This window comes from Phocoena phocoena, chromosome 14, assembly GCF_963924675.1.
Source record: "Phocoena phocoena chromosome 14, mPhoPho1.1, whole genome shotgun sequence".
In the NCBI taxonomy this organism is placed as follows: domain Eukaryota; kingdom Metazoa; phylum Chordata; class Mammalia; order Artiodactyla; family Phocoenidae; genus Phocoena; species Phocoena phocoena.
Genome location: NC_089232.1, coordinates 36518884 through 36590972, shown reverse-complemented (window position 1 = coordinate 36590972; position 72089 = coordinate 36518884). Strand labels below are relative to the sequence as shown.

General features: G+C 38.0%; 1 protein-coding gene across 1 annotated transcript; it reads right to left on the bottom strand.

Annotated features, from left to right (window-relative positions):
* Positions 1 to 17609: 17609 nt before the first annotated feature.
* Positions 17610 to 66140, bottom strand: PELI1 (pellino E3 ubiquitin protein ligase 1). The gene is made up of 7 exons (XM_065891025.1): positions 65811 to 66140; positions 29869 to 30008; positions 26981 to 27110; positions 23293 to 23394; positions 20875 to 21072; positions 20596 to 20784; positions 17610 to 20021 (listed from the first exon to the last, which is right to left on the bottom strand). The coding sequence occupies exons 2-7, from the start codon at positions 29937 to 29939 to the stop codon at positions 19455 to 19457; spliced, it is 1257 nt and encodes a 418-aa protein (XP_065747097.1). The 5' UTR covers positions 29940 to 30008; positions 65811 to 66140; the 3' UTR covers positions 17610 to 19454.
* Between the last annotated feature and the right edge of the window lie 5949 nt (positions 66141 to 72089).

The window sequence follows — 72089 nt, the reverse complement described above, 5'->3', positions numbered from 1 at the left end:
TAGACTTTCAACTTCAGTTATAAACAGTCCTGATACAGAAATTAGATAAGTGTAAGATATTAATCAAAACTCCAAAGCTGATGTTAAGAACACACCTTTTCCTCTCCGCAAGCCCAAGACATCTTCACTCTGAAAGCTTGCAGTGGGAAGGGGGAGGGATATTGGATGGCTCTTCCTCAAGCCTTCTTGTCAAGCAAATGGAAATATCATTACACTGTTTCTGAGATCCACTCTCCACTGTTTTCTACCTTCCTCTCTGCCCAGGAGGCTGGCCCTGCATGAATGCGTTCTCTTTCTCTTTGGCTTCCAGTTGGCTTTGGCCAATGGGGAGCCCTTGCAGAAGACCAGAGAAGGTCAAGGTATTCATCCCTTGGCTTTTTCCTAGTGAGACTGCCTTTGGTTGGCTTGGGTCAAGGTCACTGCTCCTCTTACTGTGGTCTGCTCCTAATAACACTCCCTTTCCAGATGCTGATAATCACTCCCTTAGGGTCCCAGGGTGTCAACCACTCTGTTTCTTTTAACCCCTAGTTCCCAGACTGTCCCTTGGGTTTACATTACACCCCCAACAACCTCCTTACAAATAGTCTCTTTGAAAAGAAGCTCTTCTCAACTTATCCTAATTTAAGTGTACCATCTGTTTCCTGTTGGGACCCTAACTGGAAAAAATTCACCAAAATTCGTATTGCATAGCAACACTTGAAGTTTAAAAAATCCGTTTTCTTAGATTAAGTAACACATCACAATACTCACTCTTAAAATCATTTGCCCCACAATATTATTATCCAAAGAACTTCAACAACTACTGTACTGTACTGGGCCAAGTCTAGGTTCAGAAAAGCCAGAGCTGGGGCTTCTAGTCTCTCCCAATTCATCTCTTTCCTTCTTGTTCAGGGCTCTCTTGCTGGTAATCTCTCCCACCGAAAGGAAAAATGGACCTAATTAGTTTCAATATCTTCATGAATTAGTCTAATATATTTCCAGGAAAATATGCATTTTAAAAGAGAACTCCAGGATAAAAAAATGAAGCTCTAATGACAGAAATTTCAGACTCTGCGACACCAGGAATGGGGAAGTATGTTTGACCTCATCTATTCGGAGCAAGATGAGGCCTAATTTTCCTACATCTTTGTTCTAAAACATGTCACACAGGGCTGAGTTTTAAAGTCCCTGCTGCAGTGTTTGTGCAACTGTTCAGGACTTTCCAGGGTATCAGTTATTCAAAAAAAATTTAGCCCAAGTCAAGGAGAGCTTAGCGTTTAGTTTTGAAAGTACAAGAAATACCTAAAGATTGTGGGTAATTGTCTTATAGTGTGCCTGAAAAATCACTAATGTTACCTCTCTTTTTACATCTTGCCTCTGATCAGCCTTGCAGTTTCAGCTACACTTAAATGAAAGAAATCAAGTAAACAACTTTTAGCAATCAGTGAACCTTAAAATTGCAGGTGATCTGTAGCAGGTTAAGCACACAGCAACACACATGCAATCATTCAAATTTTGTACCTGGCAAATGAGGCTAACAATTTATACCTTGATCTGACTTGATTATTTGAAAAAGCTGCTTTTCTGTGGCATAAATATAGATGCTAGTTCTGTCTTGCAGCCAAGTTTCTCACTAGAAAGCCACATTAATCTTATGATTCCCTTACAAAGAAACTAGTAGAAATGATTTCTTCTAAATTGTAAACTAATAAAAAGGTATCCATGAGTGCTTGTCAAGTTTAAAAATATTGTCTTTCTCCTTTTCCCCTCTGCATGAACTTAGTTGGCTTTGGTCCACACATATTTACTGCTTATTATGTGCCAGGCACTGTTTAATGCAAAAATACAGCGCTGAAGAAGGCAAACCAAGTCCCTGTCCAAGGTGGTTGCCCTCCAAGTAAGGGGGAGAGAGATAACAAACATTTAAACAAACAAATAATACAATTTCAGGAACTAAGGGCTATGAAGAAGACAAAATAGGGTAATATGGTCGATGGTACCTGGGGTGGGATGTGGCCGCGTGGTGACATCTGAGTTGAGATCTGAAGGCTGAGAAGGAGGCAGTAGTGCGACAATCTAGGGAAGAGCTCTGCTAGCAAAGAAACAGTAAGTGCAAAGGACCTGGGGTCGAAATGAGTCTGGTGTATCTGAGAGCAGAAAGGTGGGCAGTGTGGCTCTAGTAGAGTAAGAGGGAAGGCTTGGAAGATGAGGCTGAAGAGGGAGGCAGAGTCAGGTCAGAGTGATAGGAAGCTATTGGAGGATTTAAAGCAGGGAAGCTGGGAAGTGATAGGATCTAATTTATATTTTACAAAGAAAAGTCTGGCTGCTTTGTGGAGAATAGATTGTAGGAGGTCGGACATAGAAGCGGGAGACCATGGAGGAGACAATGGCAGAAGTCCAATGACAGATGCTGGCAGCCAGGCTGAGGGTTTCAGCAGCAAGGCCACAGCTGGCCCACACAGTGCTTTTGTGACAATTAGAAAAAAGTCTCCCATTCCCTTTGGTGGTTCTGAATAGCAGATGGGTGATATATGGAGTGTGAAGAAAAGAGAGGAATCCAGAATGACTCAGGCATGCACTGCCTAATTGGGTGGGTAACGGTAGAATCAGGTTTCTGTTCACTTTGAGGACCATGAAGTTTTTGCATCAAGTGGGTTTACCCAAGTCACAGCTGAAAACTTAGTAACATTTACCACACTGACACTGGCTTCCCCGCAGCACTGGAAGCCTTATGCTGATGTCATGGAGATAACATTGTGAGATATTCAACCAGCGTGTTTCCCGGTAAACCCAGTCCCCATGGATCCTCCACCCAATGAGTCAATGACATGCTTTGAGTCACGGGGAGGAAAAAACCCAGCCAAGAATGGGTAAGTCATCATTTACTTTGAGTTTCAAAATAGGATTAAAAAAAAAATTCATAGCAAGACAATAGTTTGAAATTAACTGCCTTTGATTCGTAAAAACCAGACTTTGTTGAAAGAAAAAAGAATGTATTTGCATACACAGATGAGGCAGAGCTTGGAGGGCTGCCCCTGAGGAGGTCACAGACAGTGCCAGGAAGAACACAGGATGTGATGTCAGAGCCGTTTTCCCATGACTGGAAAGGAAGATAAACGTTAAAGCAGCAGGCAGGAAGTTGTGAGAATCAGAGGGTGTGCGCACAGGGCTGCCCTAGATGAGGGGTGGAGGGGCCCTACGGCAGGAGGGATGTGTACCCTGCTTTTCCCTTTGGAACTAAGCCAACTACAGAGAAGCGGAAATGCCAGGGTTGGGCAACGAGGGGCCTTGAGAAGTGCTCCCAGTTCCCAGGCCTGTGCACGGTCTGCAGCAGAGCCCGTGGGAGAATGACGAAGGCTGACAGGATGAACGGGCTGGAGGAGGCCTGGCCTTGGGCCAAGAAGGTACAAGGTGTGCGGCCATTACCACTGAGGGCCGTGGTGGGGACCGTGGCTGTCAGTAGCTGGAATCAGTGTAGCCCAAAGGCCAGAGAAAACAATTTCCTCACCATGGCCTCGTGGTCAGGAAGGCCGGGCGGTTGGCAGACTTCCCCTGCACCTCCCCTGTAGCGTGCCTTTCACCTGGGCAATATTTTTGGAGAGGGAACAGGGAGAGAAGAACCCTGCGATGAGGGAGAAACCCCGAAAGACTGAGTGATTTCCCAAGGGAGACTGGTTTAAACCTAAAGGAGATATCTTTTATTTGCAAGATCCAGTGTTTTCCACCTACATCAGCAATGGGGGCTTTTTAGCAAGAAGTCGTTATAGACAATAAAGTTACCATATATATTTTTGTAAATCTGATTTATTTAGTGTGTCCATTTCAAGGCTCCTACATTAGGAAGGTCTGTATCTTTACTGAATGAAGAGAACTCAGCTTATGTACCTCAGCCTATGACGGAGGAGGGGAGGGGTGAGGGAGAGGGCAGGGCTTGATTCTGTCCACACTGGTTGCCTCCAGGGACAGTAGCTCCAGGACAGAGGAGAAAGACTTATTTTTCACTGTATACCTTTTGTAACTTTTGTATTTGTACCACGTGTAAGCATTAACTATTCAAAAAATAAAGTAAAATGGGAAAAAAATAAGTTTCTGAAATGAAAAAAACGCAGATGCACAGAATCTAATATTCGATGCTCGACAATTAACATTCAATACTTTTCATCTCACCAGGAACCTCTGAGCTATTTCTCCTTCTTGGTGCACCCTGGGTTTATTCCTTTCATTTGTGCTGGTGTTGGTTTTGTAAGCTCTCTTGCCACTCCAGCTTGCCCATGACCCATCTGTGCTTTGTACCCCAAACACAGCACATCCTGTGGGTAGACCGTCCATTATCCAGGGGAAAACAGTCCTACTGACCCAGTCAGTCTTACCTGCCGTCCTGGATTGAGGTGTGGAAAGGATTAACGAGGGGTAGATCTGGTTGTTTCCACCTCTTTGGCATCAAGTAGCAGTGGGGAATTAGCGGAAAGGACTTGAGTACTGGAGTCAATCTCACTAGGACTTCCCTCTGCCAGCTACTAGCTTTAGGTCCTTGGGTGAGTCTTGAGTTTCTTCTTCTACACATTAGAGTTAATATAAGCCTCATTGGGTCAACCTAGCACAATGCTAGAACTGTTCTGATTACCCTCAATCCCCAGTCCAAGAGAAGAGAGATTAATTTTGATAAAATCTTACATCCAGCCAAACTCAGCGTGCCTCTTCTCCCTGTTTTCCTTGGTTTCTACCCAAGGCCTAAGCCCCTCCATTCATCTATCACATCCTTTACTCTCATTTACATCCTTCCCTATACTTTTACTCCCGTGACCCAATCTTCCTCTATTTCCTTCTTTTATTAAATGTGTTTTCATTTGCAAACAGGCAGCTCAAGTCTAACTGGTTTGAACATTAAGGGCATTTATTGACTCAAGGGGCTGAAAATTCAGCAGTGGCAAGGGCCTTGGGTTGGCTGCAGTTCAGAATTACTATGGTCTCTGTTTCTTTCCATCTCTCCACTCAACCAACCCTCAGCGTTGCTTTATTCTGGGACTGACTCCCCTAGTGTTTATAGGCTGGATGTCAGCAGCAATTGGGCCCACATACTTCCTCATTATGTCCAGAGGGACTGAGAGGGAGTGAGTCTATAAGCATCAAACAAAAATCTTAACCTTCCATTAATTGGAATAGCATGAACCAATCATGGTGACTAGGAGATAGCCATGTGCTACTTCACTAAGGTTTAAATTGTCCACCCTTGAGCCAATCAAGGGAGAGGGGATTACCATCATTAATTTAGACCAATGGTCCTCAACTGTGAGCAGTAACACCTCCTTAAGATTATTGAAACATGTTATGACTGGGGTATCACTGGCATTTAGTGGGTGGGAGCTAGGAGCTTCGAATGTCTTGCAATGTACAGGACAGTCCTGTACAATGAAGAATTGGCCTGCCTCAAATGCCAATACTGCCCCGCCAAGACATACTGGCTGAGACAATCAGGGCACATCACCCTGAAGTTGGGGGTTTACTTTCCTCTGAAGTGTGAAAATACATAAACCACACCAGGGTGAAGAGATACCTGAACAAAAATGACCAGATCACTCAGCTCCTTCCTCATCTTTATTGCCTCCCTTCTGTCTACTTAAATCCCTCTTGACAATATCATTTACTTCCTAGCCCCATTCTGTTGTACCTACCCAGGTAAACCCTATTGTGGCAGTGATTCTTAGTATCTCCCAAGGTCTGGACTCAAATTTTTAAATTTAAAATGTAACTGGTCACATGACCATCCATAATAAAGACTAAAATTTTCGGCCTCCTTGCAGCTAGATGTGTCAAAGGACCAAGCTATGGTCAATGGATTTAGGTAGAAGTGGCATATGCCCTTCTGCTGGTCCTGCCTTCTTCCTGCTGACCAAAATGCAAACAAAATGGATGGAGCTGGAGTAACCATGTTAGAACATGACATGGAAGCCAAACCCTGATGGCAAAGTAAGGCACTCGAAGGAATTTTGATTCCTGACACACTGGTGCTCTATTCTAGCCTTATTAGTCTACCTGGATTTTTATGTAAGAGGGCAATTGACTTCTTTCATGTTTTTTTTTTTCTGTCACTTGCAACCAAACATAACTATGTAACAATATTGGACCAATAACTGCCTCCCCACATCAATACTGGGGGTTCAAATGCTGATGGTCAGTCAAATCACATGACTAGGCAGATCGTTGCCAATATCTGGTATATTCTCCACCCTCACCTGGGTCCTCAGTGCTGCCCAGCAGTGTCTCCAATTCTCTCCAGTAGCCACTTCAAACCTCCTCCATGCTCCTCAAATTTTCATTCTTTCTTCTCCTATTTCCCTCTCTGCTTATTTCAGAGGGAAGATACAAGAAACCATTAGATAAGAACCTCCCCCCTCAGTTGCCCACCTCCAACATTGCTTATATCCACACCGTTGGTTTTTTTCCCTTTTCTCCAGTTACAACGAAATTAGCTTGTCTCAGGCTAATTCTTCCCATGTGCTACGGATCCAATCTCCTCCATCCTATGCTCTATCCATTATCCTCCTCCCCTCCTCCAAAGGCTCCTTCCTTTCAGCCTTCAAACATCCTTAAGTAGCTCTAATCTGCAAAGCAAACACACAAAAATCTTTCCTTCAACCTTGCATCTCTGTCCAGTTTTCTCCCTTCTCCTCCTCTCCCCTTCTTGCCTCTCCTCTATTCCCCATTTACTCCCTTCCCTCCCTTCTCTCCTTGGCTTCTCCCTCTCCATCTCCTCCCTTCCATAACCAAACTATTTGACTTTTCCAGGTCTCCACTTCTTCATCCTCAAACCTCTGAAGCTTGGCTTCTACTTCTCTCACTCCTTGAAAATGCAGTTGTCAAGGTCACAGACACCTTCCTTGTAGCTAAATCCAATGAATATTGCTCAACCCTTGACTTACTTTGCTCCTCAGTAATTTGACACTGAGACCAGCCCTCCTTAATGGGTTCTCTTCTCTTGACTTCCACGTCAGCGATCTCTTCTGGTTTTCTTTTTTTTTTCCTCTGACATCTCTCAGTCTTTCCTATGGGTTTCTCTTCTTCCACCCTACCCCTTCATGTTAATGTTCCATCTGGTTGGGTCACAGCTTCCTGGGAGGTCTTACTCATAGGACCTCAGGCTGATACTCTCCAAATCCATATCTCCAAGGTGGATCTTATTTTGGGTTTCAGAATCATACATTCAACTGCCAACAGAACAGCATCATGGATAGTTTATAGTATCTCAAACTACATTCATCTTCCTCCCCTTCCCTATAAACCTGCTCTTCTGTTATACTATACAGTGAATGAACTACCATCTATCTAGTTGCCCAAGCCAGAGTCATGGCTCCTCTTTCATCTGGTCAGTCATAAAGTCCTGCCAAGTCTACTCTTAAATACATTAAATGTTTAAGATACATCTGCCTCTCTCCATTCCCACCGCTACTTCCTGTATGCAGTTCCCCATCATCTCTCACTTGGGCTATTCTGCAACTTTTTGTCTCTCTGCATCCAGTCTTGCATACCTGTTCTCCACAGCAGTCAGAGAGAGTGATCTTTCAAAAGTGCAGTTCTGATCTCGTCATTCCCCGTCTCCCTATGGCTATCAGGATTGAGCTCAAGGACACCTTGGCTTTTCTTACAAAAGCCCTGTCTGATGTGTCTCCCGCCTGTATCTTTTCCTCCCCTTTTTTATACTTTCCACTTACCTACATTCAGTTTCAGTTCCTCAAATATGCACTGCTCTCTACTGGTGCTGAGCCTCTGCACAAGCTCATCCCTTGCTAGGAATCCTCTTCCCACTGCCTCCACTGCCACCTTCCCCTGTCCTCTTCCTTCAAGTCAGGCTTCTCTGACCTCCCAAGTCTGGTTCAGTGCCCCTCCTATGTGCTCTTAAACGATCTTTATTTCTGTCATGGCACTTACACATATTGTAATTGCTTACTTACTCGTTCCCTTTGACTAGATTTTCAGCATTGTGAGGGTAGGGACCATGTCTGTTTTATTCTTTGTAGTTTCAGTGCCTCTCACTTACTAGATGCTCAATATATTTTTGCTGACTAAATGAACCCAAAGTAGGTATTCAATACATGCTTCCCTTCCCAGTGGATAAACACGTCTGACTAGTCAGGTAATTAGAAGGTATTCAATGAAACAACTGCTCTCAGGGTGAGGGAAATGGAAGAATCCCTCTCCAGATATCTTATTTAATGTTGAAAAAAAAAAAAACCCACTGAGTTCAATAGAGCACTGTAAATTGTGATGTTCATGTGGAGAAAAAGACCAAATTAAAATCAGCCCTTGGGGCTTCCCTGGTGGCGCAGCAGTTGAGAGTCCGCCTGCCGACGCAGGGGACATGGGTTCGTGCCCCAGTCTAGGAAGATGCCGCGGAGCGGCTGGGCCTGTGAGGCATGGCCACTGAGCCTGCACATCCAGAGCCTGTGCTCCGCAACGGGAGAAGCCACAACAGTGAGACGCCTGCGAACCGCTAAAAAAAAAAAAAAAAATCAGCTCTTGCTTTCCAGTTTAAGTTGTCAACAGGCTTTCTTCTTTGAGGTTTCCCCATGACTCCCACAGAACAAGGAGAGAAAGGTATATCACAACTGTCAGCAAAGATTCTCATTACTTCCCTCTCCACTCAAGAATGAAGTTCCTCTCTCCTTTCTTGTGATCTCAAGGTTGCTAGAAAATTAAAAATAACTCTTCATCCTTCATGAAGGATGAAGGGTCCAGTTCTGCTCAAATATGCAATGAATATTTAACTGAAGGCTGACTCTATACAAGACACCCTCTTATTTGTCACACTCTCTTCAAGTTTTATGAAGGATTAAACTTTGTCTCCTGCAAGTATTTTATTCTCTTGCACAGACTTCCCTTCAAGAGGCCAGCCTGTACTCTATTGCCAAAGGCCCGCTAGCTTTTAAGAAGCAGAATGAAATCAGATAAACAGTTTCTGTCCCAGCCATACAGGTCCAAATCACATCACTCATTTAAGACACCAAAAAGAATTTTGCTCTGAGCTACTTTTCTAATCACATTGATCATGATGCATCGCACTACTTACTCTTTCTTATCCATTAATTCCAGTATATATTAGCCCCTGGTACCTGTTTGCTGGTCATAGAATAGTTTTTCTCCATGAGAAAACAATTGGTCCAGAAAGGAGATCAAATTTTGGATCAAACAGCAAACCAACTCCACTATCTCCAATTTCATTTAAAGAACTGATCTCTGGAATTTCAGAAAAGCATGGCATTACCTTGTTGGCACCCATCTAAGTTTAGTTTGCTTAGATACAATGCCAGAAAACACAAAGCAAATGCTGGCATTTCAGAAATGCTGTGTTGGCTGGAAATGAACCATGAAAACGGAAGCAAACGGAAGCAAATGAAAGAGGGTCTTAAAGTCAGTGTGTTCTTGCCAATCAGGAAGATGAAGTTGTCACTGCATAAGATTCCATTTTGTTTACTTATACCAAGTTCTCCAAATAAATATAGACTTCTATCACCTTTCCCCATAAAAGAGAAACTTAAAAAAAAAAGCCACAAAACAGATTTTCTGGAAATGTTCTCACTCAACGAGATGTGAGCTTCCCGTTGTGTGTAAATCTTCTCTAGTGAATGCTGGGTCTTATGGTTACAAGTGTACTTACAAATCAGACCAGGGGTATTTGGGAACCCAGAAGGTTAGTTGGTAGCTCAAAGTGTCAGCCATAATGAGCAATGAACATGACAAAAGTTAAATTAATGTAATATTCTCAGGCTAAAAATTTAAACTACTACGTTATATCAATTCTTTCACTCACGTCTCTCCCATTTTGTAGAATATTTCACTGGTAAGCAGATGTAATTCATAATGAAGGAATGCATCAAAAGGTTAAGATCGACTTTCTATTTGAATTCCCATTACAACCAAGCACATCTGCAGATCAAAAAGATGTTCAAACTGGTGTCACAGGTCAACATATAATTAAATTCCAACAAAGGCTCACAAAGACAAGTTCCTTGGAATTTGTTGTTAGGGAATTTGACATGTTGGGTCACTGCTCTGAACTGTCCCCCAAACTATACCCTTTCAGGGATGTTTTGGCTATGAATAATTTGGAATATCCTTTCCTTTAGCCACTGAATGATTAAAAAGGTCACTGAAGATAGCTTTATAATTCATTTAAAATTCTTTGACTTTGTTGTATATCAAAGAAGCTACTGAGCTCCCCAACTGAAGAGACCATAAATTTCTTAGCCTGGGACCATCTGCTCTTACAAGTCTAGTTCCACACATAGGACCAGCACCAAAGTCCTTAGGAACTAAGATGAGGTAGAACGAGTATTAATTAACTGATGTCAAAGGGTTGGCTTTTCTTTTCCCATAGGATATCAGGTAACAAGATTCATGACCACAGATAGATATCAGGTAATAAGATTCATGACTACAGATAGAGCCAAGGAGTTAAACATAAAAGTATGTTACAAAATTACAGGAAATACTGGCTTTAGTATAATTAGATCCTCTCCAAAGCGACTGTATAGCTTGATATTTTCTCACTCCCCTCACTCACTTAGGCTCTAGTTTATTTACAGTGAATAACTGCCCATTGTTACTGACTCTGATAAAGGAACATCTGAGGACTGGTATCCGAGGCCAGACTGGATTAAGGCTTGGACTCGTGCCTTGTCTGAAGAATTCCTTGTTTTTGTGAAATTCCACCCAGACATTTTCAATGGCTCTTTTGTATTTAAAACGGAATTACAACACTTTGGTAAATAAATATGGCCATATTTGAAGTCAGTAGCAATAATGAAACCATAAAAGCATCTTCAAACAAACTCTTGATTGTTAACTTTCAAACTTTAAAAATCCTATAACACGTACCAAAGCAGTAAACGTTCTTTTAGGGCTTCTCTGCGAAAGGCCACATCTCAAGAGTAGTATCTCTGACTTTCATTTCATCACCTCACAAGTATCACGTCATAGTTATATTACGTTACCTCTACAACTAAATACCAACTGTGCATAGTACACCTGACTCAGGGCTTCTTGCCACGGTTGAGTGCTCTGAATAAAATCAATCAAAAATACAACTAACATTTGCATTCATTCAATGTGACTAATATAGAAATTACACTAACAAACTTGTCAGAATTTACACACTCAGGTGAACACTGTTTCTTTCAAAAAGTCATCGTGAGGAGCTATACTTATTCCAAAATTGGGAGCAGGTGTTTGGGGTGTGAGGAGGGGGGTAAGGAGAGAGGGAGAGAGAGAAACTGATTGAGAGAGAGGCAGTGGTGGTGAAGGGGGAATCCAAGAAATTGCCTGTCTCTGGATGTAATGATTCCTGCCCATAATTTCCACACCTGGACATCAGGATAATTACTCTGCTTTCTCTGTTGGGGGCCACAAGTTCTCTAACTTCCCACCCCCAATCCCTGTGCAAACTCAACTTTGGAAGTAACTGCCTTAGGGATCCTAACATGTTACCAAGACCCACAGTGGGGAATTCCTCCCATTACCCCTCTCAGCTGTCACCAGAGCCCATCCCTTCTTTGGGAGCTCCGACCACCTACAGGTCTCTGACAGCCTTTCTTGTGGAAGTTCCTTTTCTTGTGTCTGTACACCTAGCCCAATTTAACTCCTCTCTCTCCACCTAAAGATCTGCCCCTCATGATTCAAGATTAAGACAACTTTATGAGCACTTAGGGTTTCAGTTGCTACTATTATTCAATTACATTGTGGACCAAGAAAAATTCTGAGTTGCTTGACAATACAGTAATTTTAACATTTTAATGAGACATTACAATCACCACTTCAAATAACTTATTTTTCCAAAGGTCAACTGAAAAAGAAGCCTACTGAAAGTGAAGGGTATCTGAATGTGTTGCATTCCTGCACAGGTGCGGTATGCAAAACAACTGTGCTAACTTCACAATAAATAGAAAAGTAAAATAAGTGCCCTGTCACTGAGTGAGCGCTCTTATTGGCTGAATGTTTCACGTACAGGCCAAATGACTATAAGTGACACTACTGAACAACTCTTGATTTTCTTTCCCTACTCTTATCTTTCATTTCCAAACTAGATAACCATTTAATGAAAAGAATTCTGAAACAGACCATCCCCTACGTTTGGGAGCCATTGTTTATATGACAATGAGAGTTGATGTTTTAACTCTGCTGACTCTTTGAATTTAAAAAGAAAAACGATTAAAGTGCATGTACTTAATCTCTGCTTCAACAAACAAAACATGGGAATTTAACTGAATCTTGGTGACTCAAGTTCATGATAATTTAGACTGTTAGGGGACACAGGGGACCGAGGTTCTAGTGCCGGATTTATCAATTGGTAGCTACTACCTAACAAGGCCTTGGTTTCTCACCTGTAACTTAATTGCCAAGATCCCTTCTAGTTTATATTCTATATTTTTATTAATAGTTATACAGGAATATGATATAGTAAAACTTTAGGAAATTCTAAGGTGGGTAGATCTTAACTTTCCCTTTCAATCTTGGCTGTTTTCTGTGTCTTCCCCAACCAATAAAAGGCTCAAAACCTTGAATTTCTGGATGACATACTTTTGGGCTATAACTGATATTTCTTCTCTCTTCTCCAGGATAATCCTTTTTGTTGTCTTCTGACACCACCCATGGGTTTTCTCCTTGTTGCCCTGTCAACCTTCTAGTAATTGTTACTTTTTGCCATACCTCCACCTTTTCCATTTTTGTCTTTTTGACCAATGAAAACACATTTTCTGATTAAATAAACAGCTTCTGTAACCTTCATTCTTTTGACTGTTTTTGTTAATGCTTCTACTCAGACTGTTTGGATAGCTTAACAGTTCAGAGTTCTAACAGTTTTCTATAATTATATAAGAAATAGTTTTTGAGCATCTGCATGTGCCAGGTACCATGACAGCCCTTTATCAACCTGGGAAAGAATTCTTTCAATGTGTTCCATCATTAAAGTGGGGAAGCAGCAGATATGACACCGAAAGCACAGGCAACAAAAACAAAAATACACAAGTGGGACACACTAAGAAGCTTCTACACAGCAAAGGAAACAACAGAATGAAAAAGCAACCTATGGAATAGGAGAAAATATTTGCAAACCATGTATATAAGAAACTCTTATAACTCAATAGTAAAATAAACTAATAACCTGATTAAAAAATGGACTAAGCACTTGAGTAGCCATTTCTCTAAAGACGACATACAGATGGCCAACAAGTATAGGAAAAATGCTCAATGCCACTAATCATCAGGGAAATGCAAATCAAAACCACAAAAAGATATCACTTCACACCTGTCAGGTTGCTATTATCAAAAAACAAAAGATGACAAAGTATTGGCGAGGAGTTGGAGAAACTGGAACCTCTGCCCACTGTTGGTGGGAACGTAAAATGGTGCAGCCTCTACGGAAAGCAAAACTACCATATGATCCAGCAATCCCATTTCTGGGTATTTAACCAAAAGAATTGAAATCAGAATCTTGAAGAGATATTAGCACTCCCTGTTCACTGCAGCACTATTCACAAGAGTCAGGAAGCGGAACAAACTGTATGTCTGACAGATAAATGGATAAAGTAAATAAATAAACACACACACACATACACATATAGTCTGGAATACTATTCAGCCTTAAAAAAGAAGGAAATTCTGCAATACGCAACAACATGGATGAACCTTCAGGACATTATGCTAAATGAAACAAGCGAGTCACAGGAAGACAAATACTGCATGAATCTACTTATATGAAGGAATGGCACTGCTTCCTGCATGTGAATTTCTCTGCTTGCAGGAACAGAAATGATTACAAGTTTCTGTAGCAGTGGATGTGTTGCTACCTTCCAGGCAGCTGCCTGGATCTTGTAACTGATCATGTACCCCTATTGAATAACCTACTAAACACCTTGGCACTAAATCGATTTGTGACTCACCTTTAGCAAGTTTAGAGGCCTTCATTAAATCTACTTGTGTACTCATGCCAATGCTGATTCTACCTTACTTTGTTATAATACCAAATTCTTTTACTTCTGTTCTTCCCAAAATTTTTACTATTGATGTTTAACGTTCTTAATTATAATTTTTATAAGCCACCTTAAATCATTTTTGAAAAATTGTTTAAAATTGATTTAAAAAAAGACTTCAAATTCCATTAAGGCTGGGGGGCGGACAGTAAAACGTAGCCGCCTGTGTACACAGGTATGGAGCAAGATTTCCGAGGTTCAAATTTTGACTCCTCTAGTGACGAGCCATGTGGACCTTGGGCAAGTTACTAGACACTGCTGTGTCTGGTTTCTATTGTAAATGGAGACATACAGATATAGAAAACAAACTTATGGTTACCAGGGGGTAAGGTGGGGGAGGGACAAACTGGGATATTGGGATTGACATATACACACTACTACATACAAAACAGATAACTAATAAGTACCTACTGTAGAGCACAGGGAACTCTACTCAATACTTTGTAATGACCTATATGGGGAAAGAAGCTAAAAAGAGTGGAGATACATACATATATATATACACATATATATGTATATACACACACACACATATATATATACATATATATATTTAACTGATTCACTTTGTGTACAGCAGAAACTAACACAGCATTGTAAATCAACTATAGTCCAATAAAAATTAAAAAATAAATAAAATGGAGATAATAGTTCTCTCTCAAAGGGTTGTTTTGAGTTTTAAATAAAATCAGTAGTATACTTAGAATGATGCATTTAAAACAGTGCTTGGCACATAGCAAACGCTCAAATGTTAGCTGTGAGGAATTTTTATGCTGTAGTTTAGCATACATAGCTGGGTTTACAATCTAATGTCAGTCTAAACAAATCAGCATTCCCATCATATCATGTAACAGAATGTCTGGACATGATATTTTACAATGATTACTAGAAGAACTCTTTTGATCTTCTTTACTGCATTTTCTGCTGACAATATTATCAAAGACAGGCATATTTCCTTAAGGGAAGCTGGATATTAAAATCTGGACTTATAAAATAGGTTCAAGAGTTCTTTGTTTTCCGTTAACATTTAAATATTAAAATTAAAACAAACACAACTGTGCTCTGCCACTGCCAGAAAGGATTTGAAGCAACAAAATATTAAGCTTCAATAAAACTGAGAATTTTTTTAAAAGCAAGACCTAAGGAAAAAGGTGTATATGAGCGAGATGGGAGAAAAACTGTATCAGAACAAGTTGGCTAAAGGAAGTTACTGTAGTTGAAAACAGAACTTCATTTCCTCAGAGGGCAGCCAAAGCAAAGGGAGAAACATGAGAAGTATCCTGACTCTCTATTTCAATGAAAGGAAGCTGGCCCTTAATCAGGAGGAATACTTTTTTGTTTCTAAGCTAGCATAGGATACATGGGGAACACTGATGATAATAATTAAGAACTTTGACCGTAGTCAAAGAAAAGAAAAAAGCAGAGACAGTTTTCGGTAAATACCTCGTCTAAGAGGAGTCTCAATCTAAGTACCAGAGTCAGTACACCCTCCTCCACAAACTGTTCTCTACTTCACTAAATGACAATTCGATCCTTCTAGTTAGTTATTCAGGCTAATAACCAAGTCATCCTTGACTCCTCTTCGCTCTTTCACACCCCATATCTGATCTGCCGCAAATGCCATCAACTCTGCCTTCAAAGCATACTCAGATTCTGGTTACTTTTCAAACCAGCTCCACTGCCCCCACGCTTTGACCTAAGTCGCCATCATTTTCCTCCAGGATTACTGCAACAGTCTCCTAACTGGTCTCCCTGCTCCACTTCAGCCTATTTGGATCCTATTAAAATCGAAGTCTGAGCACATCATTCCCCTGTTCAAAATCCTCCTATGGCCCCCCACTCATTCAGAATAAAAGCCAAAAGTCTCAGGAGGCTCTCTGAGATCTAGTTCCACCCCCATGCCCCACTTCTTCTGTCTCTTTACCTCTTTGACCTAACCTGCTCCTCCTCTCGCTTCACATCACATGGCCACACTGGCCTCTTGGCTGTTACAGAAATGTTTCAAGCATCAGGACCCTTGCAATTGGTGTTCCCTCTGCCTAAATGCTCTTCTCCTAAGTAGCCACTCCCTTCAGATCTTTACTCAAATACCACCTTTCCAGCGGGGCTTTCTGTTGCTCTATTTAATACTGCTAACACTCCACACACCCACACACATCACACGTGACGTTCTGTATCTCCTTTTTCTGCTTTATCAGTCCCTCAGAACTGCTCACTATCTATCATACTATATGTCTTTTCATTTTCATGTTCATTTCCATCTTCCCCACTAGAATGTAACCCCATGAAGGCAGGGTTTTGTTTTGTTTTGTTTTGTTTCCTGCTACATCACCCAGTGTTAGAACAGGGCTTGTCTGCACAGTGGATATTCAAATATCCGTTGTAAGAATGTGTGGGTAAAATTCTGAGGGCATGGCCTTAGAGTATACTTATATAGGAGTAATTCTGAAAGTGGGAGTGGGAGATAGAGTAATACAGTTCAGTTATGTAGTATTTTGGTGATCTGATTTGCTACATGGTTAATGCTTAGAACACAAAAACCAAAGAATGGATCACAGATCTTTCAGCCAGTGGTCTATAAAGTGGGGAAGCATAAGATGACCGCTTAGGATGAGGGGTCAACATGTTGGAATTATATTTTTTTTTATAAAGTTAAAGAAATAATGGATGGACTTTCACTGGTGCCCTCACTCAGTCTATGTGTCAGAAGGTCACGCATCACACTTGGTTCTTGGGGCACTCTTCTGAAGGAAGACTGGAGTGGGAGTACTCATGTTAGATGTAATTATATATTTACATGATTATTTATTCCTATCCTGTTTCACACGTACTAGAAGATTTTTATATCATGAAAGTAAGCAAACACAGCTTCGAGAAGATAACGTGATGAAAGACTCCTCTTTCTAGATATCTACCCTGTCTTGCTTCATGACCCTAACATTTTAGTTGAAGGGAAATTTAATTCACTGTACAAAGTAAGGAACATTTAGATATTAAGATCACTTTGATAAAAGAATTGAGCCACAAAGATTGTCTTTCTTGAGAGTGCATTTAGGAGACCTAAATACAACTTTTTCTCTTTGGTCAGAATACTGACATTCCCTTAATACAACTGAATAAGTAAAAGTATTCTGTTAGGCATTGGCAAAATGACAGAACTAATAATTAAAATGCTTGAACAGAAAAAGTATGACTAAAGATTTAAATTACCTGAGTTTTCAAAACCTAAATTTGAAAGAAAGTGAACCAGATTTTTCTTACTTGGTAGGAGGAAATTCAGGCACCTTGGGAAGAACATGAACCTTTTATGATCACTAAGGCACTATTAAACGGTCTAGTACGCAACTTGCTACAAGCCATCTCTCCAGCAGGGCTTGACTTAGAGAAAGGCCTCAATTATTCAACTACTAAAGAAGTTCCTCTATTGATAAGTAAGAGATGCTTTCCCAAGAGAACCAGAGATTCAAAGTGTTACATTAAATGCAAACTCCTCATCTATTTCAAGTGAATATTTTTGGAGTGAGGACTAGATTTGTCCACAAGTTTTCACTTCTGGTTTCCCATTCTCAGTTATGCAAAAATGAACTCACAAAGGCAAATTCAAATATCTATTTTGAAAAGTATTTACTCAGTTTGAATAAATTAATTGCAAATAAAAATCAGCTACAATATATAGCCTGAATAGAAATGACTAGAACAAATACAACACAGGACTTGATTTCCTTGCATTAGTCACAAAGCATGTGACAATCTAGAAAACTTCAAAATCAATTATATTTCTTTGAAAAAGGAGTAACAGCAGTTACTGATACATCACAACTAGTCAACTTATAATACAAAGTTTCCTGACATGCATTTCCTGAGTGAACCCAAATGATTTTTTAAAACAAGGAAATTTTGACAAGTTGAAGTAAAGTAAAATAGTTCATGGCTTCTAAGCAACAGGTTTTGTTTTTTAAAAACCAAAAGAAAATTCAGAACAGCACTGTAATAGGATAAATTAAAGTTGTGCTATCACATACAAAATTTTGCTAGAGTCAATTAAGTATAATACAACTTTTCGAACTAAAGGAAAACAAAAGATTAAAAAAATGATTCTGTCTAATCTAAAAGTGTACTGATTTCTACAAGTGTCACAAAGAGTTTGATGTAGTGCAACTGTCTATACTTTCCTTGTGGTGTGTTAAAAAAAAGGGGGGGTAGGGGAGGGGAGAAGAAATGTTTTCTTGCTTCTGAAAGCAAAGAACTTACTGAAATTAGAGAATAAACTGACCATGCAAGTATGTCCCTCCATTTGGCTGTCACTGGTGCTCATTTGCCAACCAAGCATTTCCTTGAGTCACACTGTGGCAACTGTCCTTTTAGGATTCAAGCCTACAGTTAAGGCTGGTCTGTTAGATTAAAAAAAAAGAGCACTGTTGTCATTCAACCCTTTATATCTCTCTAAATTTCTTACCTGAATAAGTCCAAATACAAGATAGTTAATTAAGCATTTCTTTTTCTAAAAGCAAATCAAGTCACTCTCCTTTCTTGTTATTTATGCTTTTTCTCATGGGAATGATTTTTTTTTCTAGAAACAGTGAACAGATGAACCACAGTTTATATCCAAAAAATAAACTTGCCAAATGTTGCTGATACTAAAAACAGATTAGTTATCATGGGGGAAAAATAGATAATCTAGATTAAATTGCATATTCAAAGGAGCATATGAAATGTTTCTTAGCATTAAGTTTTTGTTATAGTACTACACTTGGGAGAAACATTAAGGAAAAAAAATCTTTCCCGATTATCTTCAATGTGGTTAAAAACAAACACCTCTTACCTAATGGTAATTAATATGAATTTTGTTTTACAAAGTATTCTAATTTACCAAATTTCATATTTAGATGGGGGTGGGGAGAGAGGCTCTCTTGTCCTTCTTCCTAACTTTGCAAATCCTTGAGCTATGCTTGCTAAACTACCATTCACACCAAGAGTGTGAGACCATCATTACCATGCTACTCTACCAAGAACATTCTAAGATATTTTCTATAATAAAGATAAATAGAAAAAAAAGTTAATATACATGTTGCTGTATTTTACAATGTTTGCAACAAACTGTAAACTAACATAGTTTGAACCAACAGTACCCTCAGTTATACAAAACAATTTTTCAACACTGAGGATGGGTGATTCAAAACACTAAAATGAAGGCATCAAATTAGACTATGTCTTTTTCTCCTCAAAATATATTTTCAAAACTCAGAATTCAGAAGTCTGGTACTTTTGGAAATTCCTTTGAGTTTCCCAGATTTTTGCTCAGAAATTGCTACTATTTATTATAAATGTTTAAAAAAATTCTTCATCTTAATGCAAATGACCAGAGCAGAAAAACTGTGATGTGGACAACAGGTTGGAAAACCCAAATCACTTAGCTTATAAATGTATAATGTAGTCCTGGAGGACAATGGTCTGTTAGTCTAGAGGTCCTTGGAAAATAAGTCTGATGTAGCCTTGTTCACCAGCCAACTGATGTGCACAAAAGGGACAGGCTGCATGAAAAGTATGAGTACCATGAGGAAGCGGGATCTGGGACCAGTAGGCAGTTGTCTTTTCTGAACACACATGCCCACACGGGCTAAACGCATGGGTTGGAGGGCCGGCGTCCACATAAAATCCAGCTTCACATCCAAGCCACAGAGGGACATAGGGACCAACAGACCTACACATAGGACATTCACGATCTTTTCCATCACGTTCTTCTTTGTTTCCCCAGTTATGATAGCCATGCACATGGCCGCAGTTCAGATACACCCATGGTTGCTTTTCATCAACAACATCTTTCCTCTTCATACTAGGAAATGCTAGTGTGTTGAACCCTACAGGGCACTGAGGTCGTGCTGCATTGATTTCTTGTCTTAAAGCTTCTAAATGCTTCACGGTAGGAGTGTGGGAAAGGCCTTCTGCAGTACGCCACAGCAATGTTGCACCACAGAGGTCAATTAATGAGCCATCTTGTAACTGATTGGTTTCAATTTCCACCTAGAGGAAAAAAGAATCAAAAAAACACATTGACCACTGAGTTTTGGATTTTTACCTAAGAGTCTTGGTCTTACGTGCTCCTTACTCAAGAATCAAGATTTCCTCTGGTTGTTTATTTAAGAAACTCAAATGGTAGTCATGAAAAATATGGGTTTGAAAATCAAGGATAAAATATTGAGCAGTAACTTATCTCTTTTCAGCTTTATAGTAAAGACAATTTATGATTAAAACATCTGGCTAATCAGTAAGTTTAATATTTCCAATTTGGTAAATATGTTGGTCAAAGATATATAGATACAAGTAGAAAATACACAGAGTGCTGTTTAAATTGGGAAAGCTTAGGTTTTAAAATATATTAATATAAAAGAAGAATAAATTTTTAGAGTGTTCTAATTGAAACATTAAGATATTATCCTCCTGGTATAGTATTTGGTTGTCAGCACTTGATAGCCATACTTGGTACTCTGTGTCAGTAAAAGATTAAATAGTTTTTGGGAATATGTAATGCACTCAGTCCAACTCACCCTATGAGTTTATTGTTGTTTAAAAAAAGAAGCTACATCTCAGTACTTACCATTTTCCCTCTCTGCTGAGCTGATCTGGTTTCACGCAGGCTGAATACATTTCCACACACTGATATTTCTCTCCATATTCCAGGCTTAGAGTCTTCTGTGAACCCATTGCGTGGATGCATAACAAGAACACCATTGGTGGTCAAGCCATCCATCTGTCCATCTGATGTCTTCCATTTGGCAGCCTTCTCCTAGTAGGAAAAATAGTGATCTTCTGTTTATTTATAACTGGGAAATAGAAGTGGTTATAAAATGCAACATTTAGGAAAAAAGCTTTTTACCCCAAGAAAGATGTTTTTTGATGAGTCAAATCCTGCAGCATAAATCCGTGCTGTAAATGGGGGATTCCGTTCACATATAATTCTACAGGCAAATCTTGATATGGTGCTTTGCACTGACTGTGTATCAGAATTACTTTGACTTCCAGGAACTGTGTCAGTTACTACAAAGTCAATGGGACTTTCAGTCGACCGACCAATCTAAGGGAAAAACAAATATCTATAAACCTATTCAAAGGAACACAATGGAAAATCCACTCAAGAAAGGCACAAACAGTAAGGTGAAATCATTAAGCCTCCGAAATTTCTAATGCTCAAACTTATCATACTTAACTCTGGGGCATCTATACCCTTGAAAACCAATCTGTCACATTCCCTCTGATGTAGTAATCACTTAGAGCATAAAATTAAGTAGGAACTTACAATCCAGAATATATGAAACCTCAGGGAATGAAATGTTTAGGATGGCTGAGATTTCTGGGTGGCTGCAGATTTTAATTTTAACCTCTTTGGACAGAAATATGTCTACCATGTATTACTCTAGTTTCCTTAACAGAATATAATGAACATAAAAGTAAATCTTTTATGATGACTCCAGGACATTATACTACGAATACCTTTATATTAAGCTGAGCTGCCCTGATGTCTTCAGGTGCTATAAAGGTGTAGAGGAACGCTGATCCTTATGTTAAAGGCTTACAAAGCCGTGCTTTGAGGTCTTATGTATACTTTACAGGATTCTTGTGTCTTTTCTGTCAGGTTGTCAGCCATCATTTCTTGCTGTTGGGCATATTTGTCTCTAGCAGCATAGCCCTCCTCTAACTAGTTACTCTAATTCTGCCATGCATTGAGAAATCAAATAACCAAACTTCAAAGAATAGTATTTCAAAAGGTTCTTAGTGATGGCCTAAGGGATTCTCCAGGGAGCAGGGAAAAGTGCATGGACTTTGTGGCATTTATTTTATATGCCTAGATGTCCTTTTTGTTTTCTTCCTCGTTCTTGGTTATGTTTCAGAGAGACAAGGTTCTTAGAACAAAGTTCTGCTGGGTGAGCTGTCAGTGAACTAAACATCTTCAAAGGTCTAGCAAGTATAAATTAATTTCATTTTGGAAGATGAATGTTGAAAAGAAAAAAGGAAATCAGTGGAAGAAATGACAGAAGTGACAAATGTCACAGAGTTTTAAACATTTAGAAATCAGTTCATTAATGTATTTGTTATAAAGTAGTATCATAAAAATTAAAGAATACCGTTACTAAGAAAAAATATTGACCCTTTACAAAGATGACGACTCTTAAGTCATTCTCTGCATAGTTGAGCTTTAAGAATTCCTTATATCAGCACACTTTTAGATAAAATTCTTCAGTGTTTTTATCCTGCCACGAAGTACAAAGTCTTTATTTAGTTTGGATAGTGTTAGGGGGAAATTTTTTGGTTAAAAAATGTAACATTGGATGTCCCTTTATTTTTAAGAATATGATATCCAAAGAAAATGGTCTCAGACCTTTGGAACTAAAAATATTTCTACTGTTCTAAAAAATTCAGCATTCCATTAAAAGGATGTGGGGGATAGTGACTTAAAGAAATACTTTGTTACTGACTACAGCAAAGACATCTCCAGGCCTTTTCATATTCATTTAATTCTTTAAAATAAAGAAAAACTGAAATGTCATTGGGGCTACAATTATAAGAACAACATTATTAGGTACTTTATGTCCCATTTGTTTGAAAAAAGCCCAAGGCCTTACAAAACCCAATATTAAGGGAGAAGATATCATGAATTTTGCTTATGTCTTTGGGTTTAGCTTTTCTATCATCTATCAATTTATAAAACCATCAGCACTGGATTGGTACAAAGAATGAGAGAAATAAAAACTGTTATTGCCAATAGCTTTGACCAAATATGTGTTGAGAAGCAAGTTTGACTCCACATATATGATGTGAACAGTTAGAAACTGCCTGTAGTTTCAGTTGCCTAGAGAGGAAGGAGACAAGCAAAAAAGAAATCATAAATGTGTACAAAATATCTCTTGGCTCCTTTTTTTAGATAATAATAGCTAATAATTATTATAGCTACTAATATTACCAGTTAAGTGTTTACCAGGTACCCGGCACAGTTCTGAGGACTTTATAGGTATTAACACATTTAAGCCTCCTAATAGTCACCCGAGGGAAGTTCTATTATCTGCACTTTATAGGAGGAAACTGTGGCAGAGAGTAACTAAGTAATGTTTACCAGGAATTCTGATTTCAGAGCCCATCTTTTAACCATGCTACATGGACTTCTACATATGGGGTTTAGAAATCAATATGTGTTTTAATGAAATGCATTCAAATATGACAATCCTTAATCAGACCACAGCACAAGTCACTTACAACAGGTTTTTAACTTAAAAAAAAAAAAATGTAGATGTTACAATACCTGAAACATATCAGTGTTGCTGTCATGAGTATATTCAACCACCACTGTCTGGGCCCGAGACAAGGTGTATGATATGCTATGCTGGTCCTTGTTGCTTATTGCCTAAGGAAGGAAAGATCAATAGCAAAAATTAGCAGGTAGGTCAATCAAAATAGATAATCTTTTCATAAAAAAAGAAAGGTCATCTATTTATTATGCGTGTAACATATTTTCCCCCTGAAATTTAGGGTAGAGATTAATAACTCTTGCATAAGCTCGGCTGTGACAGTGGTTTCTTAGGTTAAGTGGGATGCGGAAGAATTCAGGCAGACCTCATTTCATTATGCTTCACAGATTTTGCGTGTTTTTTTTTTTTTTTTTAACAAACTGAAGGTTTGTGGCAACTCTGCATTGTCAGATGATGGTTAGCATTTTTTAGCAATAAAGTAGTTTTAAATTAAGGTATATACATTATTTTTTTAGACACAATGCTCTTATTGCACACTTAGTAGAATACAGCATAGTGTAAACATAACTTTTATATGCACTGGGAAACCAAAAAAATTTGTTGTGATTTGCTTTATTGTGGTGGTCTAGAACTGAACCCCAAATATATCTGAGGTATGCCTGTACACTGAAGCAATTATAGAGTAAGAACATAAGTTCACTGTATAAAAATATTATACAATCTGAGTCTCCATTATAAGTATTTTAAATTATAAGGTAATCAAAACCAAATCCCAGGTAGAAACTGAAAGTAGTACTCAGTAGTGCTCTGATAAGGAGAAAATACAAAATCTTGCAAGATAAGAGGAATCTTATTTTTAAAGTAACTCAAAGAGGTTTAAAGTTAACAAATAAGCAGAGATAATTGGTTTTCCTAGCCATTCTGTGACTTTATAGATGACAAATATTTGCCATATGCTGGGCTAGATACAGAAAAATTCACAGAATGATTAAACATACCAAAGGAAATGGATACAATGCTTATGACTGTACTTCTGACTTATGCCAAACTAAAAACATTGCTAAAAAGAACTTTTCAGTTTTGTTTTCAGGCGTTTTCTATGTATATGAGTTGACGATAATAGCAAAGGGGGAAAAACCTGCACAAAGGAAGTGGAAACAGGTTGCATAAAAGAAAAAACAGAAAGACACAGAAGAATGACTATAGGCAGTAAAGAGGTTAAATGAAAAAACTTTCTTAATTAGAACTTTGACATTATAAAATTTTACTTGGTTTTAATTTGTAGCTAATCTGTAATAGATAAAGCCTTAAACCCATAGTTTTAAGATAATTAAGATCGTGAAATTTTCAAATATACAAAGAGAATAAACAAACACCTGGGTACTAACTACCCAGCTTTATCATTCTTACTAATGTCATTTTTGCTTCTGATTTTTTAAAAGAAATTAAGCTGCAGATATAATGAAGGCTGCTTACATGTCCTTCCCTACTCCCCTCTCTCTGTGGAGGTACTAAACCTCAAGAGTGCAGTGTAGGTCACTCCCATGCATGTGCTTAACATGTTTTACTACACACTTATGTGTTCATAAACATTACAAAATGGTTTTAAAGGTTTAAAAACCTACAATTATTTTAACTCAGCATTAAGCAGCTGATTTTTCAATGAAAGAATTGCTCAGTATTTTGGAAGTTAATTCTTTTCTTTTTTTTTTTTTTTTTTTGCAGTACACGGTCCTCTCACTGTTGTGGCCTCTCCCGTTGCGGAGCACAGGCTCAGGACGCGCCGGTTCAGCGGCCATGGCTCACGGGCCCAGCTGCTCCGCAGCATGTGGTATCTTCCCGGACTGGGCCACGAACCCGCGTCCCCTGCATCGGCAGGCCGACTCTCAACCACTGCGCCACCAGGGAAGCCCTGGAAGTTAATTCTTAATGGCTAAAGGGATTTAAAAACAAAGGTTTTGTGTACTTTGAGATTGTAAGCCCTGGATTTTTTGTTGCTGTTTGCTTGTTTTTTAAACTATCAGACCTACTCTTAGATTGAGAATAAGAACTACGTCAAGTTCTCACTGGACTGGAAGGCAGGGTTTAACCACTCATCCCAGATGACTGCCAGACTAAACAATTAGTTTTCTTCATGACCTCATTACCACATCCCTCCAAAATTGAAAGAGGAAAATGTCAATTTTTGACCCCTAAGATTCTTGTTGCCTAGTAAAGATGAAAAGGAGCCAACAATGAAACATAAGGAGCATGACAGTAAAAATATGTAGAAAAGTACAGAATAGGAAATTACAGAAGTAAGGATCAGAAAGATTTCTGATAGTGGGTCTCAACCAGAGGTAATATTAGCTGTGTAAGGGAAATTTGGAAATACGTAGGCGCATTTTTTGGCTGTCACAATGATTTGAGGGCTTAAATGGCATTTAGTGGCTGGGGACCAAGAATATTAAATATCCTACAATATGTAGGACAGTCCTGCATAAAGAAGAATTGGCACACCCAAAATGTCAAGAGCACTTCTGTGGGGAAATACTGGAAAGAAACTCCTCAGACTGGATCAATAAGCCTTTCACTCCACCACCTGCTTATTATTTATCAGCACATCCCTTCTCTGCAAAGGAGCAGAAAGAAACACCTAGAAGAAACTGTCCCTTTTCTACATTCACTGGTTCTTGAACAGTAAAAGAGGAGACTACTCAAGGCATAAGATCTCTTGTTTAGACACCACACTGGATATAAAACAAAGCCAAAAATCCAACTGACTTCAGGGACCAGAGCTGTGACCTAGAGCAAGGCACCGTATGCCAATTTCTCTCTCATTTATTAAACCTACAAAAATATACCTCAGGTGGTGTAATATTAATGTACATTCTGGGGCTGCTTAGCTAAAGATGTAGATACTTCCAGAAGTCTAAGAACTCTTTGTAATTTTTATTCACTCACCACAGTATCAAATTCAGTCTGTTATAAAATTGGAAGTAGAGGAATTCACAGGAAATGTAAAGATCTGAAAATTCCCCCTTATTGTCTAGGAAAAGCCCAAGGGTCCTGAAATGGTGGCCCAGCTTCTTGAGATCTTGGTTGGGAAATAAAAAGGGGGTGAGAAGCATTAAATAGGCCAGGAGATTGAGAAGTTACATTATAGACACAATTGGGTATTTGCTTTCATAGCTTTGATTCAATTTAATAATTATTCAGGTCTACGGTGTTCAAGGCAGTATGCTAAAAGCCATGAGGATCATAAAACAAAAAATAAATAAAAACAAGAGCATCCATAGGATCTTTAGTTTAAAAAAATCACCCCATCCAAACATGCTTCTAGTACCTGAATACAAATATTATGAACCACATTCCCTGCCCAGCCCAGGCAGGGTCTCTCTGGTAACAGCAGGACGCCCTACTTCTCAGGGGAGTTTCACAATTCCAAATACTACATAAAGCCCTGGCCCCACCCCACCCACACCTTTTTAATAAGAAAAAGGAATTATTTCCTTCTAATTTCCACCCACTGATCCCAGTTTGTTATAAAAAAAAAAAAAAAAAAGTCCTATGCTCTTCCAGATGGCAGTTCTTCAGATATTGTATCTCCAAAGTGTCCTCTCCCACCCAAACAAAAGGAAGCTTCTGGTACAGAATGTGAAGGGAATGCTAAAGAATATGAACAGCAAGTACAAGTCTTTCAATTTCTCCAAGTTAATTCATTTAGTTTTTATTTTTTGGGTTTTTTTTTTTTTTTTTTACCTTTGCAGCCTGAGGAGTACAAGCAATATGCACAGTGCTGGGCTTCACCCCATTTGCCTTAGGTCTTTTAAACAAAGCAAACCTACTTTTCCTCCTTCCTCTATCGCCGTTTGGGAGAGACCCATTATACCTGATGGAGGAGAAAAAAGTTTAGGGGATCTCATGTAAGAACCACACCAATTCTAAAACAAATGTTTTACACTGTCTTAGAGGATATCAGTCCCCAATTAATTATGTATTAGCAGATTGTAAGTGTCTGGAATTAACTTCTAGCAATTGCTGATCCTCAGACCAGCTGCCTGAGTGTGAAACAAAATGAGATTCTTTCTGGTGACATTCGAAGTCACAGAGAAGTACCTTTTGGATTACACACAGCTTTGAATTATCTATATTTTCCTTCCCTCTTTTATTCAAGATAATCAAGAGCTGATTAATGGCAAATCTGATTTCTTACGACTCATTCTATTTTTTTAAAAAGGTGAATGTTTGCATGTGCTAATACAACCTTTAAAAGTACAATATAATCTCCTATAACTATGAACCAAACACTTTATAAATAGCTGAACTTCTGAAATAAGGAATTTTTAGGTTTGTTTAAGTCTCAGCTACTTGCCATGTACACACTCACATTCACATTATGTCAGCAAAACCTGCCTGAGTGTAACCAGGTGGCAGTTAAACATACTTTTGTTGTTCAGACCTTATGACCATTTCTCCATGATAGCATATATATGCCCTAAAGCTAAGCAAGTAAGCAAGGACTGAACTAATAGGAAAAAAGTTCAAAACATTTTGGTGCTACTATGTACTAGGCACTAGTGGGTTCTATTCCACACATCACCTCCCTTAATCCATTCTCATAAAAACTGCGAGACTGGCACCACTAGCCACCGTTACAGGTTAGGAATTAAGTTATCCCTCAGAGGAATTAAGTTCCTCAGAGGCTCAGAGGAATTAAGTTATTTCCTGAAGGTCACACAAGTGACACTGGCAAAGCTAGAATTGGAATCCAGGTGTTTGTCACTCTTTTTTCATTCTTTACTGCACCGTTGCGGCATGAACGGTAGCTTAATAATGATCTCTCCTCATGTACTATCCCCTCACCGCCCGACAAAAAACTTTGGTTTGATGGTTTCTTATTTACAGTTGGTTAATCTGGGGGAAAATGAGGCAAAAAATGGGGACACTTTTGAGGGTGGAGGAGAATGTACTTGTAAAATGGCCTATATTAGTGTCTGACAAGGAAGGGAAGGGAGTTTACTCAAAGACTGTCAGATACAGCAATTACACTGAAGCTTTATAAAAATGTCACACACTCTGACTCTACTGGAGAAAACCCCTGCTGGAAGTTCAGAGTGGCGCCGGCAGCTAATGCATGAAGTCTGCTATTCTAGGCTGTGCTGGCCCCAGCCCACCCACTGTGGGCTCTTCACTGCCCCTCACAACTGTCCACCCAGAGCCTGCCTTGTTCCTCTCCTGGACATATGCTCTCTATTCCCACACTGTGTTCCTGCAGCTCAGAGCTCATTTTTTAAAGAGCAACAGCATGAAACTGACAACCTTATGCAGCTTGACTTCTCCTTCTAGAGGGTTGAGAAGAAGCATTATTTGCATTTTAAGATACCAAGTGCCAGGTACAGAGACAAGTACTACTGATAAGATTAACTGAGAAACTGCTGGGCTAAAAGCCAGTTTAAACCATATACTAAATTTTAAATTCTAAGTCTTCAAATGACTCAAATTTCCTGAAGAATTTAACTTTGAAAAGTTTTTGGTGGTTAAAAGCTGTTCGTCATTAATACATCAAAACCCATGTGATTTGAAATTGTAATATTGTAGTTACTATATTGTTTATAATCTTTTAAATTGATTTTGGGAAAAAACATGCTTTTTTTTTTTTTTTTTTAATCTCAAAGGGCCTTAGATGATCTTGTCTAACTGTCATTTTACAGAAGAGTAAACTAAGGCCCAGAATGGTTAACTGACTTGCCTAAGGCCATACAGCTAGCAGTGTTGGAATAAGCACTGGAATCCAGGATTCCTGGCTTCTAGTCAAGCTCAGTAATGCCATATTATCTCCCCGGTTTTTCTTACTTTCTTATCTGAAACAATGGACACATTCTCATTTAAAGAAGAATTTGCACCAACCTGATTCTAAAACATGTTGTAATGTCTAGAGCCGCTTTTTAGGCAGGAGAGAAACAGTAGGGGGAAAATAAATGTCACAATTTCTAGTTTCTGAGATCTCTAGTAAACAGAGTAACACTGTGTCTCCATTTTGACAGCTGTGGCAAGTTTAGATTGAATAAACTGAAATAATGGAATCATCTATTCCTCAATCACAGATTATATCTGTGTGAGTTGAATGGATGAGATTACTTTTGAAGTAAACAAGTAGCAAGGTCCTGGCTGCAGAATCATCATATCGTCATGTCTATACAACTCTTTTCTTCAAGTACAAGACTATAAGCACAAAGCAGCAACTACCTCAGAGGGGAAAGGAATAAAAATACTAACCTACATGAAATCACCTACGCAGAGAGGGGATTTCTGGTAAAGTCAGCTGAGGCAAGTTTTCTAAAAGGGACAGGAAAGACAAATGGACTGGCTATGTGACTTTAGACAAATACCTCTTTTACTTCATCTTTACAGTTTGCCCTTTCCAGGGGTGAGGATGAGGCAGAGTTTATGTAGCATTTGAGTACTTATAAAAGATGATATTAAAATGAGAATTAAAAGAGTTTCTTGATTTGGTAATATTATTCTATAGCTTTAAATACTCTTTGGAAATAGGTAGGATATAAATTCTAAAAAAGGTACTTTTAACCTAGATGTTCAAGTTACCATATATCATTCAATTATATGCTCATCAGATGGAGAAACCTTACCCTAAGACAATGAGTTCACCGTATTTTACTGGTGCTTTGGATGGATGATTTTCTTGATCAGGAGAAAACATGAGCTTGGCTGTTTTTCTCAAATCTCTGTTCACTGATCAGGAGCCTTGGGACACCTTTTGCATTATTTCCTAGAGGGGAAAAGTTTTCATTAATAATTTGAACAATGAATTTCAGTTTAAATAAAGATGTTCTTTTCTAGCAGTCTTTGTAAGCACAATATTATGTACATAATATATAAAGTATGTGACATTTTCCCCAATAATGGTTATATATTTGATATAACCCTTTAAATACATTAAAAATGTAAATTTAGCAACTTCTGGTTCCAGGGAGATGAAGTAGACATTATTTTCCCTACTATTTCTGTTAATTATAACTAAAAACCCTGGACATTATATATAATACATAAGAAGACTCTGAGAAGTAGAGAGAAGGCAGAATAGTTAGGGGCCTCCGGGTCCAAGGAATGACTCAGTGGCGAGTTCTCTGGGTTTTCTTTTTGCCTAATATAATCCCAGACTTGGAGCTGAAGAATCTAGCAACCTGGAAATACCAACTGGCAGACAGAAAAAACAAACAAACAAACACCTGACAAATGCCTGGCCTCCCTAATCGAAGGAACAAGAAAACAGCAGCCTTAGCAAGACAGAAAACTTTTGACAATGACTGCTCTACTGCAGCCAACACCACAGAAAACACTGTGACCCTACCACCACCTTCACCGGCAAGGCCTGAGTGGGGAGCCCAGACTTCTACCTCATGAGGCCATAATGAGGCAGCCTGACCTCCCCTGGCCCTGGCCCTGCCCCTGCCACAGGTAGTGTCAGAGCAGGCCAAGTAGAAAGCCAGCACTTCCAGCCTGTTGGCTAGTAACATGCCCCCTCCTATGCCCTAGTGGTGTCAGTGGAGACCACAGGGAGCCTGGACTTCCATCCTGGACTCGGCAGGATCTCCTTCCCTCAGGTGTCAATGGAGGCTGAGGAGGGAACCTGGACTTCCATGTCCACCTGGCAGTAAAACAAAGAGGCTCCCCCTCTTCCCCTGACAAAGCAATGTGAGGAAAAGCCAGTGAAAAGAGAAGGTCTGGATAATATCCAGTGTCAGAACTTAATACAAAAATGTCCAGGTTTCAGAGAAAACCCACTTATTATATCAAGGACTAGACAGAATTAAAACAATGTAAAAAGATAATCAACAGATGCCAAAACTTAGATGACACAGATGTGAGAATTATCTAACAAAGATTTTAAATCAGTCATGATAAAAATGCTTCAGTAATCAATTACAAACAAGCTTGGGATAGACAAACAAACAAACAAAAAAAATAGAAAGTCTCTGCAAAGAAACAGAAGATATATAAAGCTCACTGGATGGGCTCAACCCAGAATGGAAGGAATGTAGTAAAGGATCAGTGAACTGGAAGACACAAAGTACCCAGTGTGAACAACAGAGAGAAAAATAGACTGGGAAACAAAAAACAGAAAAAAACAGAGCCTCATGGACCTGTGGGGCTACAGCAAAAGATCTAAGATTTTTATCACCAGAGTCCAGAATGAAAGGAGAAAGAGTGGAGCTGAAAAAGTACTAAAAAATAATGACTGAAACTCATCAAATCTGAAAAGAGAAACAAAACCACAGATTCAGGAAGCTGAACAAATCCCACACAGGATAGAACTAAAGAAATCTATGCCAAGACACATCAAACTTTTGAAAACTAAAGGCAAAGAAATTTTCTTAAAAGCAGTCAGAGAAAAACTACACCCTACCTATGGGGGAAAAACAATTAGAATGACAATTTTTCACCAGAAACTATAGAAGCCAGAAGAAAGTAGCCCTTTTCAAGTGCTGAAGGGAAATAACTATCAACCAGATTCCTACACCCAACAAAAATGGAGGGGAAATCAAGACATTCTCAGATGAGGGGAAATTAAGAGAATTTGTCACCAGCAGATCTACTCTAATAGAATGGCTAGAGGGAATTCTCTAGACAGAAGATAAATAAGAAAAAAAACTTGGAACATCAGAAAAGAGAAAGAACATGGTAGTAAAAATATGGGTAAATAAGCTTTCCTTTTCTTGAATTTTCTGTATTAGGTTTGACGGTCAAAGCAAAAATTTTAACTGTCCTATGTAGTTCCAAATGTATGTAAAGGAAATATTTAAGGCAATTATTTAAGGTAATACATATATTGTACTCCTGGGCGTTTCTCGCAAAGAAATCAAGACTTATGTTCACACAAAACTTGTACATAAATGTTTATAGCAGTTTTGTTTGTAATAGCCAAAAACTGGAATCAACCCAGATGTCCTTTACTGAGTGGATGATTAAACTGTGGTACACCCATACTATGGAATAGTACCCAGCAAGAAAAAGGAACAAACTATTGGTACATGAAACAACATGGACAACTCTCTAGAGAATTATGCTGAGTATAAAAATCTAAGCTCAAAAGGTTACATATGATTCCATTTATATAACATTCTTAAAATGACAAAATTATGGAAACAGAAAACAGGTAAGTGGTTGCCACAGGTTAAGGAGGGGGGAAGTAGGAGGGAAGTGGGCGTGGCTACAAAAAGGCAACAGGAAAGAACCACAGTGGTGATGGAAATATATCTGTATCCTTATCAATGTCAATATTCTGGCTGTGATATTGTACTATATAGTTTTGCAACTATTACCATTGGGGGGAACTGTGTAAAGGGTACAAAGGATCTCTCTCTCTCTCTCTGTATTATTTCTTACAACTGCATATGAATCTACAATTACCTCAAAATAAAAAGTTTAATTAAAAATATAAATTTGACACATGTATGAAAAACAAAAGACTAGCACTTCTGATAAGCTAGAAAAATCACTACAATAAATAATCCCCACAATACTATGATGTCTATTTTATCAGAAGTTTAATGGGACCAGGTACTTCCTATATCTATTCTCTCCATGGTCATCCTGATAGCCCTGTTATGAAGGTTTCACAAGAAAACTTTTCTAGCTAACCCATGAAAGTCTCTTGTTTTTATCCTTCCACTAATTGGTTTCATAAGCAACTCATGAATGAAAAATGCCTACTTGCCTTTTTCTACATTACAGTAAAATATGCTTGTACAGCAACACTTCTGGAAAGAAGGCAACACAGAATATTTGTAGCCCTTGGGCTTCCCCAGTGGCGCAGTGGTTGAGAGTCCGCCTGCCAATGCAGGGGATACAGGTTCGTGCCCCGGTCTGGGAAGATCCCACATGCCACGGAGCGGCTGGGCCCATGAATCATGGCCACTGAGCCTGCGCGTCCGGAGCCTGTGCTCCACAACGGGAAAGGCCACAACAGTGAGAGGCCCACGTACCGCGAAAAAAAAAAAAAAGAAAGAATATTTGTAGCCCAATGAGTAAGAACAAGTAAAAAAACAAGGCTTAGCTTTTTTGATGCCCTTTTATTCCCTTGTAACTGACATACACATTTAGACCAGCAATCCAGACAAACACACTTTTTTGTTGGTAAATTTTAAAATTGCTTATTAAATTAAAGAAATGACACATTTGTAAAGAATTACTTTAAGAAAAACATTTCCTTCAAATATGCTATAAAATCTTCTCATCTCCCCAGATGAATTTGCTTTTGATGACCAGATTTTAATATATTAAATTGTTCGAAGTTTACAGAAATCAATATATAGGTATAGCACCATAATTATGAGACATTAGGTTTGTGCAGAAATGTTCACTTAAGTAAAATAAACTATACTGATCAAATACCCCATTTAGAAAAAGAAACTGATGTGAAGCTAACTAAATCCTTCAATGTAAAAATGTAAAAGTTTTAAGAAAAATTAACTAAAGAACAATTTAGTTCCATATAACAAGACCATCTAATCTACACTGCATCATATTTTAATATATGAACATGTATCCATATCTTTTCTCCCCTAAAGAAGCATTCCATTTTAAAAAGCTAAGCAGAAGCTTAACTAGAGGTTTTAAATGTGGTCTTCTTAGACAATTAAGGTACTGCCGTCAAACATGAAAACATTGCTTTGACACACTTCTGACCAAGAGCAGCAAGAATTAAAATTTTAATAAGAATTAAATTGAAATTTTAAATTAAGTTTTAATAACACTGCTTTGTCTTGATTCAGATTCTTTTTTAGAGTTACTTTCTATTTTTAGGAAGTGGGGGGTTTTCATTTATAGTAGCAAAACATTTCCTTAAAAAGAACTTATTTAAAGAAGTCAATTTCAATAGCATTAATAGGATTAGTAAGTACACATATATGGCAAAAATCTGAAAATGATACATGAATGTCCATATTTGGCTGATATTAGTTTAAAGCATGGCTAGCAAGTATTAGCCTATGTTCCAGTTCTAACTCTCTCTTTGAACAAAGTAATCTGTTTCCTCAACTCTAAAGATGAAGGGACTAAAGTAAAATGAAGATAATTTTGGAGGTGGAAATATGTAAGAGACCATCTGGTCCTAACATAAGAATTTACAAGTAATGTGCACATGGCCCTATAGATTTAGTCCTATTGCCTCTATAGAAAAAGGAACAAATTTTAGATTTGACAAGGAATTAGTAGAGTAGGGCTGGTGTATACTCACCATTCTATACTTTCTAGAACCGCTGGCCAAATGAGCCAAGAAAAATAACATATTCCCAATTATTCTTACTCTGGTTAGGTCCCTTAGAAGGTCTGATTTGGTATATTTTATCAGTGATATCAAAATTTCAATCACAGGAACACAAACTTGGCTTCTACTTCTGTATCTAATAATCTAAAATCTGTAATAAAGTACTTTAGTAGTACTGGTTATGTATAATCCTAAAGCCCAGCAGCTAGATAGTGCTCTTGCATTCACTCTCTTTATATAATCTCTGTGTTTTGAAATCTGAATAATATACAGATTTCTTCAAAATCAATTCCTTAAGTCATGCTCCTGAGAACATGAAATGGGTATATACATAAAGTATTTATATTCTAATGCCTCAGTCACAGGCCCCACCTGTTGGTATTAAGTTAGTTGGTCTGACCCCATATATTCAGTCCTACCCCAAGGTGATCTAGCACAAAGAATATGAAATAGCACCATTAGTTCTACATGAGACTTGAAAAAAATGATAAAGAAAACCTTGCTAAGATATTAATAAGGCTGTTTTCTATAATATCTATTACTTTGAAGCTCTGCTTGATGCTTGAAAACTAAGCATGCTGTTCTCATCAGCAGGGACCTTCCCAAGTTAAACAAATTTTTAAAAGAAATATATTCTGGAATAGTGTTGTTTTTTGTGTGGGCAAGGAAAATACGAATAATTAGCCATAAAAAATATATTTCTTAGAAATAGTCTCATTAATTTGACTGATACAACATTCTAATCATTTGTTCTTTAAAGCCCAGTGAAATACAATTGTTTTCTTATCAAGTCTTTGCAAAGGAGACTCTCCATAATAGGTAATTGTCAGTTTTACCTTAAGAAGGAAATCTGGGAAACCAATCTTTGTCCAAATTGCTCCCTCAACATAACACTTTTCTTTTCTTTTTTTTACATTGCACACAGCCTTTTTGCTTGCTTACTAAATACTAAACACAAGTACAAGATTCCTGTCCTGAAAAATAAAAAGAAGCAAAACAAACACTAAGCAAGGGACAAAACAGATCTTAGGAAGATGTTTACATAATCTTTTGAACACTCCTATTTTGGCGGGCAAGTGAGTAGGCATAAGGGGTGCTGGGGAAAAAAAGAAAATGTTTTAAAACATGAAAATGTTATAAAGCTTCTTTATGGTGAAAAATACAACGTGGATTGCATATATTATCTCTGATGAAACAGATTTCCATCTACACTAGAGTTCTCCTGTGGTTGATTTCAAAAGGATGACTCAAACAGAAGGAACTGTTTTCTTATATTTGTGGTAGAGCCATTTTATGAAACCAATTTAGCTGATGATTGGAGGGAGGTAAACTTATAGCAGCTGCTTGATAAGAGTGAAAAATTAATCACCTTCTTCCTTCTTTCACAACCAGCAGGATTAATAAGCAGCATTTTTCCATAAAAGGAGAGGAGGGATAGGAGAAATAATGGTGTCAGCTGTAGGAGTACGAAGTTACTACTTTACTTTCTGTCGGTGTCTTCTGGCTTCTGAGTATAGCACTGAAGGAAGTGAAGGCCATGTTCCCCTTCTCAGGATACAGGGCATCCCCTGGACAAACTCCCAGCCTCCCCTTTTAAGGTGGCCAAATGACATGCTGATATTCTATCAGCTACAGGGATAACATATTTTCATCCTGATGGGAAAGCAATGAACATCCTTCCCACAGACAGTATTTGTTCCTCTAAGCTAGGGTTTCTCAGCCTTGGCACTACTGACATTTTGACATGGGGGCAGGGGGCTGACCTGTGCATTTTAAGAAGCTCAGCAGCACCCCTGGTTGTAATGATCAAAAATGTCTCACCTTCCCACACTCCATCCCCTAACTTCCTCTCCATTCTTCTTCACTCTCAGAGCCACTGAGAACAAACGGGATAACAATTTTTTTTTCAGAGGGGAATTTCCCATACTTTTGGTATAATGCTTGGTACATATCAAGGTATTTAATAAACATTTGCTTACTACCATAATCATACTGATGTCTTAAAAGGTTATTACTAAGCCTTGTGATAGTGAAGGCAATGGCTTTGAAGCTGCAATTTCAGTATTTTATCAGACTTGAAAAGAGTGGCTGGGAGTGAGAATGGGAGAACTATCATCTTACCTTGATGGTGATTAATTATTAATATTTCTGTGCATTTAAAATATTTTAGTATTGTAGCAACCTCTCTCAAGTGGTTGAAGGGACTGGAGTTGGGGTGGCCAAAGAAGTAGCTATAATGCCAGTGCTGGGTAGCCTGACATTTAGAGAAAGGCTAATCTGTGGAGGCCAGATAAGGAAATATCTTCTTGACCTAGGGGACCCATACCTAGAGAAACTAGAAGTAGGCTTTGGAAAGCATAGGGGAATGCTTTTAAATCAAAAGGCGTATCAATCTGAATCAAACTTAGATTAAGGTCTATTTTGTACTTGCACAGAATGTTAATTAGCAAAGTGCTTTCTCATAAGATTATTTTATTTGACCTTCACAATAGCCATGTGAATTAGGTAGGAAAGTCTTACTAACTCCATTTTCCAGACAGGGAACAGAAGTTGTCAGTCAGAAGGGCCAATGACTGGTTCAAGGCCACACAGGTAATATTTGGCAGAGCTAGCTGAAACCCATATATTAATTAAACATACATTATTTAACTCATTTAATTTCTATCACAACTATATCAGGTATAATCATTTATCCCCATTTGATAAATGGGAAGACTGACACTCCTAGAAGTTAAGTAGTCCAGGTTTTTTGATACCACTAATCACACCCCAAACAAGGTTGGGTGGGGCTGACTCCTAAATAAGAGCAAGAGACCCTATTATGGGGCCATTTAGGAGAGAGACTAAAAAGTATAATAAACTCTAGACAAGTTACACTCCAGCATACACTAGTCACAACTATGCAACTATGACTAGGGCTTTTTGAGATTTGAAATTTTGTCACTTCCTCAATGCTCATTGTATTTGTCAACCCTGTTTCCTGGTAGTGACCAACAACAAAAACATCAGTAAACAGTGGACTTTGCACGCTTATTTTAAAAATGAGGAGGGGAGAAAGGAACCCAAGGGGAAAAGCAGGGTATTACACTAAGACAAATTCCTGGCACCACCAGGAAGAAAAAAACGTGTAGTAGAAGAGAGTCCAGATAGCCTATGGACAGAAGCCTTCATGCACTCCCAGAAAAGTGACAGCCAAGAGAAAACTGCAGGGCAGTATTCCTGACTGGGGAAGGGGGTTTAAATACAACCTTGCCACCCCACTCCAAAATGATCACTTAATTCCCCACATCTAGAAAATGTGTTTTAAAAGACACAACTAAGGACTCAAACATTTTTACTGTCTCTGCCCATGCTTGGTCTGTATTTAACTCTTTTAGACTACCAAAGTTCCTAAAATGATAATATACTTCTCAGAAAGCAAGACTAGAAATTCCCCTAGATTTAACCGCTAAAGTCTCAAAGAAAATTCTGCAGAATGCAGCCAATTCAGTGGGATTAGCTAGCTACTTGGAACATAAAACATCTGATAAAAGTATACTCATTGGAAATTCTATAGTTTTCTAAAGTCAGCATCCAACACTGGCAGGCAACTCATGCTTGTGCTACCCTTTTCTCATAGTGTCCAACACTTCCTGGGTTTTGTCTCTGTGCCAAGCACTGTTCTAAATACTTTACATGTATCAACTGATTTAATCCCAGAACAACCTTATGAGGTAGGAACTATTATATTCCTTGTTTAATAGATAAGAAAACCAAGGTTACAACTCAAACTCTAGCCAGTACTCTGGAACTGCTGAAACAACTGAGTTTCAAATGAAAAGTTTTAAAAAAAAAGGGCAGTGGTTAAGACTCCACGCTCCAAACGCAGGGAGCCTGGGTTCGATCCCTGGTCAGGGAACTAGATCCTACAGGCATGCCACAACTAAGGAGCCCGCTTGTTGCAGCTAAGACCCAGTGCAACCAAATAAATAAAATTAAATAAAATTAAATGAAAAGTTCATGGGGGGTGGGGAGGAAAGAACTACATTGGGAAACTAAACAACAAACAAGAAAATCCCCCAACTCTTTTTCTAATATAATGTATTAAAGAGTGAGAGTTTACATAAATGCTACAGTCCTAATATGGGATAAACTTCTATAATATTGACTATTTAAATTTTCTTAGTAATTCCATTTTAAAGCTGAGTTTAAAAGTCCCTTGGATAAAATTTAAATTTGAAAAAAGTGAATAAAATGGATTTTTCTCAACCACTTTAAATCTATACCAACCTATGAAATTAAAAATGGAATATGGAGTCCATGTTCCACAAAAAGTATGGTGCAATGATTATTTTTGGACAGTTAGGTTACTCTAGAATAATCTGGGTTTTCTCTAGTCCTTATTTTTATTAAAACACTGACCAAATTACACGCATTTTAAAAAGGCAACAACAATAGCCTCAAAGTACCTACCCCAAGGTACTTATTAATTATAAAGGAGAAAATAGTAACTTCACAGTGGGAGCAACCTGGGAGACACCATCTTAACTGATCAAGGTTAACATCATCTGTAATAAAACATTCTGATAGCATGTATTCCCTGATTATGATGCACTAAAGCCACATCACTTCGGTGGTTATGCTGCCAAAAATTGTATAACCTGGATCTAATCAGGAGAACACATGAGACGAACCCAAATTAACAGACATTCTACAAAATAACTATCAGTAATCAAAGTGCCAAGGTCATGAAAAACAAGGGAAGACTAAGAAACTCCCAGATTGGAGATTAAGGAGCTGCAACAACATGGGATATGGGATCAGGAATTGGATCCTGGAACAGAAAAAGGACATTAGTGGAAAACTGGCATTTGACTATGTCCTATAGCTTAGTGAACAATATTGTACCAATATTAATTTCCTGGTTTTGATAATTATACTCTGGTTATATAGATTGTCAACATTAGAGGAAGCTGAGTAAAGGGTATATGTAAACTCACTGCATTATTTTTCCAATTTTTCTGTAAGGCTAAAATTATTTCAAAATAAAAATTATAAACAAAAAGATAATAAAAATAGAAAACAAAATAGCCCTCCAAATTTAATAAAAATTTAAAAACAAAAAATTTAATTTAAAAAATGCATTCATGATTCAAAGTTTGCTTCCTTTCAGCCCTCTCACAACCTAAAGGTTCAAGATTTCCATTTATGCTGGCCCTGTCAAGTCAGTGTCTGGTCTCATGTTCTTTCTCTGATATGAAACTGCCCCATCCACAGCCTCTTTGGTGAAGAAAGTTGTTAACTACACAAGTGTGGCCACTCATTGGACTGAGTGATACCTGAACAAAAGTGATGCATACTGATCTGAATTTGGCACAATCATGCTTCACAGGTTTTTCTTTTTAAAAAGGTACGACATAAGGGCAATTTACTATTGAATGCTCTAGGTGGCATCATTAGAAAACACTTTGTATATGAATTATATCATAGCTTCTGAATTAATGCTCTACACTGAAACCTCTAACAGTATTTGAATTTGAGTTCTAGCCACCTACACACATTAATCTTGGTCTTAAAGAGTATATAAAAGGGAACAGAAGGGGGAGCTGGAAGAAAGAAGAGTTGGGAAGCATCAGCCCTGGGTAATTTTGACAGATTTCATTTAAAATAAAATTTTGAAAATTTTATTTTCAAGAAATAAAAAGTCAAATACTTTCCTGAATTATTCACTAATTATTTCATCATGATACTGCGTTCTTCAAACTAAAGAGAGACTTGTGAAGGACTAAGCTATGATTGCCTAGGGCCAACCCTGAGAACTCTGGCCCTTGACAGTCATGAGGGCTCTATCAATGGTCCTTCACGAATTCTCAAACCTACAAACCAGTCCTGTAACACATAATCTTCCATCTAAAAACTGGGGGCAATATTTTCCACACCTCATACGATTTTGTCACTAGAACTGAATGCGAACAACAAAGCTGCACGGAGATTTGTATGTTGGGTCATCTGCTTGATTCATTCACAAAATATCCAAGTCACAGAATTTTGAGTCTCTTAAAATTATTAAAACTGTGAGAGTTAAACCAGTGATTTTCAAGGTTCTAATGCCACGTTAAAATAAAAAAAATCAGGGGCTTCCCTGGTGGCGCAGTGGTTGAGAGTCCGCTTGCCGATGCAGGGGACACGGGTTCGTGCCCGGTCTGGGAGGATCCCGCATGCCACGGAGCGGCTAGGCCCGTAAGCCATGGCCGCTGGGCCTGCGCGTCCAGAGCCTGTGCTCCGCAGCGGGAGGGGCCACAACAGTGAGAGGCCTGCGTATCGCAAAAAAAAAAAAAAAAAAAAAATCAAGTATTTGTTAAATGTATTTAGTTAGGCATACAAAGTTGGTGTTGATAATAACTGTTAACTTATGGTGATGCTGCCTCATCACTTAATATTTAACTATTTCCTCAGAGATGCATCTTCATTTCTGAATATCTAAACAAATGTTTATAATCTGTTCTTTGTAGGTAACTTTGATACCATGTAGAAAGTTCTAATTTTCTACTGCTCATAATATATAACAGACCCTGAAATATAATCAGAAGCCTCAAAGATCATTGCAATTAGTTTCAAGGTTGAATGCTATACAAGTGACTGATTCTCAATAGTGGAAAAAACTACATCTAAATCAAATAAGATTTAGTATATGTATTTCTTGCTCTTACAGGGAAGTTAACTTCAACTCTTTTATAGTTTCACAATTCCATTATAAGCTCTATTAAAAAGGAGTAGGAAAAGAAAAATGTAGTTGAAAATTCAAATTACAAATGAATCTCCAGTATTTTTTCTAACAGTAAAATCAGCTACCCATAGAGAGAAGTCATTGTTAAAAGATGACAACTATTATAATCTCACTAATGAACAAAAGTTTCATGTTATGAGTTTTAATTTTTCTTTGGTTCATGAAAAGTTCTCAAAAGTAACAGCAGCTGATCTTTCTTTGACCAAATCATAATGTTTTCCCCATAAATTTTTATAGCAGTAATTTAGAGACATTGTGTGTGGGAGGCTAAGAACATCTATTTTTTAGCGGAGTGAATATTTTAAATCACTCAGTATGGTATTCCTATTTAACTCTTTATCAGGAAAATAATACATACATATAGCTTGGATATTTCTATAAATTTCCTCTTTCCACTCTGATTATTGTTACAGTATCACATTACAAATACCCCGATTAGGTAACTTACGATCAAATTTTCCTCCTAATTTGCAACTTTTCTATTGTTGCTGACTTGTTGTATACATACACAAGAGAATGAATACTTTCCCCTCACGAATAGATTAGAATATTTGATAAAAAATGAACACATATTACTGGGCAGCATGTCAGTATTCTAGCAAACATTCAGTTTTTTCATGAATTTTCAATTTAAAAAATCTTAGTTATACCTTTTCTTCTAATGAAAATAAAATGCTTCAGAAAAGAACACTGCTGGGAACTTATAACTGTTCATCTTCTAGCAGAAAGAGCCTTACTCGCCGCGCCCCCCCACCAATCAATCATCAGATCTAAAATTATTAAATCTCTTCCTACCACATCAGAGAAGAACAACAAAACATTCAGGTAGAGACATTACCTAAAATTCTTACAAAGCAAGACTCTCAATATTTCCATAAATTCTTTATAAATTTTCCCTACCTTATAAAAATGTTTAAATAGTAAACTGTAGTTATCTCAAGGCCTAGATCTCTTTGAGAGGACCTCAGGAGATTTATGGTCAAAAAACTAGATTCTGAATAAACTGTCAACAGCTAACCAAAGTACAATGACAGCACCATCATTCTGGCTACCAAACGATTTCCTTCAGAGAGCGACGTAATTCTCAAATTTAATAATTGAAAAGAAAACAATGGACAACACTGAGTTCCAAAGCATGTTAAAAACTAAATACTGTAGCTTGGATTGGAAAAATACTGCAAATGAAAAGTTTTCAGTTTTCTGCTGACCAACAGTCAAAAGGCAATAAACCCCTGTAGTTATCTGCCTTACGCTTTCTTAAAGACTAATAAGAGGTTAAGATTAATAGTCTAAACCTCCCTAAAAACACAAAATCCTTGGAGCCTGAGATTTATTCAACCCTTTTTCTAAGAGGGAAGGAAATATAATTTATATATAACATACTTCTAAAACTGAATGTGAAAAAAATGTGAAAAAATTAAATATAAACCATCTGATAATTCAAATCATTCCTTTTACAACCCTACCTTTAACCCAAGCACTGACAATGTGACACTTAAAATTAAGCCACAGAACACCTACCTCTTTATTCCATCGCTATTATCACAAGTAAGATAAACAACCTTCTCACCAGAGGATAAAATCCAGATAGTACTAAAGCATCTTCCAATTACACGTGGAATCACACACAGAATAGCAGTCTGCTCAGTGCTTTCACTTAAGCACCTTCATAATATATGTGGGTGGGTCTGTGTTATGCAAAATAGGTAAACACTATATAATTTTAGATTCTATTGGCTGAATTGAGAATTCACTTCTCCTCCCGCCTCCCTAAGGAAGTCTGTGTCCCAAAAGGGAAGAAACGGAAGTAAGAGGAAAGCACGGAACAATTTTTAACACTGGCTGAATTTCAAGTTATGGAATAAGGTACCTCAAAAGGGAGTATTCTATTTCTTAAAAGGCTGACTGAATTAACTACATAAATGCTCTCTAAAAATGTCGGAAATATAACTAAGATACTGAACTATGTTTTCATGATAAGAGTAATAGTCTATTTTAACAGATTTAGTATAATACTCCATCTGTTAAGAAATTAACACTCCATTTAAAAAAAACTGAAGAATCAATACCACTCATATGTAAAGAAAGAGTACCCTTTTAGAACTATCAAATGAAGCATATTTTTTTGGTCTTGTTATAAAAAACTACATTATCCCAGGCATAAGAACAGGTGAACATTCAATCATATTTTTAATTGATCATGCTTGTCTATTTCCAGCTTTATACTTTAAAATAGATTCACTGGGTGTTCATAAACATGGAGAAATGATAGCAGTATCCAGAGGGAGTTGGGATTGTACAAGTTTCACCAAATAGCTACTGAAGGCACCTGACTTACTGACTTAAGCTGCTTTTAGATCATCCTACTCATAAGCTTCATTTGAGGAGTTACTGCCTGCTTCTCCCAATTCCCCTGTACCTTTTCTTAAGAAATGTGTTTCCTTATGGCGAAGGGTTATACATGTAACTTGTATATTCCTCTACACAAAGGTGAACCTGTTTTGTGCTTAATTACATTTAAGTTTTTTTAAGCATGCTAAATTAAGTCCCAAGAGCAAATTCTGCTCCATACCTGTTCAATAAGCTGCATATGCAAACCATCTATACTCCTCACCCACTAAACTGTTGTTCAGCTTGAGTCTAGGGGGCGTATGCTCTTATACAAAAATACTTTTGGTAGCCCTAGGTCTAATAATATCTTGTCACAAAATGAACCCTCTTCTAGCTTATAGCTACAAGTCTACTTCTGTTGCTACCCAGCATTCCATAACTGTGTCACATCCCCTGAAGCTATTCTTGTGTAAATCTGCATACTGTTTCTTTTGCTCATTCTCTGGCAGCAGGCCCACTTAGGTTACTGTAAAGTAAATCTGCTCAGGTAGTCTGCTTTTGTCCAATGTAGATACATGTTCGGTTCAGGAAACCTATTTGTAAAAATGATCTGGGCATATTCTAACATTTTGCTATTTGGTGATCCTGCCATGTCATGTGCTTCTAGGCTGATGAAACTGCTCAAGAAGCCGGACATGACAGGTCCAATACTTATACTAAACAGAATGTAGTTGTTATTGACTATGCCTTAAACTTGATTCCACAACAAAACCTGAGGACCTGCCATTCTTTAGACCAACATATTGACCTCAATTTTGGGAGTGTATTTCTTGCTCAACTCCTAAGGCAGTCAATATATCAATAGCTTATATACTATCATAATGACTTAATGATTAAAAATAGAGCATTTAAGAGTATAAAAATTCCTTACATATTTCAAGCTCTGTATTTATACCAAATAATCTCCTGAAGGAATATATTTTTCTTAAAGAGCTCTAAAAAGACATTAAGGACAAAACCTCCCTATTTACTAAGTGAGTATGATGAGCAATTTTTAAATGGGACAAAGACCCATATTCATAAGGGAAAAGGGCTAGAATTAAATTTTTAAGTTTTTCTTTCCCAATTTGAATTGACTAGTTACCTGTTTTTTTTTTTTTCTTTTCACATGCGATTTATTTACAATGATGTCGATTAAATAACATCATGGAAGCCAGTCAAATACAAAAATAAAACATTAGGTAGCTTTGTTGGCTGGTATGAATCAAAGTTACCAAACTCTGGCAGATGGACCTTAATCTCAATGACCTTTCCCCCACTCTTCTTCCATATCTGCCTTGGCTTACAGGTGTCAAACTTCCTTGTCCTCACCTACAATATCTGAACTTCTGGCACTTATCTCAGTTGGGCTCAGAGACCAACAAAAAACTTTCAGTACCCTGAAAACTTTAAAAAATCAATCCAGAAGAAAACTAAACAAAACAAAGTATACTTACCTCACAATTTCTATGCCTTTTTCAGATGTTTCTTTTCTCATGTCCTATTTTTCTTATGTGTTGTAGTTTAGGTTTTGATTTTACCTTTGGACACAACTGACCTCTGAGAGCTTGCTTCTCCCCTAATGATCTCTGAATACTTCTGAGGATGCAATCAAGGACTCATTCCTCCTATAGTCCCTTTACCTCTAGCCACACCCACAGCAGGCTTATAAATTATTTCATCCTTTAGTTCCACCTCACCGGTGACAGCTATGTCATGTTCCTCTAACCCATAAGGCAAATTCACATAGATGGCCTTGGCTATTCCCCAATAGCGTTTACTGAATATCTACATGTGCCCAGTTTTTTACTTGCCAAATGCATCTAACTCTCACCCTTTTGAGGAAAAGGTATTTGGGGCCTAAGATTTTTCAACAAGGCATGTCTTCCTTGTTTAGGGGCAGGAAGAAGAAGAAGAAAAACATCACTGGTATTACTGTATCATATAACCACTTATTAAAGCTGGAAAGAACCCTAACGAATATCCTCTCAGCTTACTCAGTTTTCAATTCCCTCATTTTATAGATGAGGAAAATCTACAACCAGAGAGGGTAAGGTATTTGATTAAGTCATAGGACTAAGTAGTGGAGCCAGCTAATAGACCTTTTGACTTCTGTTAGGTTGTTTCATTAGTTTTGGAGGCAATACTACAAACACTAAAGAACAGAGCAGGCAGCTAACAAGTAACTCATACCTTGTACCATAGTATTATCACATGAGATGGCCAAGTATTTACCTTTAGCTCTATTATTTGCTGTGTGTTGTTACTTTATACCATAAAGAAAAAGCTGAAAATTAGACAAATAAAAGTTTGATGATGTGCATACCATGGAGATTTCTTTCTTTTTGCTCACCAGATGGGTCATGCCTCCCCGAACTGGTCACACTCCCGCTTTGTTGGCTTTGCTAACCTGGAAGTCTCCCTAAACAAACCAAAGAAATCTAGATATCAAAAGCACTGCATTAGATAACCCACAAAATGGTATATATCTATATCCAGATACAGATATATATGGTATATATCTATATCCAGGTACAGATATATAAAGAACTCTTGTAATTAAATAATAAAAATATAAATAATCCAACTAAAATTTGGTAAGGGAATCTGAAAAAAGACTTCTCCAAAGACATACAAATGACCAATGACTACAGGAAAAAAAAAAATGCTCAACATCAATAGCCATTAGGGAAAGGTAAATCAAAACCATAATGAGATACCATTTCGCACCCACTAGGATGGCTATCATCCATAAAAGAAATATTGTCAAGGATGTGGAAAATTCAAAATCAAAATCACTGCTGGTAGGAAAGTAAAAAGTGCAGTCATTTTGGAAAACAGTCTGGCAATTCCTCAAGAGATTAAACACAAGGTTATCATATGACCCAGGAATTCCACTCCTAGGTATATATTCAAGAGAAATGAAAACATATGTCCAAAGACTTGTGCATGAATGTTCATAGTAGGATTATTCTTAATAGCCAAAAAGTGGAAACAACCCAAATGTCCATCAACTGATGAATGGATAAATAAAACGTGGCACATCCATACAACTGAATGTTATTTGGCAATAAAAAGGAATAATATACTAATACATGCTACAACATGGATGAACTTTGAAAACATTATGCTAAGAGAAAGAAGGCAACCACAAAGGATTACATATTACAATTCCATTTATTTGAAATGTCCAGAGTAGTCAAATCCAGAGACAAAAAGTATGAGTAGTGGTTGCCTAGGGCTGGGATGGGGGTGTGGCTGGGAAGGGGTGATGGCTAAATGCTATGGGGTTTCTTTTTCAGGTGATGAAAATGTTCCAAAATTGACTGTGATGATGGTTGCACAACTCCATGACTACACTAAAAACCAATGAAGTATATATTTTACGTTGGTTAAACTGTATGGTATATAAATTACATCTTAATGAAGCTATTATAATAACAAAGAGACAAAGAAAGCATTACCACATTAAAAAAAAAAAAACAAAAAAACCTGCCATAAACTCAAGATCACTGGATGCTGGCATGCACCTGGAATTCAAATACTGCTCTTGAACTTGCTATTTCCTGAACCACAGAAACTGAGGGAAACAATCATTTGAACGTTCTACAAGATATACAAGTTTTCACAAACAGAGCTGAAGACTTTCCCAAACCACCTGCTTTTTGTACCAGAAATCTCAAAATTCACAATTAGGCTTGGAATTTCTAATTTCACATTCTGTTTCAATCTACCTTTAATTGTAGACACAGGTTTTTTGGCTTTTTTTTTTTGGTTTGGTTTTGCTGACATCTTACATCACCTTCAACGAGTTCGAGTGACGGGTGTTTCCTCTAACACCAACCAACTCATCAATTCTCTGACACCAAATGGGTATCCAAGAATTCAATTTAATTCTGACACTACCTGGAGTAAGCTTAGATCCCACAAGTTAAAGGACTCAGTCCTACAGAAGGGCCCCATTTCAGATGCCAGCTGCAAATCCCAGGCAACCCTTAATTCTGCTATAAATTGTGGGTTCCCATGACTACCTCTTCATGCTCCATAATTTACTAGAATGGCTCACACAACTCAGGAAAACACTTAACGTTTACCAGTTTACTATACAGGGAAGTATTATTTAAATATTTAAAGTATTAAACAGCTTATAGTCTTATTTGGCTAAATAGCCGAAAACAGTGAGAAAATTAATATCTAGGTTACCAGATGATGGTATCTCTCCACAACAGGATTATGAAGAGTCACCCTTCTCTCAATATTCTAGATTCCATTAAATGCTTGTTGACGATTTCTTCTACTAACAACAGCAATTATGGGCTTCCTTGCACTTTAATTAACTTAGATGTTTGAGTAATTTTCAAACTGAGGCCTGTGGTCTCCTTACTTTCACATCTAGAGTCTAATAATGCAATTACTAATCCAACATATTATTGAGCATTCACTACAATGCCAGAAGCAATAGTATTCAAACTAATGCAAAAGGTATGATTCCCTATACTACCTCTCATTTACTTATAGTTATGAAAACAAAGGTGTAAATCAGTCAGACTAACCCAAATCAGTAAAGGACAGGTACCCAATTAAAACAAAAGACAATAGATAAGGTAAGACTTCAAAGAAAAGTGTTACCACTTTGGTGTAAGAGGACCCAGGGAAAGCTTCATAGAAAGAGGGGTATTTGAGCTGGGCCTTGGGAGACAGTCTAGATTCTGGTAAGTGGAGAAAAGGCATTTCAGGTGGGAGAAACAACTTGCATCAAGATTAAAAAAGGCAAGCAGAAAAAATGTATTGTGTGCTCAGGAAAGGGTAGGTTCCCAGGAGTGAAGGGTTTGGTTAGGAGACCAATAAACAGTAAGCCTGGAAATCAGGGACCATATAACCTTCTGTAAGCTCAGTGACTGTATCAGCAAGCATTGATAAATGTACTGAATGAGATGAAGCTGAAAGGTAAAGAAGTGCCTGATATAGTGGGCCTTAAGAGTCTGGGTAGAGATTGAACTTACTCTGGAGTTAGTCCAAAGTCTTTAAATAAAGCTTTCAGAAAAGGAAGAAAACAAACTTGTATTACCTACTATGTAGCTAGTAAGAACTTTACATTTGTTAAACTCAATCTTTACAACTGTCTTATGACAGATGAGGAAATCAGGCAAAATAATTTGCTCAAGGTCATTTAGAAACTAAGTGGCAAAAGCTGACATCTGAGTTTAAACACACATCCTGTCTACCATTCTACACAGCAAAAGTCAACCAATCCATCAAGCCAGGGCCAAAAGATGTCTGGCCACAATGTCTAGGATAAAAATAATATATATTTCAAATTAAATTTTTTAGTCTGCTTATTACTACATTATGGTAAAATGGGTTTTTGCCAAATTTGGGTAGAATGTTGGGATAGTCTGACCCAAAATATAGGCTGTAATAGACACATAAAATTCATTTTGGGCATTCTTGGGAAGTCATCTCAAAGAAACAGTTATCTTTCCAAACAGATTAAACTGATATAAGAGAAGTTAATCTGAAGAGGGAAATATATGCCAATTCATTAAGATGAAATGGATGATGTAAGCCATAGAAAGCCCACAAGGACACAAGCAGCATGGCTCCTTTTCTAATTACTGCTTCTCCTCCCAATTTTTTACTGTTTATTTATGAAAATCTATATTGATGAATACAGAAGGCTGGTGTGCACTCCCTCAGCATTTGTGTATGTTAATATTCAATTTCTCCCAGAGGTAGAGCTCTTTCCCCAAGGAAGGCAGGAGACCCTTGGGGTCACCACACAGGGATGGATTTGTACCTTTCCTTTTTCTCAGGTTGATGGATCAAGAACAGATTAGTAATGTGGCTCTCTCCCTAAGTGAGATCAGTTGCATACATGTTTCTGGAAGGCAAGTATGTAAATAAAGTACAAAGCTGTATATAAAGCTGAAAGATGCTTATTAAACTTTTTAAAACTAGCCAGGCCAAACTGATCAAAAGGAATCTGTTTGATGTTGGATATGGTTTTCATATTTTTAGGTACTGAGAACCAGGACAAACCTGACCAAGGATCAGTTTACCTGTAAGAATGAGAAGCTGGGTGTGGTAGATTGGAAGGAAACTAAAGAAATCACTCATCCGTTATGATTTTTAATATTTGTACAATAAAACCTCAGTTTAAAAAATTCAGTTCAGCATAAAGAAAAAGTATGACAATTATTGATTCCTCTTTATATCTTGACAATAGATAAAATCTCTTTACACTGTATTTTTTCAATAGTGGACAGACTACCAAGACCAGAAAAAACTCTCTTAAAGCATATTAACTTGCAAAAGCCCAGGTTGTTACATAACCCTTTTGCTGATATTTATTAAACAATAACAATAAAACATGGGAGAACAAAAGCACAAAACTCATCCAATTTCAAGCCATTAAAAGTTGGTTTGAAAACTTTTCAGAGTATGATTCTGTATAAGTTTGTTTGGAGACTATGCTTTAGTAGATTATGAGCATCACAGCAATGTTTCTTTCAGGTTTTTAACACTGATGAATTGGAAGTGGATGCCTTTTGGAACTTCATCGTGTTAAAAGTATATTCATTCAATGCTGCTTTAACTGTTTTTCTCGAACTCTATTTCCAACCAGACCTTGACTGCAACAACTGCAATTTTGCTAACCATAGTTCTTTTCCTTGTTGTCAAAGTAATTTTGTACCTGAAATTGTAACTAACCTGGAAAATCTAAGTTGCTGCCTCAGTTAACATTTGAAAGTCAGAATTTAGCTTCCCTCTAATTACATGTTAGGAATGACCACTAAACAGGAAGAGATCCTTTTTTCCAACTGGTTCTCCACCTTAGTTTATTGACTTTTTTCCCATCAGTCATCTCAGTTAAAACCAGATTCTTCCCATCCCTATGGTTTAGAATCTATATTTCGTACACCAGATAACTGAAAAGAAGGAATGCTGTTAAATCGAGTTCCTTTTTTTTTTGCGGTACATGGGCCTCCCACTGCTGTGGCCTCTCCCGCTGCGGAGCACAGGGTCCGGACGCGCAGGCTCAGCGGCTGTGGCTCACGGGCCCAGCCGCTCCGCGGCACGTGGGATCCCTCTGGGACCGGGGCACAAACCCACGTCCCCCGCATTGGCAGGCGGACTCCCAACCACCGTGCCACCAGGGAAGCCCTCGAGTTCCCTTTTAAGTAATTTCAGTTCAAGCTAAGATTGGGTAGATGAAAAACATCAGTTTTCTTCACATTCAAAACTGAAAACCTATTTGTATCAAAACTGACATACAAAGGTGTGTGTGTGTGGTGGGGGGCTGGGGGAGAGAACAGTTTTAAAGGCCAGAAAAATAACACTGTCTATCCTGAAATTTCTAAAGTTAAGGTTAGTTCTGTAAACATTTATGAAGTGCCTACTATGGGTCAGGTACTGTGCCAGAAGTTATAGATACAAAGATTAAATGAAAAACATTTTTATCTTAAAGGAGTCATTAAAATTAGGGAAAACACCTTTTCCCCCTAGAATTCTTCTGAGATTTCCTATTTTAACCATATAATGGTCTTATAAGGAAATAAAGTTATACACTATACACGTCTATGCTTTTAAAACTAAGCGATCAGATTTGTAAATGTACTTTTTAAAAGTACCGTATACATTTTAATTGCCACCACCATTTCTTTCTTTTTTCCTCTCCCACTACAGAATTTTTTTTTTAAAGGACCTCAAAATTTTCCTAAAATTTTTCATTTTTAACCAGAGTTACAGACTGAGTTGAACTAATATGACATCTATAATGAGTTTTTTAAAAATTCTTAATTTGCTTCTATTGTTATCTTTGTTTGTCCTAATTATGCTTCCTGCCTTTACTGGAGTTTTATTGCAGAGTATATGATAGTATGTTTAAATTTCCACACATATCTTTGAATTTCATACAGCTTACAATTCTTAAAGAGGATCTCCTCTATCAATATTTTCACATATTAACATCTGTCAAAGCAGAGTTTTATGTGCATTAACATGATTATTTTTCATAATAGAAATAAGATTTAATTAACATATTGCTCTTTCTCTTTGAAGGTTCTGACGTAGACAAGAAATTGCTATTTGGATATGTAAGTTTGGAGGGCCTTTGGAGCTTTTGGTTTTGTTTTTACCTTTGACTATATAGCATTTGGTCTATCACTGTGTTTACTGAGCCAAGTATCTACAAAGACAAATAGCAAAGCTTTCTATTCATTCCACTAAATCAATTAGGTTATTCACACATTTATTGAACACTTGCCAATAAGCCCTTTTTTTGGGTAGCAATAAAAAGCAACCTTATAATAAAGGTGTATTTTGTTTTGGAAAAAAAAAAGCCAGGGTTCTCAAATTCATATTGCAACTCTTGCTTCACTTGCCTTCAATATTGTGTAGGTGGAGGAAAGAAACCAAGACATTCAGAACAAAATGTGAAGTCAAGGGAAATTTTTAGACAGCAATAAATGGTGAAAATGACTTCAACTTATTGTCAGAACAATCCTTTGTAGAGAAACATAAATGTAGGCACTTTAATATACCCCTGACATTCAATGAAAAAAATACTAGGCACACAATACCACAGATTCAGATCTTATTTGTTTAAATTAATTTGGGCTCTTTTTCATATAATTCAATAAACTGCAATTATAAACATTCGAATAGGCTTTGTCTAATTGCTCTTTTTAAGACTTAAAAAGACTTAAGTTCTTAATAACTCATGAAATATATTATTCCTTTATTATAAAAATGTTCTTCAGTAAATATTCAGACTATTTATAAATTTTCTAAGACCACTCATTTAATGTTACACTGTATTGTGGAAAATCCACTTTAAATGAACCATCCTATATTTGTAAAATGCACTAACATCTACATAAAAACCACGTAAATAAATACATTGCTGATTCTAGAAGATGTAGAATACAGTCTACAATTGGTAATATTGCTATCCATATACCATTACAGGGATTTCTTTAATAATGACTCTAATGTTAGAACATTAATTTAGCACCCCCTAAGGCAATGTATGTACTATTAAGTTTTTATTCAAATCATTGATTACCTACAGAGAAACAATGTAATTTTTGTTAGCAATGATTCTCAACTAGTATTTATATTAGGAAGAGTTACTGTGGTGGCTGAGATAGAAAGCTCCCCAGTTGATGTGCCCCAATAAGCTCCATTACTTCAATTTTTAATTTTTAAACCATGTGTCTTTTAAATCCATTGTAATTCAAATTCTTTCCAACTTCTTCCCAAGTATAAAGTGCCACGGCTGTCCCTCTCTATGTCATATATAACACACGTTTTTGACAAAAATGAAACTGAATATATAATAAATGCTCAGTAAACAGTAACTTTTAATGTTATCCCTATTTACCTGTAAAAAAAATTCTGTTAATGTTTCAAGACCCATTTGATATTCCTTCTCCAATCAGGAAATTTTTCCTCATCCCCTAAACTCTTATCCTTATATCCAGCTTTGCATTACAGTTATGTACGACCTTGTGCTGTCTCTCCTATTAAAGCTGAAAACTCCCCCAAGAGAAAGAGTGTTTTGCTCATTTTGCAGCACTTAATAATAAATGAAAAGATGATGTTAAATATACATTTACATTAGATTCCTTTGGAGTCTTCATTTTAATTTTGGTGGATAAAGCATAAATATTTCTGGGGTGTCAAGAAATTTAAAAGAAAAAATCGAAAATTTCCTAGAGACTATAGAATATTAAAGCCTTATGGGGATGGATGTATTCATTCATATACATATTAATGTAACATAAGAACTAGAAGGAGATAGCTAAATGCTTATATTAGAGACTGAAATGTAAATATCACTTGCCACTTCATTTCATATTTTTGATGTTAAAAAGCAAGAAAAACCCTACAATGGGTATCTTAGTTTTTCAGTAAGAACCAAGTTTTCATTTTCAGACTAAAATCAATCATAGAAATCAATATGTAATGTCTTTACTAGTGTCCCTTATCGCCCCTTACTCCACCTCCTCTCACCAAGGCCCTGAGTGTCCAGGAGATAATATTCGATTTTATGGTTCTTTATGAAGTTCTTGGTCCAAGAGCCCAGTCTGCTTAAGGCATTAAAGAAGTGTTAACCTAGAAAAAGATGTTAATCCATAAAGACACTGCCCTATATCACAAGAACTAGCTATCAACAAACTGGATTACCATAGATAATAGGAAAATTAATATTTTTTATTTGGTATTTGTTAACATAGCACCAAATTTCGATACATTCTCAAAGCTCTTCAGAGGTGAAAAGTCTAGCAATTCCCATTTACGTACTGCTTTAAACAGTAATTTGGAAGTGAAATTATACAAATTCCAAATTAGCGCTAAATACTAAATTAAAAAAAATCAAACTGGTCTTTGAGTGCTAACTCTTAAAATGGAAAAGATACTATAAAATACATCTATTTTCCACTGCCCAAAAAACATTCACTCTTCTGGTGGTATAATGATATCTTCATTCCCTTATTGTAAATACATATAGTTTATGTGTGTCTGTAGTTGACTACACCCTCAAACTCGATAGCTGGGTACATGGCTCTGTCCCAGACAATCCAAACTTCACATTCCCTTGGCTACAAGGGAAGTGGGCTACTATGAGTCCATGAGATGCAGTGAGACTTTTGCTGGGACTTCTAGGAAAAAGATGGTTAATCTTTCCAGATATACATGACTAAGGATTTAGGGGCTGAAGGGACTGAAGTTATCTTTTGCTTATGTAGGGCTGGAGAACAAAGCTAACACTGAGGAAGCAGTGCCAAGAAACATACAGAAATTGCATCTTGATGACATTATTTGAGCCTTGGGTGGAGCCATTCTTGACGCCACACCTATCCTGGACCAGTTTACACAAACCGTTATAAATCTCCTTTCCCCGCCCCCTGGGCTCACCCCTACTTAAGCCAGTTTGAATGGAGTTTTCTGTAAAAATAGCGTCTTAGCTGATATAACAACTATTTTAACTGTTTTCCAATAATCAATACACTAGGTCATAAAATTCAGTTCCAAACACAAGGTAAGAACAGACTCTTCCCCATAGATGATTCTGGCTTTTCAAAATCCACTCTCCTTCTTAAGAACCCCCCACCCTCTGCTAAGTTCAAAAACTATGAAAGACTTTATATCTTCTGCCTTTATACTGTCTTAATACAAAAAAAAAATTTTTTTTTTGCCGCAAAGGAATAAGAATAAAAAATCAACAATGGAAAGAAGAAATAAGTAATTCGGGGGAGGGGGGAAGTAAATCCTCTATAGAAACTGTAAATAATATCCAGATGTGCTTTTTACTAAACAGTTAAATGAGAGTCAGAGACTAAAGCTTATAAAATTTAGCAGATTCAACTACATCTAGAATCTAATACAAAGATATAATGCTAAAATCAAAGTTCTTATCTGAAAATCAGCCAATAAAATTAAAATTCAAAGACAAATTTCTTGGGAAATTGAAATGTCTTAGACTTCTGAAAACAGACAAATCACTACATAATTTCAAAAGAGGTAACAATCAAAATCATAAAAATTATTGATTTTAAGCATATTATGTGGATACAACATGCTATTGAGCCCCCAAGTCATTCTGAAAATTTTAGCTAAAGAGGATTTAACAAAGTAAATGACAACAACTGAAGTCACTTAAGAGTAATATAGAATTAGTACTTCCATTTTCTAGGGATTTTCGTGACTTAACTGCTAACAAGAAAGGGAAAAAAACAAAAAATACACATGGAATAAAATGGAATTAAGATGTATATCCTTGTGCTTCTCATATCTTACTGAAGTGAAATTTTACCTGCATATTTTAGATCTTCTACATTTTAAACACCAGGTGTGTTTGCTGGAATGAATTACAATACTCTTAGGATCACGACGAGACCATTAATTTGGAGTCCGTGTGCAAAAGGATGAGATAAATTCTTATTAGTTGAGATGAAGTAAAATAGAGTGGTTAAGGGAGTTCTGGAGTCAGACTGTCTATGTTGACTCTTGGCACTGTCATTTAATAGGTGTGAGACTTGGACCAACTGTACAGTTGGTCAGTTTCCTCTCCTGTAAACCTGAGATAATAATAAGTAATAATCTTAACATGTACGCAGTGCTTATCGTAAGTGCCAGGCATTTTTCAAAGACTTTTACATAGGGGCTTCCCTGGTGGCGCAGTGGTTGAGAGTCCGCCTGCCGATGCAGGGGACACGGGTTCGTGCCCCCGTCCGGGAAGATCCCACATGCCCCAGAGCGGCTGGGCCCGTGAGCCATGGCTGCTGAGCCTGCGCGTCTGGAGCCTGTGCTCCGCAACGGGAGAGGCCACAACAGTGAGAGGCCCGCGTACTAAAAAAAAAAAAAAAAAAAAAAGACTTTTACATATTAATTCTTTAACTCCTTCTTAGGAGATATTAATGTTCTTAGGAGATAAATAATAATAACTCTTGGGATTCCCATTAGTTTGATTTTGAACTTGAGAATCTTAGTTACCTTTGAGACATCCATGGGAAACAATTATACGTACAAGTCTGGAGCTTGGTATGGAAATATAAACCTGGAAATCTTCTACAAAAGAAATTACCTAGGAAGAGTACAGACTAAGAGAAGAGAACCTAAGACTAACCCTTGGACTTCCCTGGTGGCGCAGTGGTTAAGAATCCACCTGCCAATGCAGGGGACACGGGTTCGAGCCCTGGTCTGGAAAGATCCCACATGCCGTGAAGCAACTAAACCCGTGCGTCACAACTTCTGAGCTTGCACTCTAGAGCCCACGAGCCACAACTACTGAGCCCACGTGCTGCAACTACTGAAGCCCGCGCGCCTAGAGCCCGTGCTCCGCAACAAGAGAAGCCACCACAATGAGAAGCCCGCACACCACAATGAAGAGTAGTCCCCGCTCACCACAACTAGAGAAAGCCCGCACGCAGCAACGAAGACCCAACGCAGCCAAAAAATAAATTAAAAAAAAAAAAAGACCAAGCCTTGTGGAATTCAAAAATTTAGGGTGCTGCAAGAACAGCAGCAGCTTCTGAAAGAGATTAAAAAAGCAACAGCATTAAGGGGTTGGTGTAAGGTATATGGTGTCCTGGAAGCAAAGAAAAATGTTTCAAAAAGTAGGAAGTAGCAACAATGTCAAATGTTGCTGAGAGGTCAGGTAAGATAAATACTGGAAAAGTGTCATTGGATTTAGCAATATGGAGATAATAAGTGATCTTCTGAATTAAGAGACTTTCTTATCCTGAATCATACTGCTTCTCCTTTCTGATATACTTATTAAAAAATAGTAATAATAAATCATTTTGGGGGCTTCCCTGGTGGGGCAGCGGTTGAGAGTCCGCCTACCGATGCAGGGGACACGGGTTCATGCCCCGGTCTGGGAAGATCCCACAGGCCGCGGAGCGGCTGGGCCTGTGAGCCATGGCCGCTAAGCCTGCGCGTCCGGAGCCTGTGCTCCGCAATGGGAGAGGCCACAACAGTGAGAGGCCCGCTTACCGCAAAAAAAAAAAAAAAAGGCAGCTCAACATGAGTCTAGACACAGTTTTTCCCCAAGGCCATTTATGATTAACTATTATTACAGTGATGATGAAGTCTCTGATTGTTTGACATTTTCAGAAAAGACAACAACATACACCAAGAGCTGAAAACAGCTTTTGAAATTCCACTAGGCTAGTTTAAGTATAGATTCTGGATAGATGCAGGATTAACTTATGAGGCTTTCAAATCAATGAGTTTATTACTATTTCCTACATTACTGAGTTCAAAAAGTATGCCATCCTATAGGTCAGTTAGTGCCAGCTAATACAATATACCATCCCTCCACCAGAATACACACCAAAAATAGCACAAGATAAAAAGAAGCTAAGTACATAAGACACAAATAGGAAAAGTGTTATACTTGCCATCTACATGTCACTTCTTTTAGGCCCTTAATTCATTCCAAGCCCTCTTTATAAATATAAAAAATGGCAGACAAATGTAGAAAACACTGTATAAGAGCAATGGGCACTACTAAAGCTGGCGAAGGAAGATAAACAGAGCCAGTGAGAGTGATGGAGAGATGAGCATGAGAGAGAGATGAAGTGAGAGAGGCAGGGATGTGGAATATGAGTATTTGCAATGCACAACGTGAAAGAAATAACCTAGAACCTGATGCTGCAACCATCTACAGAGCTTAATAGACTGAATTTCCATATAATTCTTAACTACTATTAATCATTATCATCACCAATTCCAAGATGAAGTATAGGCTTTATCATGGTCATAATGTTTAAGTCAACATGAAATATAACATGTCCCTTTTGCAAAGCAACTTTTTTCCTTAAAATGCAAGGTGTATTATCATTACTATTCTCTACTTCATTTATAAGTTTGAGTCTTAGCTCATTTAGGTCATGGACACTTAAACAGATTCGAGTTACAAGAATTATCTATCCATGGTCATGTTTACTATTTTGTGAGAACCAATTTTTTTCTTTCCTTCCTTCTCTTGCTTCCTCCCCTCTTTCTCTTTCTCTTCCTCCTCCCTCAGAAGTTATTTATTCCACAAAAATGGAAATGAAAAACAGATTCATAATCCTACCACCAAATCAAAAGACTGAAAGCTATTTCTAAAACAAGCCACACATAAGTACAGTCACCACCTTAGAATTTCAAAGTCCTTTCTGAAAAATTACCACCACTTTTATTTTACAGATGAACCAAAGATAGCTTTTTAAAGACTTTCAGAGTTAGTGGAAAGCCCAGAAATTAAACATGGGCTCTGTGTTCCATGCTCACAGGTTAGTGTTTAAAACACATTAAATAATCCAGCCTAGCAGCTCAATCTCAATGGTATGTGCAGTATATGAAGAAAGGGTCTGGCTATATACCTATCTATCTATCCACCAAAGGGACAAAAACTCGAGTGAATTAAACAACTAGATTCCTAACAATTTTCTGAAAAATAGGAAGCTTTGTTAAAGTATTCCTTATACAGTTATATACTTATATGCTTAGTGGTCACTTTTTGCAATCTATTATATAATAACATTTCACAAATTCTACTTAATCCCATTATATTCTACACATTATTGGTTAAAGAAAATATTGTGCCTTCCCGTTATGCATAATTAACTAGAAAAAGGATGTTTTCTTTATTCAGTGTTATCAGTAGAGTAAAAACCACTGAAATACGTTTAGTTTCTTAGGTTGGAAAACTTATTCTTTTTTTTTTTTTTTGCAGTACGCGGGCCTCTCACTGTTGTGGCCTCTCCCGTTGCGGAGCACAGGCTCCGGACGCGCAGGCTCAACGGCCATGGCTCACGGACCTAGCCGCTCCGCGGCATGTGGGATCTTCCTGGACCGGGGCACGAACCCGTGTCCCCTGAATCGGCAGGCGGACTCTCAACCACTGCGCCACCAGGGAAGCCCGAAAACTTATTCTTATAAAAAAAAAAATGAACTAGTATCAAACTATTCAAAACTAGTAATCTCTACATGTATACTGCCCTTTAAGTAGAAGATTTAAAAAACCCATATTTATGGAAGGTTTTTTCTGGGGGTGGGGCTTTCAAACATTTGGAGGATGAGGACTGATTTTTCTATAATTTTAATAAAGATTTAAAAAGAGGGACTTCCCTGGTGGTGCAGTGGTTAAGAATCCTTCTGCCACTGCAGGGGACACAGGTTTGAGCCCTGGTCCGGGAAGATCCCACATGCCGCGGAGCAACTAAGCCCGTGCGCCACAACTAGTGAGCCTGCGGGCCACAACTACTGAGACTGCGTGCTGCAACTACTGAAGCCCACGAGCCTAGAGCCCGTGCTCTGCAACGAGAAGCCACTGCAGTGAGAAGCTCACGCACCGCAACGAAGAGTAGCCCCCCACTCACCACAACCAGAGGAAGCCCGCACGCAGCAACGGAAACCTAACGCAGCCAAAAATAAAATAAGTTTATTAAAAACAAAAAGATTTAAAAAGAGTTCTTTATGAGAAATCAGCATGTTCTTGAAAAAATCACTAATCTGAGATTTGAAGCATAAATACAAGAAGACTTGAAAGCCAGATTCCTAACACTAAACGTGTGCTAGTCTTTCAATTCCCAAGTGTATGCCATTGCAACAAGAAAGTTATACAATTTCATTACAACGATAAATGCCATCTCTTCAGTCTTGGATGCATGACACAAATGAAACGTATCAGCAATGACTGTTTTGAATACTTAAGAAATACGCATGGTCTTGTATGTATATGTTATGTGTTTTAATGTATGAGACAGAACTTAAATATCCAAATGAATATAGTCTTTCCATATTAGTCACTCTCGTTATATCCTTACTTTAAATGATGCTACAATTGTCCAGAACATTATTAAAATTCCTCTTTAGTCTATGGGTGGATCTGATTTTCAGAAACAGTAATGGCCTTCTCAGAGTAGATCTGACATTCACAAACAGCCTGAAGTTATTTCCTATTTTCTTTCTGTCAAAATCCTTTCTGAATCATATCTGATAAATAAGGTATCATGTGGCTAATACCCCCCTCTTCCTTAAAAACAAGGCGGAAATAGAAAGTAATGAGCTCTGTTCATGAGTGGCTCTTAAACTGGCTTAGAAGGCAATTTAAAAAAAAAAAAAAAAAGAACAAAAAATATTTGAGTAATGCTAGTATTGTTGAAATAAGTGTAAAGCTTCCAGGGGGACTAAACTAGACTTATTTTAGTTAAGTGTATAAAATAAATATCTTTACTTTAAAGGAAGGATGGACAACCAAGTCCTATACCATCTGGTCTCTACCCTTCCTTTATATTTCTGACTATCCCCAGCTATTCTCTCTCACTCTAACCCAGACACACTGGTTTTCTTGTAATTTCTTGCATTCCAATCAAGGTCCATTCTCAGGGTCACTGTACTCACTGTTCCCTCCACCTGGAACGTCCTGCCCTAAGATTACCTGCAAGGCTTACTCCCTCACCTCCTTCAGGTCTTTACTCAAATAACTATCACCTTCTCACTCCCATCCCATATTCACATCCCACATATTCCCTCTCCCCCCTTTCTGCTTTATTTGTGTGTGTAAAACTGTTAATTATGGAATTTTTCAAACATACACAAAAGCAGAGAGAATATAAGAAATCTCATGTATCCATTATCTAGTTTCAAAATTTTTTCGATATAGGGCCAATATTGTTTCATCTATGCTCCTCTCCCCTGCAAATTATTTTAAAGTAAAAAAATCCAGATATCAGATTTTATTTATTTATTTTTTTTGCAGTACGCGGACCCCTCACCGCTGTGGCCTCTCCTGCTGCGGAGCACAGGCTCCGGATGCACAGGCCCAGCGGCCATGGCTCACAGGCCCAGCCGCTCCGCGGCATGTGGGATCTTCCCGGACCGGGGCACGAACCCGTGTCCCCTGCATCGGCAGGCGGACTCTCAACCACTGCGCCACCAGGGAAGCCCCAGATATCATATTTTAATTCATAAATATACCCCCAAAAGGTAAGGACTCTTGTTTTAAAACCATAAAACATTACTATACCCTAAAAAAAATTGACAATTCCTTTTTATTAAATACCCATCAATGTCCAAATTTTTCACCAATGTCCTTTTACAGTTAGTTTGCTCAAAGCAGGATCTAAGGTCCACACAATACATTTGGTGGATATGCCCCTTTAGTTGCTTTTAATCTTATATCCCCCCCCATTTCTTGTTATTTATTTTTTAAACAAACCAGGTCATTTGTCATTAAAACACAAAATATTTTACCTTTTTATTGTCTGTGTCTTGTTATTAGAATGTAAACACCATAAGGCAGAGATTTTAGTCTGTGTGATATCAGCATCTAGACCAGTGTCTGACACATAAAAGGCATCCAAAAAGTACAAAATGAATATTTGGCATTCATGCCAAAAGCCCACTACCCACCCAACTGCAGAAATTGCTAATCACAGCACTCACTCCTGCTGAGTCTGAACCAGGACTCCCAATTTTCTAAACATAACACTCCAGGCAGTCACTACCAGGCAATCAGATTTGATACCCAAGATGAAATCTATTGGCTATATCCCTGCTTTAGCCCCCTTCAAAGTAAGTATACTTTTATCTCTAAAACAGATTCACATACCTAGTATTTGGAAATTTAGCTGAAGCTTAGCATAATAAATTACTGACTGTATTTCTTGTCAAGTATGTTTAAAGATTTCTTAGCTCATTTTAGACAATTTAGGGGAAAAAGCAAATTGCAGCCAAAAAATTAATAGAAAAAGAAACTGCAGAACATGGTGGGAAACCGGGAGGTACTACATATTTTTAGAACTAGCAACATCCCAAGAGGTTCATTATAAAATAAAAATCAGCAATAAATTCTTTGAAAAGTAAATTACATGTGTACTCAATTAAAAACTTTTAACTACATGAATGGTCACGATTAACTGAGGGATGACAAACATCAGAATTTTCCCATAGGCACCAGGAACATATTCTATTTTTCTGTAAATGGTATTTTGAGGTGTAAAAAAGCATTACAGGCGCGATACAAGGAGTAACATGTAGAACTCTGCTTCTCTGAAACGGAGTTTATTGTGGCAAAAAATCTAAAACATCATATACAACATTCTGAAAAAATAATCAGGTGTTCTTAGACTCATTTGCAATTCAGTTCTCTTAAATCACCTGATGAAGCTCTTTTCCTCTTAAGTTTATTTCTGAAGGAAGCTATGCTAATTGAAGGGCTCCAATCACATGTTCATCAGTTACTTCTATTTAAAAAGAAAAAAATCAGAAATTCTCTGACTCAGGAAATCTTGTGCTTTTTCTTTATTACTTGTAAATTCATTCAGCAAAAACAAAAACTATGTAGGACCTACTAAGTGCAATTATTTTCAGCCTTTGGAAGGTACAACTATTAGAAGGGATCTTTCAAGATAACATAAAACAAGCTAGTGGTACAACTTGAAATTATATCTAGTTCTTTCAGTGTCCAATATTTCTTGTTTTGAGGTTCCCACACATTAGTCTGGGGAAAATGTTCTCTGGCAGAGGTCAAACTTAAAGAAAAACAATAAACCTCCACTACCACATGTGTAAAAAAATACTCCAACAACCCAAATGCCTTGAAAGAATGCTTTCTATTTACTTTTCCTGTGTGACATATTTAGAGAGAATCATGAAAAGATGGCTAGAGATCTACAAACAGAAAATGCTAAGTGGAATTCACTGTTTACAGACTTTAGCTAGAATTTTGTCCCTTATACAATGTTGTCAGGAATCTGTAATATTGTTCTCTATAAAAACATCTTCACCAGGTTTCCTTCATTCTACTGATTTTCTTCCTTCTACTGGCTTTTAAATTTGTTTTATTCTCCTCAATTAAAAGACACAAATGTAACTTTATGAAATAAGATGATTTTTCCAAAGAAACTCCTAGAACCATCTCTCAGTGCCATCATGTGTTTGTCATTATGTTTTCATATACACAGTTAAAACAGATGAAATAAAATAATCAATATAAGCCTTTCTGATTTAATAAATATGAGAATAGGTCTATATTGACATGCCATTTTAAGATGTATGTATGCGAGAATGTTAGATAGTTTTCAATTCTACCTCCTCCAGCTTAAAATCTCTATCAGTTACAGAAGCTTCTGTCTGAAAACAATTGTTCGCAGAGCAGGACTACTATAGTCCTCATCATCTGACCTACTGGACAACCACAATAAGGCATATTCTGAATTGACAGAACTCTTCATATACAAGTGACATTTTGACAACCAGAAAGGAAGCTGAAACAAAGACAAAGGCAAACACACTCAGGCTTTCCCTTGAAACTTGGCTCTGTAGCTCAGCAGTACTAGACTCAGTTCCCTGCCCTGTACTTTTCACACATTTCCTTTAAGGGGTCCCAAAGAAACTAGGAAACCTGCAATGCCAGCCTTTGACAGTCAACACTAACTTCTGCCTTTGGACTCCAGTGACTGGGCAGACATTGTGTTAGTAGCTACTTTAAAGTACAAATGCCTCTGGCAAATTTGGTTTGTAAACACTACAGAAAAAGTTCAACATAACCAACTGTAAGGTCACCTAAATGAAAATTTTAAGGAGAGCACAGATTTCCGCCCCCTCCCCCCAATCGGCCACTAAGGCACAATTCCCAGATCACTTTTTTTTCAAGTCAATAAATACTACTATTATTACATTACAGCACTTCTATAATATTAATAAAAACCTACGTGACAGTTTTCTCTTTAAAAGTCTTAAATTTATTAGATGAAGTACTATAACCACTTCACTACATACAATTTTCCACACACTCAACTGTATGTTCCAAACAACTTATTTTTCAATTTTTAAAACTCAAGATCTCTTTCAACATACTACAGAAAGGGGACAGGTTAGAGGATTGGGGGAAAAATATTAAAATAACAAATGTCTTTTCCTTTTCTGATGGGACCACCAGAATCTAAAGTCTGGGGGGCAACTATAAAATACAAAATTAAATTCAAGAGAATTTAGGATAAAAGAAAGTACTGTTACTACAGTTCTGATCATTATTCATCTCAGGAAATAACTAGTAGAAATGATGCTTGATTTAAATTTTTAGTACCTTCCAGTTTGGTTCAACTACCAAAATAAACAAACTTGTCCTCAGAATTATGTATTTTCCTCCAGAAGAGGTTTTTGATGTGAATAAAAAACATAAGGAATTCATATGCTGTATTTGTACAAGAAGGACAATGTTTTGAAAGATATAAATCTGATCACACCGAGAAAACATTTTCTCTGTTAGCTATAAAGAAAACGTCATAAACTGAAACCGAAGAACTGGAGAAACCAAACCTTCTCCACAATTCAAAAATTTAAATTCACGCTACTATGCAAACTAAACAACAACAACACTGTTACGATTCTGCTCAGCTATAAAAGTAACACATATTCAATGTAGAAAAAGACAAAGCCAGTTCTAAAACAAAAGATCAGCTGCTAAGAAAACAAAGTAACATTTTGCAGAGTAAGAGAAGTACACAGTCTTTGAACCAAAACAAATAGATGACCGTTTCGTACACTTAAAGCGTCAGTTCTTAGCACAACCGGCGTCTTATGGATAAAGTGCTCACTCAATTATCTGATGACTAAACGATGGGAAGGTTGTTGGTGCTATTAAAACCAAGACACATTTCCTTGTGTGTAGTGATTAAAGTCTGTTAAGCCTCCATTAAAAAAATCTCTGCCCTCCCTCCCCCAACCCCCATCCCCCATCCCTGCTCTCCCGCCTTGTAAGAGACCCGCATGTACAAAAATAAAAGTAGATGGGTGAGGTGAGTTTGTGATGTACAGTATTTTCCCCACTCGGAGTATTTTTCAAGACTCTTGAGGTTTTAAGATTCAAACACTATGTAAGAAGAGTTATTGTTTGAACTACCTAACAATCACCCCTACTTCTTTTAGACTTTAGTTAGCCTGTAAGTAAAATGAGCACCTTTAACTTTTCCACGGGTTACTGAAGAACGAGTTCTTACTCATAGATGCTTTCAGGTCCTCAGACACCAGGTGCGGTGGAAGAGCAACCGTATCCATCAATTAGAGAGCTCTTCTGGACCTCAGTTTACCCACTTACAGAAACGGGCTTATTAACGTGTTTCGTAGGGGCCCCGGAGGTGTAATTAATTAGTGTTTTTAAGTGCTCTGAGATTCAGAGATGAAAGAAAACGCGAAGGACACGCAAAGATGATGGCAATAATCGTAACAAAAAAAAGAATGACTAACTCGGGAGTCTGTGTTATGTAAGGAAGGAAGAAGTTATCAGATTCGCACAAACAAAAGCCCACCACCCCCTTTGTTTCTCTTTTTTCTGTCTTGCTCCCCGCCCCCGCGGAGCTCCCCTCCAGCAGCTGGCGGCCCGGCGCGGGGCGTAGGGCGCGGGGCTCGGACTTGGCTGCCGCGCGCCCGCACTCAGGCGGAGGGGGAGGGGGCGCCCGCCGGCTCCTGACAAAGGCGCTTCCTACTGCGAGAGCGCGGGATGCAGGCGCCGCAAACTCCTCTCTCGGCCGCCTCCGGCGCGGGGGCGCGCAGGCGGGCGGGGAGAGCCGGCCGGCCGCCGAGGAAGTTGCGCGCCCGACTGGCCCGCATCCCTCGGTGGCCCCGCCGCGACCCCTCCCACGGCACGCCGCGGCCACACTCACCGGACAATTGCTGGTGGCCGGAATCCCAGCACGGCCCCGAGACCCGGACCGAGGGGGGTGAAGGGTGCGTGCGCGAGGAGCACGAGCAGACAGCCCAGCGTTCCACCGCAGCCTTCCTCGCCTGCCGGCCGAACCCGGCGAGAGGAAGTTGGCCGCAGAGCCAAGCGCTGGAGAAGCCGCGGGCGGAGGGAAAGCCGTGGGGTCCGCTTTGTGATGCGCTCCCGGAGGTCTCGAGGCAAATCCGAACGCGCGGCGCGGCTTGTGCAGCTGCTGGAGGCGGCGGCGGCGCCCCCCGACGGTTCCTCCGCCTCACACCGCCTCTGGGTCACTGACACACTCTCGGAGGGAGGGGAGGGGACTAGCTGGAGGGCGGGGCCGGAGGGAGGGGACGGGGCAGAGCCACAGCGGGAGGCGGCGCTGCAGCGCCGAGTGGTCTCTTGGGAGTTGTAGTTCGCTGACTGAAGAAAAAAGGTGTACCTTGTTGAGATCGTTTCCGGGCTCGCTCTGCACCACGCATGCTCGAGGGGAGAGGCTCGGCCCCACTGTTACTATGCTCACCGACAACACTAAGGAAGGGTACGTGTTCAGTGCTGCTCCTGGCTGAACAAGGCCCTCCTTGTATTATGGTGCTGCTAGGGATCCCGCTCTTCGCTAGTCCTTCTTACTTCGCTCCACCTCCAACTCCTACCCTCACCACTCATAAGTGCCCAGTGAAATCTGACTTCCTCACCACATCTCGGCCTTCCCTGCTGCTTAATTTTATCTCATAAATTCGGAATCACGAATACCCATTTCCCACTCTTCCCTCAGGCGAATCCTCTCTGCCTTAAATTCAAGATTTTCTTTGCTTGTTTTCGTTTTTTTCAACCTAAGACTTGTAGAAAGGTAGTTGCTTCCAATAACATAACAGTTAATTAGGTTACAAAATGGCTTGGAACATTGCCACTGTCAGATTCCGGTAGTTCATTTCTTCGCTCAATTAGTCACATCTAACTTTAAGGCCAGTAAAGGTAAAGCTTGGGATTAAGATCGCTGTATCTTACTTGGTCAGTGCAAAATAATCCAGATTTCTAAAATTTTAAGGCCTACAATTTTTAAGAAATACAAATTTTATAAAGTAGAAGTTTAAAAGATAAGTGGAAATTTGAACATTGTTTACGGTATATACATTGGCCAGCTTTCATTTGGCAATAAGAGAAATCTGAAGCAAGGTCTGAGTATGCTGTTGGACTCATCAGCTAAGTCGACACCCACAAAGGGCACCCAGGTGTGAATAGGTGGTGGAGGAGAGTGGTGAAAGGCAGGACATGTTACTGGATCTCCAGAGGACTATAAGCAGCCTGTCCCAAGCTCTTTTGTTTTCCTTCTCTGCCTACCTAGAACCCCATATTCTGGAAGAAAAAGATTAATGCTTAGAAATCAGGAATACAGGAAAAGTTAAGGTTTTCGGATAGAGAGTTTCGAGATCAAGTATCCTTATGTTTGCAGACCACATAATTATTCATTCAAAAAACATTTATTGAGTATACTATGTTTCAGGCACTTTATTAGTTCCCAGAAATAGAGATACAGGAATGTAAAAGAAGGATTTATTATTTTCAAAGTGCTTACTGTGCAGAGGAGGAGCCAGGTAAATAAACAGACTCAGTGTGATAAATACTTTAGTAGGAAAGTACACTAGGTGCCTTGACACACAGTTACCCCAGACTCAGGCAGGGTCAGGAAATGCTTCAAAGAACATTTAAACTTGAGGATGACTAGGAGTTAGTGTGTTTGTGTGCTGTGATGGAGGAAGGAGAAGGGAGAAGTGAGTGAGAGCATTGGGAGCATAGGTTAGGGTTACGGTTAGGGCAGCGAGAGTAAAGTGCTAGAGGCGTGAGATCAAAGAGTATTTTGGTTCAGCAAAGAGTTCAGCATTGCCTGTGGTAGGATGGGATTGAAGGGAGTGGCAAAAGGAGACACAAGAAGGTAAAGGAGACAGATCATGAAGAATCTTGTACAATACGCAAAGAATGTAGAGTCTTTTCTAGAAGCAAGGGAAAGCCATACCAGGATTGGAAGCAGATGAAATTTTGGTAAGGTATACGCTTTAGAAATGCATTTTATGCATTTAAAAAAAGAGAGCCTGAACTGGCACTGGCACTAGCAAGAGACAGAACTGAGGGAAATCAGACACTATTTAAGGAATAGAATTACTAGAACCTAGTGAGTAAATTTCCTGTGTTTGGGGGTGAAGGGTGAAGGAAAGTTATCAATTATGATGCTTTGGGTTGCAAGCAGCAAAAAAACTCAACTCTAACTGGCTTAACCAATAAACCAATATTGACCTGTCTAGATAGAAAGTCCAGTGTAAAGATGGGCTACAGGGCTGAATGATTCAACAGCTCAGTGATGTCATTAAGGACATGTTTCTTTCTTGTTTCACTGCTTTTCTTTCCTTAGTATTGGCTTTACAGTTGCCAACAATTCTTATGGCTGTGAGTTTCACCATCTAGGTCCAAGAAGAGAAGAAGAGCGAGTATTGATGAAAACTCTTTTAGAAAGGAGAGAAAACTTTCCCAGAAGCCTCAAGAATTGATTCATGGTGGCCAGGGGATGGCATGAGGTTAGTTATCTTAGGATAAAGACATATGCCCTGCCTCTAGGTCCAAAGCTGTGATGACAAGGTGTGGATATCCCAATGAAAATTGAGGTAACTACCTAGAAAAAGAAGAATGGAGGCTGAGAAGGGGAGAACCACAATACCTACTACAAGGAAGGAGAAAGATGATGACTCACAGATGTTTGGCTTGTATGATTATGAGCCGTGATGCCATTCACTGAGTTAGGGAATACAAGACATTGAGCAGATTTTGAGGGGGAATTTGACGAGTTCATTTTGGATATGCTGAGTTTGAGATGGCTCTGAATCTAGGTGGAGAAGTGGAGTGGGCAGTTATACATATGAATCTAGTGCTCTGAAGAAAAATCTGGACAGCAGAAGATATAATCGGAGAATACCATCATATAGATGGTAACTGAAATTCTGGGAGCAGATGAGATCAGCCAGGGAGAGAATGCACAGCAGAAAAGGAGGAGCCAATAATAGCATCAAGGTATCTTCATGCTCTTCCTGCCTACGTCTTAAGTGCTGGGAACATCAGCACTTCAAGAGTAGGCAGGAAGAGCATGAAGATGCGTTGGAACTAGCAAGAGAACTAGGACATATTACAAAGTAGGAAAATGTAATCTATTACCTTTTCAGGAAAAAAAGTCAATAAACAAAGCCAAAAATGACAGAGATGGTAGCATTAGCAGTCAAAATATTAAAACAATTATTATAAATATGTTCTATATGCTGAAAGAGAAATTAAAGACATAAAAATGGAATTTCTAGAGATTAAAATTGCAACTTCTGAAATAAAATTTCCACTGGATCAGATTAACCCTCATAAGTAGATTAGGTACTCATAAGAAAAGATGAGTAAACTTGAAGACATAACAGTGGAATCTAGCCAAAATAAAGCACACGAAGAACAAAAACCAAAAAGAAAAAACCAGAGAGCCTTGGTGATCTGTCGGATAATACCAAATATTCTAATATATGTGTAACTGGAGTTCCAGATGAGAGGAGGGTGAGAGGGGTGATAGAAAAATTATTAGTAATATGGCTGAAAGTATTTTCAAATTTGATGAAAATTATAAACCCAGAGACTCAAGAAGCTCAGTAAGCCCTCAGCAGGATAAACACACACATTCCCACATGCTCACAAAAACCACTGCAAAAGACATCATTAAATTGTTGAAAACTAGTGATAAGAAAAGATTAAAAGCAGCTGGTGGAAAAAAAGGTAGGTTATGTATAAGGAAACAAAGACAAAAATTCAGTAAACTTCTTATTAGAAACTATGCAAGTCAGAAGACAATGAAAGAGCATTTTTAAAGTGCTGAAAGAAAAAACAGTCTGTCACATAGAATCCTATATTTAGAGAAGATATCTTTCAAAACTGAAGGCTAAAGAAAACAAAAGCTGAGAGAATGTTGCCAGCAGAACTGCATTACAAGAAATGTTAAAGCAACTTCTTTGGCATAAGAAACCAAAACCACATGGAAACTTGGATTTATGCTAAAGAATGAAAAGTGCCAGAAATGATAACTACATGAGTTAATATATAAAAGACTTTCCCCTCATTTAAAAAAATTTTAAAAGATAATTGACTATTTAAAGCAAAAATTATAACATATAAGTAGAAGTAAAATGCTTGACCACAATAACTATTTGAACTCAAAGGATGGAAGCAGGAAATGGAATTATATCGTTAGAATTTACATTATACTATTATTTGAAGGTAAATTTTGATAAATTAAAAATGCATATTCTAAACCTTAGAACAGCCCTCAAAAATAAAACAATCAGGTATAGCTAATAATAAACAGGTATAGATAATAATAGGTATAGCTAATAAAAACAGAAATATAGATGAAATCTGTGTCCCTAATGACCATGGAACTGACATACAGCTCTGGACTTTTCACATCCTGACTTCTTTTAAGTGAAAGAGAAATAAACTTCTGTCTTGTTTAAAGGCATATTTATTTTGTCGTCTGTGCTATGTACAGCTGAACCTAATCAGAATAGCCACAGGCCTAAAAGTAGTTTCATCAAGTGTATTTCCCAGAATCAGGCAGACCCGCACATTGCCCAGAATTTGGCCACATGGCCAATAACTCCAACACATGTTCTGGAGTTCATAATTGTCACTATAATTCCAAGGATAGTTCATCTTCTGTATGAACATCACTTACTATTAATTCTTCAGTTTTTCTTGAAGGAGAAGATACATGTAAATTGCTTAGCATAGTCCTTGGAATATAGTAAATGCTCAGTCAATATATGTTACTTTAAAACAGATCCACAAAAATAAGATGGATGTACCACCTTTTAGACATATGGTGGGGTTTGTGCTCCAAAGTTAGGTGTAGAAAATCAAGGTGGCATTCACATATATATTAAAATCTGTGAATCTCTTTTTGAAATTTATCCACCACACAGTTCTGTATAGTTCTTCAAAATCTGCAGTCCTTTGAACAGAGGACAGTTCAGTCATGGAAAGTGAGTGCACCTCTGATTACCATCTACTCAGTCCACATATCTAGTTGAATACCTTCATTTCCTTGACTGAAGTAGCTAATCTTCTGTTATCTGCAATTTCAAATTTGGTATATTCAGATATCTAGCCATTTCAGTAAGAAAGTGAATCCTAAGGGACTAACAAGTTGGATTATTTCTATCCCTTAAATTCTAAAAAGTTTTTCATCTTGGGAAGCTGCTCAGTAAATTTCAGCATTTCCTCTACTGTATGACTATGTAAAAATCAACTAAAACTATGTTTCTACTCTCCCCCAAGCAAATAAAAATGGTATTTAGGATATGAACATAAGGAAAAATCACAATATTGGTACCTTTCTCTAAAACATCATGTGATAAATCTAATTTACTAGATTTATCTAAATGCATTATCTAAATGATGCAGAGGAAATTGGACACACCAAACTTTTCTTATGACTTGAAAAAACTGTTGCAAACTTGTTTTTCTCCTTTTATTGGAAAATTTTAATTTCCTGCAAGTGAACATATCTTTTTATGTTTAGTCCAAATTTCTCTTACTTTATATGGACAAATGATTATATACTGTTAATTCATGCATGCTAAAAGTTATTTTTTGTCGCTAAAAATTCAGGCAGGCTTCCCTTTGGGATCAGAAAAACCCCAGACTGCATTTTGGACTGCATACCGGACTCTTGCTGAGATTCTTGGATTTGAGAGTAATAAAGTATGTGTGTGTGTGCTCGTGCATGTGTGTGTGTTCATTTCAATATTCAGATAATAAATAGGTTCTCTCTCAAAACTCCTACCTTCCAACATTCCTCCCCCAAATAAAATTATTCTCTCCTAATGTCCTCAAAGTCTCCAAATAGCTCACAGCCAACATGGAACATGTTCCTATTTTAAACCTGTGAATGGCACACAATTTGAAGGCCTGGGCTTTCACTCAAAAGATTTGTAGGCCCCAAATGCTGGCTCTGACATTTTAGATATATTTGGAAAATGTCAAAGACAAGCTAGTTAAGATTTTAATGTTTTAAAGGAGTATGCTTGTACACCACAGAATGCAGCCTATATATTCTCAGTATTCGTACAACCAACATGAGTGCCAGCAGTTATTTTGGAACTTTAAAAAATACTGAATAATGAGAGAAGTGGAAAACTCATGAAGAGAAAATTTAGATTGTGTTTCC

What these genes read in the sequence shown, in the direction of transcription:
- PELI1 (XM_065891025.1), bottom strand. Translation starts at nt 29,939, where the DNA reads ATGTTTTCTCCTGATCAAGAAAATCATCCATCCAAAGCACCAGTAAAA. An exon ending in GGTGAACTCATTGTCTTAGG is followed by an intron (nt 27,111 to 29,868) that starts GTAAGGTTTCTC and finishes CTCCTCCATCAG; the next exon opens with GTATAATGGGTCTCTCCCAA. An exon ending in CAAAAAACATCTTTCTTGGG is followed by an intron (nt 20,785 to 20,874) that starts GTAAAAAGCTTT and finishes TTTTCCTACTAG; the next exon opens with GAGAAGGCTGCCAAATGGAA.